General features: G+C 34.5%; 1 protein-coding gene across 1 annotated transcript; it reads right to left on the reverse strand.

Annotated features, from left to right (window-relative positions):
* Nucleotides 1-43695: 43695 nt before the first annotated feature.
* LOC127736823 (uncharacterized) lies at nucleotides 43696-47440 on the reverse strand. The gene is made up of 6 exons (XM_052247413.1): nucleotides 47387-47440; nucleotides 46887-47063; nucleotides 46484-46660; nucleotides 45612-45856; nucleotides 44417-44579; nucleotides 43696-43767 (listed from the first exon to the last, which is right to left on the reverse strand). Exons 1-5 carry the CDS (start codon nucleotides 47438-47440, stop codon nucleotides 44522-44524), a joined length of 711 nt encoding a protein of 236 aa, XP_052103373.1. The 3' UTR covers nucleotides 43696-43767; nucleotides 44417-44521.
* Between the last annotated feature and the right edge of the window lie 24649 nt (nucleotides 47441-72089).

Here is a 72089-nt window from a genome sequence, read left to right on the forward strand (position 1 = left end):
TTTTGATGGTAACACATATTAGTATTCATCAGGGTTGGTTGTACGTATATTGAAGTTGTCTGTACTTGAGGTACAGTTGATGTGGACGTCGAGTAGACAAAGCCTGTAGAAAGTTTGGATGGTAATACACGACAATATTCACCAAATTGGGTGTATATAGATTGAATTGGTCTGCATTTCAGTTGCAGTTGATGTGTACCTCAAGTACACAATGCCTGTCGAAAGTTTTGATGGTTATACAAATCAATATTCATCAGAGTTTGTTGTATCTAAATTAAATTGGTCTGTACTTGAGGTACAGTTGATGTGTACCTCAAGTAGACACAGCCTGTCGAATGTTTTTTTGGTTATACACATCAATATTCTTCAGAGTTGGGTGTATCTAGACTGAATTGGTCTGTACTTAAGGCACAGTTGATGTATACCTCAAGTAAACAAAGCCTCTCAAAAGTTTTAATGGTAACAGACATAAGTATTCATTAGGCTTGGTAGTATGTAGATCCAATCGGTCTGTACTTGAAATACAAATGATGTGCACTTCATGTAGACAAAGACTCTACAAAGTTTTGATGGTAATATTATTACTTTCCATGATATTTGGTTGTATGTAGATTGAATAATCTGTACTTGAGGTACAATTGATGTTTACCTTAAGTAGACAAAGCCGGTCGAAAGTTTTGATGGAAATACACATCAATATTCATTATATTTGAATGCATATAGGTTCAATTGGTCTTAACTTGAGATACAATTGATGTGTACCTCAATTAGACAAAGCCTGTCGAAAGTGTTGATGGTAATACACATCAATATTCATCAGAGTTGGATGTATGTAGATTGAATTGATCTGTACTTGAGGTACAGTTCATTTATACCTCAAGTAGACAAAGCCTAACGAAAGATTAAATCGTAACACACATAAGTATTCATCAGTGTTGGTTGTATGAAGATTCAATCATTCTGTACTTGAGGTACAGTTGATGTGTACCTGAAGTAGACAAAGGCTTTCGAACATTTTGATTTGAACACACATTAGTATTCATCAGGGTTCGTTGTATGCACATTGAATTGGTCTGTATTTGAGTTACATTTGATGTGTACCTCAAGTAGACAATGCATGTCGAAAGTTTTGATGGCTATACACATCAATATTCATCAGAGTTGGGTGTATGTAGGTTGAATTGATCTGTACTTGAGGTACAGTTGATGTGTACATCAAGTAGACAAAGCCTTTCGAACATTTTGATGGTAACACACATAAGTATTCATCAGGGTTCGTTGTCTGTACATTGAATTGGTATGTATTTGAGGTACAGTTGATGTGTACCTCAAGTAGACAATGCATGTCGAAAGTTTTGATGGTTATACACATCAATATTCATCAGAGTTGGGTGTATGTAGGTTGAATTGATCTGTACTTGAGGTACAGTTGATGTGTACCTCAAGTAGACAAAACCTTTCGAACATTTTGATGGTAACACACATTAGTATTCATCAGGGTTCGTTGTATGAAGATTCAATCGGTCTGCACTTGAGGTACAGTTGATGTGTACCTCAAGTAGACAAAGCCTTTCGAACATTTTGATTTTAACACACATTAGTATTCATTAGGGGTAGTTGTATGTATACTGAATTGGTTTGTACTTGAGGTACAGTTGATGTGTACGTCGAGTAGACAAAGCTTGTGGAAAGTTTTGATGGTAATATACTTTAATATTTATTAGAGTTGGGTGTATCTAGATTGAATTGGTCTGTACTTGAGGTACAGTTGATGTGTACCTCAAGTAGACAGAGCCTGTTGAATGTTTGATGGTTATACACATTAATATTCTTCAGAGTTGTTTGTATCTATTCTGAATTGGTCTGTTCTTGATGTACAGTTCATGTATACCTCAAGTAGACAAAGCCTCTCAAAACTTTTAATGGTAACAGACATTAGTATTCATCAGGGTTTGTTGTACATTTTGTATTTAGATCCAATCGGTCTATACAAGAGATAAAAAATATGTGCACTTCATGTAGACAAAGCCTCTACAAAGTTTTGATGGTAATATAATTAGTTTTTATCATATTTGGTTGTATGTAGATTGAAAAATATGTACTTGAGGTACAATTGATGTTTACCCCAAGAAGACAAATCCTGTCCAAAGTTTTGATGGTAATACACATTAATATTCATCATAGTTGGTTGTATGTAGGTTGAATTTGTCTGTACTTGAAGTGCAGTTGATAGGTACAGCAAGTACAAAATTCTAAAGATTAAAAGTTAACACTCATAAGTTTGCATTAGGGTCGGTTGTGTGTAGATCCATTGCTCTGTACTTCAGGTACAGTTCATGTGTACCTCAAGTAGACAATGCCTGTCGAAAGTTTTAATGGTTATACACATAAATATTTTTCAGAGTTGGGTGTATCTAGACTAATTTGGTCTGTACTTGAGGCACAGTTGATGTATTCCTCAAGTAGACAAAGCCTCTCAAAAGTTTTAATGGTAACATACATTAGTATTCATTAGGCTTGGTTGTATGTAGATTGAATAATCTGTACTTGAGGTACAACTGATGTTTACCTCAAGTAGACAAAGCCGGTTGAAAGTTTTGATGGTAATACACATCAATTTGCATTATATTTGAATGCATGTAGATTGAATTGGTCTTAACTTCAGGTACAATTGATGTGTACCTCAATTAGACAAAGCCTGTCGAAAGTGTTGATGGTAATACACATCAATATTCATCAGAGTTGGGTGTATGTAGATTGAATTGGTCTGTACTTGAGGTACAGTTCATTAATACCTCAAGTAGACAAAGCCTAACGAAAGATTAAATAGTAACAAACATTAGTATTCATCAGTGTTGGTTGTATGAAGATTCAATCGGTCTCTACTTGAGGTACAGTTGATGATTACCTCAAGAAGACAAAGTTTTTCGAACATTTTGATGGTAACAGACATTAGTATTCATCAGAGTTCGTTGTATGTACATTGAATTGGTCTGTATTTGAGGTACAGCTGATGTGTACCTCAAGTAGACAATGCTTGTCGAAAGGTTTGATGGTTATACACATCAATATTCATCAGAGTTGGGTGTATGTAGGTTGAATTGATCTGTACATGAGGTACAGTTGATATGTACTGCAAGTAGGCAATTCGCAAGATTAAATGGTAACACACATAAGTATTCATTAGCGTTGGTTGTATGTAGATTCAATCTTTGTGAACTTGAGGTACAGTTGATGTATACCTCAAATAGACAAAGCTTTTCGAACATTTTAATTTTAGCACATATTAGTATTTATCAGGGTTGGTTTTATGTATACTGAATTGGTCTGTATTTGAGATACAGCTGATGTGTACGTCGAGTAGACAAAGCTTGTGGAAAGTTTTGATGGTAATACACATTAATATTCATTAGAGTTGGGTGTATCTAGATTGAATTGGTCTGTACTTGAGGTACAGTTGATGTGTACCTCAAGTAGACAGAGCATGTTGAATGTTTTGATGGTTATTCACATCAATATTCTTCAGAGTTGTTTGTATCTGGACTGAATTGGTCTGCACTTGAAGTACAGTTCATGTATACCTCAAGTAGACAAAGCCTATCAAAAGATTAACTGGTAACACACATTAGTATTCATCAGTGTTGGTTGTTTGTAGATTGAATTGGTCTGTACTTGAGGCTCAGATGATGTATACCTCAAGTAGACAAAGCCTCTCAAAACTTTTAATGGTAAAAGACATTAGTATTCATCAGTGTTAGTTGTATTTAGATCCAATCGGTCTGTTTAAGAAATACAAATGATGTGCACTTCATGTAGACAAAGCCTCTACAAAGTTTTGATGGTAATATAATTTGTTTTTATCTTATTTGGTTGTATGTAGATTGAATAATCTGTACTTGATGTACAATTGATGTTTACCTCAAGTAGACAAAGCCGGTCTAAAGTTTTGATGGTAATACACATCAATATTCATCAGAGTTGGATGTATGTAGATTGAATTGATCTGTACTTGAGGTACAGTTCATTTATACCTCAAGTAGACAAAGCCTAACGAAAGATTAAATGGTAACACACAGTTTTGATGGTTATACACATCAATATTAATCAGAGTTTGGTGTATGTAGTTTGAATTGATCTGTACTTGAGGTACAGTTGATGTGTACCTCAAGTAGACAAAGCCTTTCGAACATTTTGATAGTAACACACATTAGTATTCATCAGGGTTCGTTGTATGTAGATTCAATCGTTCTGTACTTGAGGTACAGTGTATGTATACCTCAAGTAGACACAGCCGGTCGAAAGTTTTGATGGTAATACACATCAATATTCATTATACTTGAATGCATGTAGATTGAATTGGTCTTAACTCGAGGTACAATTGATGTGTACCTCAATTAGACAAAGCCTGTCGAAAGTGTTGATGGTAATACACATCAAGATTCATCAAGAGTTGGGTGTATGTAGATTGAATTGGTCTGTACTTGAGGTACAGATCATTTATACCTCAAGTAGACAAATCCTAACGAAAGATTGAATGGTAACACACATTAGTATTCATCAGTGTTGGTTGTATGAAGATTCAATCGGTCTGTACTTGAGGTACAGTTGATGTATACCTCAAAGAGACAAAGCTTTTCGAACATTTTGATTTGAACACACATTAGTATTCATCAGGGTTGGTTGTATGTATACTGAATTGGACTGTACTTGACATACAGCTGATGTGTACGTCGAGTAGACAAAGCTTGTGGAAAGTTTTGATGTAAATACACATTAATATTCATTAGAGTTGGGTGTATCTAGATTGAATTGGTCTGTACTTGAGGTACAGTTGATGTGTACCTCAAGTAGACAGAGCATATTGAATGTTTTGATGGTTATTCACATCAATATTCTTCAGAGTTGTTTGTATCTGGACTGAATTGGTCTGAACTTGAAGTACAGTTCATGTATACCTCAAGTAGACAAAGCCTATCAAAAGATTAACTGGTAACACACATTAGTATTCATCAGTGTTGGTTGTTTGTAGATTGAATTGGTCTGTACTTGAGGCACAGATGATGTATACCTCAAGTAGACAAAGCCTCTCAAAACTTTTAATGGTAAAAGACATTAGTATTCGTCAGTGTTAGTTGTATTTAGATCCAATCGGTCTGTTTAAGAAATACAAATGATGTGCACTTCATGTAGACAAAGCCTCTACAAAGTTTTGATGGTAATATAATTAGATTTTATCTTATTTGGTTGTATGTAGATTGAATAATCTGTACTTGATGTACAATTGATGTTTACCTCAAGTAGACAAAGCCGGTCTAAAGTTTTGATGGTAATACACATCAATATTCATCAGAGTTGGATGTATGTAGATTGAATTGATCTGTACTTGAGATACAGTTCATTTATACCTCAAGTAGATAAAGCCTAACGAAAGATTAAATGGTAACAAACAGTTTTGATGGTTATACACATCAATATTCATCAGAGTTTGGTGTATGTAGTTTGAATTGATCTGTACTTGTGTTACAGTTGATGTGTACGTCGAGTACTTTTGTTTACTTCAGGGACATATCAACTGTACCTCAAGTACAGACCAATTCTAATTACATACACCCAACTTTGATGAATGTTGATGTGTATTACCATCAAAACTTTTGACAGGGTTTGTCTACCTGAGGTAAACATCAACTGTTTCTCAAGTACAGGCCAATGCAACTTACATACACTCAACTGTGATGAGTATTGATGTGTGTTTACATCAAAACTTTCAACAGGCTTAGTGTACTTCAGGTACGCATCAACTGGACCTCAAGTGCAAACCAATGCAACTTACACACACCCAACTCTGGTAAATATTGATGTGTAGTATCATTATAACTGTCGACAGGCTTTGTCTACTTCAGGTACGCATCAACTGGACCTCAAGTGAAAACCAATGCAACTTACATACATCCAACTCTTGTGAATATTGATGTGTATTACCATTAAAACTTATGACAGGCTTTGTCTACCTGAGGTACACATCAACTGTACCTCAAATATAGACCAATTCAATCTGCATACACCTCACTTTGATGAATTTTGATGTGTATTACCATCGAAACTTTCAAAAACTTTGTCTATTTGAAGTACAAATCAACTGTACCTTAAGTACAGACCTACTCAATCTACATATGCCCAATACTGATATAAGTGATGTGTATTCCCTTCTAAACATTCAACAGGCTTTGTCTACTTTAGGTACGCATCAACTGTACCTCAAGTACAGACCAATGGAACTTCCATACACCCAACTCTTATGAATATTGATGTGTATTACCATCAAAAATTTCGACAGGCTTTGTCTACCTTAGGTACACATAAACTGTACCTCAAGTGCAGACCAATGCAACTTACATACATTTCACTTTGGTGACTATTGATGTGTATTATCATCAAAACTTTTGACAGGCTTTGTCAACCTGAGGTACACATCAACTGTACCTCTAATACAGACCAATATAAGCTGCATACACATCACTTTGATGAATATTGATGTGTATTACCATAAAAACTTTCGAAAGCTTTATTTACTTCAGGTACACATCAACTGTACTTCAAGTGCAGACTAATTTAAATTACATACACCCAACTTTGATGAATGTTGATGTGTATTACTATCAAAACTTTTGACAGGGTTTGTCTACCTGATGTACACATCAACTGTACCTCAAGTGAAGACCAATTCAAATTACATACATCCAACTTTGATGAAAGTTGATGTGTATTACCACCAAAACTTTTGACAGGGTTTGTCTACCTGAGGTACGCATCAACTGTATCTCAATTACAGACCAATGCAACTTACATACACCCAACACTGATGAATATTGATGTGCATTACTATCAAAACTTTCGACAGGCTTTGTCTACCTGAGGTACACATTGACTTTACTTCAAATACAGACAAATTCAATCTACATACTTCTCACTTTGATAAATATTGATGTGTATTACCATCAAAACTTTCGAAAGCTTTGTCTACTTGAAGTACAAATCAACTGTACCTCATGTAGAGACCTTTGCAATCTACATATGCTCAACTCTGATGTAAGTGATGTGTATTACCAGCATAACATTCAACAGGCTTTGTCTACCTCAGGTACGCATCAACTGTACCTCAAATGCAGACCAATGCAACGTACATACACCCAACTCTGATGAATATTAATGTATATGTCCCTCCAAACTTTAGAAGGCTCTGTTTACTTTAGGTACATATCAACTGTACCTCAAGTACAGACCAATGCAACTTACATGGACCCAACTCTGATGAATATTGATGTGTATCACCATCAAAACTTTAGAAAGCTTAGTCTACTTGAAATACAAATCAACTGTAACTCAAGTACAGACCTACTCAATCTACATACACCCAACTCTGATGTAAGTGATGTTTATTACCATCAAAACATTCAACAGGCTTTGTCTACCTCAGGTACGCATCAACTGTACCTCAAGTGCAGACCAATGCAACTTACATACATCTCACTTTGATGACTATTGATGTGTATTACCATCAACACTTTCGACAGGCTTTGTGTACCTGAGATACACATCAACTGTACTTCTAATACAGACCAATATAACCTGCATACACCTCACTTTGATGAATATTGATGTGTATTACCATAAAAACATTCGAAAGCTTTCTTTACTTCAGGTACATATCAACTGTACCTCAAGTGCAAACCAATTCAAATTACATACACCCAACTTTGATGAATGTTGATGTGTATTACCATCAAAACTTTTGACAGGGTTTATCTACTTGAGGTACACATCTAATATACCTCAAGTACAGACCGATGCAACTTATATACACCCAACTCTGATTAAAGTTGATGTGTATTACAATTAAAGCTTTCGACAGGCTTTGTCTACCTGAGGTACACATCAACTATATCTCAAGTACAGACCAATGCAACTTACATACACCCAACACTGATAAATATTGATGTGCATTACTATCAAAACTTTCGACAGGCTTTGTCTAACTGAGGTACACATTGACTGTACCTCAAATACAGACGAATTCAATCTACTTACACCTCACTTTGATGAATATTGATGTGTATTACCATTTAAACTTTCGAAAGCTTTGTCTACTTGAAGTACAAATCAACTGTACCTCAGGTACAGACCTACTCAATCTACATACACCCAACTCTGATGAATAGTGATGTGTATTACCATCAAAATTTTCGACAGGCTTTGTCTACTAGAGGTACACATCTAATATACCTCAAGTACAGACCGATGCAACTTATATACACCCAACTCTGATGAATATTGATGTGTATTACCATCAAAACTTTCGAAAGGCTTTGTCTACCTGAGGTACGCATCAACTGTATCTTAATTACAGAACATTGTAACTTAAATACACCCAACTCTGATGTGTATTAATGTGTATTACCATCAAAACTTTTGACAGGCTTTGTCTACCTCAGGTACACAACAACTGTACCTCAAATACAGACCAATTCAATCTACATACACCTCAATTTGATGAATATTGATGTGTATTACCATCAGAACCTTCGAAAGCTTTGTCTACTTGAAGTGCAACCAACTGTACCTCAAGAACAGACTAATTCCATGTACATACAATTAACTTTGATGAATAATGATGTGTATTACCGTCAAAACGTTCAACAGGCTTTGTCTACTTGAGGTACAAATCAACAGTACCTAAAGTACAGACCAATTTAATCTACATATAACCAACTCTGATGAATATTGATGTGTTGTGAATTACCATCAAATCTTTCGACAGGTTTCGTCTACTTGAGGTACACATAAACTGTATCTCAAGTACAGAGCAATGCAACTTACATACACCCAACTCTGATGAATATTAATGTATCTTTCCATCCAAAATTAAGAAGGCTCTATCTACTTCAGGTACACATCAACTGTACCTCAAGTACAGACCAATGCAACTTACATATACCTCACTTTGATGACTATTGATGTGTATTACCATCAACACTTTCGACAGGCTTTGTCTACCTGAGGTACACATCAACTGTACCTCTTATACAGACCAATATAACCTGTATACACCTCACTTTGATGAATATTGATGTGTATTACCATAAAAACGTTCGAAAGCTTTGTTAACTTGAGGTACACATCAACTCTGCCTCAAGTGCAGACCAATTCAAATTACATCCACCCAACTCTGATGAATAGTGATGTGTATTACCATCAAAACTTTCCACAGGCTTTGTCTACTTGAGGTACACATCTAATATACCTCAAGTACAGACCGATGCAACTTATATACACCAAACTCTGATGAATATTGATGTGTATTACCATCAAAACTTCCGACAGGCTTTGTCCACCTGAGGGACACAAAACTGTATCTCAAGTAAAGACCAATGTAACTTACATACACCCAACTCTGATGAGCATTAATGTGTATTCCCATCAAAACTTTCAACAGGCTTAGTCTACTTCAGGTACGCATCAACTGTACCTCAAGTACAGAAAAATCCAACTGACATACACCAAACTTTGATGAATATTGTTTTGCATTACCATCAAAATATTCAAAACTTTTGTTTACTTCAGGTACACATCAACTGTACCTCAAGTGCAGACCAATTCCAATTACATACACCCAACTTTGATGAATGTTAATGTGTATTATCATCGAAACTTTTGACAGGGTTTGTCTACCTGATGTACACATCAACTGTTTCTCAAGTACAGACCAATGCAACTTACATACACCCAACTCTGATGAGTATTGATGTGTATTTACATCAAAACTTTCAACAGGCTTAGTGCACTTCAGGTACGCATCAACTGGACCTCAATAGCAAACGTATGCAACTTACATACACCCAACTCTGGTGAATATTGATGTGTATTACCATCAAAACTTTCGACAGGCTTTGTCTACCTGAGGTACACATCAACTTGACCTCAAATACAGTCCTACTCAATCTACATGTGCCCAACACAGATGTAAGTGATGTGTATTACCATTAAAACATTCCACATGCTTTGTCTACCTGAGGTACACATCAACTGTACCTCAAATACAGTCCAATTCAATCTACATACACCTAACTTTGATGATTATTGATGTGTATTACCATCAAAACTTTCGAAAGCTTTGTCTACTTGAAGTACAAATCAACTGTACCTCAAGTACAGACCTACTCAATCTACATATGTCCAACTTTGATGTAAATGATGTGTATTACCATCAAAACATTGAACAGGCTTTGTCTACTTCAGGTTCGCATCAACTGTACCTCAAGTACAGATCAATACAAGTTACATACACCCAACTCTGATGAATATTGATGTGTATTACCATCAAAACATTCAACAGGCTTTGTCTACTTCAGGTACGCATCAACTGTACCTCAAGTCCAGACCAATGCATCTTACATACATCTCACTTTGATGACTATTGATGTGTATTACCATCAACACTTTCGACATGCTTTGTCTACCTTAGGTACACATCAACTGTACCTCTAATACAGACCAATATAAGCTGCATACATCTCACTTTGATGAATATTGATGTGTATTACCAAAAAAACTTTCGAAAGCTTTGTTTACTTTAGGTACACATCAACTGTACCTCAAGTGCAGATCAATTCAAATAACATACACCCAACTTTGATGAATGATGATGTGTATTTCCATCTAAACTTTTGACAGGGTTTGTCTACCTGAGGTACGCATCAACTGTATTTCAAGTACAGACCAATGCAAATTACATACACCCAACTCTGATGAGTATTGATGTGTATTTCCATCAAAACTTTCAACAGGCTTAGTGTACTTCAGGTACGCATCAACTGTACCTCAAGTGAAAACCAATGCAACTTACATACATCCAACTCTGGTGAATATTGATGTGTATTACCATTAAAACTTTCGACAGGCTTTGTCTACCTGAGGTACACATCAACTGTACCTCAAATATAGACCAATTCAACTTACATACACCCAAATCTGATGAATATTATTGTGTATTACTATCAAAACTTTCGACAGGCTTTGTCTACCTGAGGTACACATCAACTGTACCTCAAATACAGTCCAATTCAATCTACATACACCTAACTTTGATGATTATTGATGTGTGTTACCATCAAAACTTTCGAAAGCTTTGTCTACATGAAGTACCAATCAACTGTACCTCAAGTACAGACCTACTCAATCTACATATGTCCAACTCTGATGTAGATGATGTGTATTACCATCAAAACATTCAACAGGCTTTGTCTACTTCAGGTACGCATTAGCTGTACCTCTAGTGCAGACCAATTCAAATTACATACACCCAACTCTGATGAATAGTGATGTGTATTACCATCAAAACTTTCCACAGGCTTTGTCTACTTGAGGTACACATCTAATATACCTCAAGTACAGACCGATACAACTTATATACACCAAACTGTGATGAATATTGATGTGTATTTCCATCGAAATTTTCGAAAACTTTGTCTATTTGAAGTACAAATCAATTGTTACTCAAGTACAGTCCTACTCAATCTACATATGCCCAACACAGATGTAAGCGATGTGTATTACCATTAAAACATTCAACAGGCTTTGTCTACTTCAGGTACGCATCAACTGTACCTCAAGTCCAGACCAATGCAACTTACATACATCTCACTTTGATGACTATTGATGTGTATTACCATCAACACTTTCGACATGCTTTGTCTACTTTAGGTACACATCAACTGTACCTCTAATACAGACCAATATAAGCTGCATACATCTCACTTTGATGAATATTGATGTGTATTACCAAAAAAACTTTCGAAAGCTTTGTTTACTTTAGGTACACATCAACTGTACTTCAAGTGCAGACCAATTTAAATTACATACACCCAACTTTGATGAATGTTGATGTGTATTACTATCAAAACTTTTGACAGGGTTTGTCTACCTGATGTACACATCAACTGTACCTCAAGTGAAGACCAATTCAAATTACATACATCCAACTTTGATGAAAGTTGATGTGTATTACCACCAAAACTTTTGACAGGGTTTGTCTACCTGAGGTACGCATCAACTGTATCTCAATTACAGACCAATGCAACTTACATACACCCAACACTGATGAATATTGATGTGCATTACTATCAAAACTTTCGACAGGCTTTGTCTACCTGAGGTACACATTGACTTTACTTCAAATACAGACAAATTCAATCTACATACTTCTCACTTTGATGAATATTGATGTGTATTACCATCAAAACTTTCGAAAGCTTTGTCTACTTGAAGTACAAATCAACTGTACCTCATGTAGAGACCTTTGCAATCTACATATGCTCAACTCTGATGTAAGTGATGTGTATTACCAGCATAACATTCAACAGGCTTTGTCTACCTCAGGTACGCATCAACTGTACCTCAAATGCAGACCAATGCAACGTACATACACCCAACTCTGATGAATATTAATGTATATGTCCCTCCAAACTTTAGAAGGCTCTGTTTACTTTAGGTACATATCAACTGTACCTCAAGTACAGACCAATGCAACTTACATGGACCCAACTCTGATGAATATTGATGTGTATCACCATCAAAACTTTAGAAAGCTTAGTCTACTTGAAATACAAATCAACTGTAACTCAAGTACAGACCTACTCAATCTACATACACCCAACTCTGATGTAAGTGATGTTTATTACCATCAAAACATTCAACAGGCTTTGTCTACCTCAGGTACGCATCAACTGTACCTTAAGTGCAGACCAATGCAACTTACATACATCTCACTTTGATGACTATTGATGTGTATTACCATCAACACTTTCGACAGGCTTTGTGTACCTGAGATACACATCAACTGTACCTCTAATACAAACCAATATAACCTGCATACACCTCACTTTGATGAATATTGATGTGTATTACCATAAAAACATTCGAAAGCTTTCTTTACTTCAGGTACATATCAACTGTACCTCAAGTGCAAACCAATTCAAATTACATACACCCAACTTTGATGAATGTTGATGTGTATTACCATCAAAACTTTTGACAGGGTTTATCTACTTGAGGTACACATCTAATATACCTCAAGTACAGACCGATGCAACTTATATACACCCCACTCTGATTAAAGTTGATGTGTATTACAATTAAAGCTTTCGACAGGCTTTGTCTACCTGAGGTACACATCAACTATATCTCAAGTACAGACCAATGCAACTTACATACACCCAACACTGATAAATATTGATGTGCATTACTATCAAAACTTTCGACAGGCTTTGTCTAACTGAGGTACACATTGACTGTACCTCAAATACAGACGAATTCAATCTACTAACACCTCACTTTGATGAATATTGATGTGTATTACCATCAAAACTTTCGAAAGCTTTGTCTACTTGAAGTACAAATCAACTGTACCTCAGGTACAGACCTACTCAATCTACATACACCCAATTCTGATGAATAGTGATGTGTATTACCATCAAAATTTTCGACAGGCTTTGTCTACTAGAGGTACACATCTAATATACCTCAAGTACAGACCGATGCAACTTATATACACCCAACTCTGATGAATATTGATGTGTATTACCATCAAAACTTTCGAAAGGCTTTGTCTACCTGAGGTACGCATCAACTGTATCTTAATTACAGAACATTGTAACTTAAATACACCCAACTCTGATGTGTATTAATGTGTATTACCATCAAAACTTTTGACAGGCTTTGTCTACCTCAGGTACACAACAACTGTACCTCAAATACAGACCAATTCAATCTACATACACCTCAATTTGATGAATATTGATGTGTATTACCATCAGAACCTTCGAAAGCTTTGTCTACTTGAAGTGCAACCAACTGTACCTCAAGAACAGACTAATTCCATGTACATACAATTAACTTTGATGAATAATGATGTGTATTACCGTCAAAACGTTCAACAGGCTTTGTCTACTTGAGGTACAAATCAACAGTACCTAAAGTACAGACCAATTTAATCTACATATAACCAACTCTGATGAATATTGATGTGTTGTGAATTACCATCAAATCTTTCGACAGGTTTCGTCTACTTGAGGTACACATAAACTGTATCTCAAGTACAGAGCAATGCAACTTACATACACCCAACTCTGATGAATATTAATGTATCTTTCCATCCAAAATTAAGAAGGCTCTATCTACTTCAGGTACACATCAACTGTACCTCAAGTACAGACCAATGCAACTTACATATACCTCACTTTGATGACTATTGATGTGTATTACCATCAACACTTTCGACAGGCTTTGTCTACCTGAGGTACACATCAACTGTACCTCTTATACAGACCAATATAACCTGCATACACCTCACTTTGATGAATATTGATGTGTATTACCATAAAAACGTTCGAAAGCTTTGTTAACTTGAGGTACACATCAACTCTGCCTCAAGTGCAGACCAATTCAAATTACATCCACCCAACTCTGATGAATAGTGATGTGTATTACCATCAAAACTTTCCACAGGCTTTGTCTACTTGAGGTACACATCTAATATACCTCAAGTACAGACCGATGCAACTTATATACACCAAACTCTGATGAATATTGATGTGTATTACCATCAAAACTTCCGACAGGCTTTGTCCACCTGAGGGACACAAAACTGTATCTCAAGTAAAGACCAATGTAACTTACATACACCCAACTCTGATGAGCATTAATGTGTATTCCCATCAAAACTTTCAACAGGCTTAGTCTACTTCAGGTACGCATCAACTGTACCTCAAGTACAGAAAAATCCAACTGACATACACCAAACTTTGATGAATATTGTTTTGCATTACCATCAAAATATTCAAAACTTTTGTTTACTTCAGGTACACATCAACTGTACCTCAAGTGCAGACCAATTCCAATTACATACACCCAACTTTGATGAATGTTAATGTGTATTATCATCGAAACTTTTGACAGGGTTTGTCTACCTGATGTACACATCAACTGTTTCTCAAGTACAGACCAATGCAACTTACATACACCCAACTCTGATGAGTATTGATGTGTATTTACATCAAAACTTTCAACAGGCTTAGTGCACTTCAGGTACGCATCAACTGGACCTCAATTGCAAACGTATGCAACTTACATACACCCAACTCTGGTGAATATTGATGTGTATTACCATCAAAACTTTCGACAGGCTTTGTCTACCTGAGGTACACATCAACTTGACCTCAAATACAGTCCTACTCAATCTACATGTGCCCAACACAGATGTAAGTGATGTGTATTACCATTAAAACATTCCACATGCTTTGTCTACCTGAGGTACACATCAACTGTACCTCAAATACAGTCCAATTCAATCTACATACACCTAACTTTGATGATTATTGATGTGTATTACCATCAAAACTTTCGAAAGCTTTGTCTACTTGAAGTACAAATCAACTGTACCTCAAGTACAGACCTACTCAATCTACATATGTCCAACTCTGATGTAAATGATGTGTATTACCATCAAAACATTGAACAGGCTTTGTCTACTTCAGGTTCGCATCAACTGTACCTCAAGTACAGATCAATACAAGTTACATACACCCAACTCTGATGAATATTGATGTGTATTACCATCAAAACATTCAACAGGCTTTGTCTACTTCAGGTACGCATCAACTGTACCTCAAGTCCAGACCAATGCATCTTACATACATCTCACTTTGATGACTATTGATGTGTATTACCATCAACACTTTCCACATGCTTTGTCTACCTTAGGTACACATCAACTGTACCTCTAATACAGACCAATATAAGCTGCATACATCTCACTTTGATGAATATTGATGTGTATTACCAAAAAAACTTTCGAAAGCTTTGTTTACTTTAGGTACACATCAACTGTACCTCAAGTGCAGATCAATTCAAATAACATACACCCAACTTTGATGAATGATGATGTGTATTTCCATCTAAACTTTTGACAGGGTTTGTCTACCTGAGGTACGCATCAACTGTATTTCAAGTACAGACCAATGCAAATTACATACACCCAACTCTGATGAGTATTGATGTGTATTTCCATCAAAACTTTCAACAGGCTTAGTGTACTTCAGGTACGCATCAACTGTACCTCAAGTGAAAACCAATGCAACTTACATACATCCAACTCTGGTGAATATTGATGTGTATTACCATTAAAACTTTCGACAGGCTTTGTCTACCTGAGGTACACATCAACTGTACCTCAAATATAGACCAATTCAACTTACATACACCCAAATCTGATGAATATTATTGTGTATTACTATCAAAACTTTCGACAGGCTTTGTCTACCTGAGGTACACATCAACTGTACCTCAAATACAGTCCAATTCAATCTACATACACCTAACCTTGATGATTATTGATGTGTGTTACCATCAAAACTTTCGAAAGCTTTGTCTACATGAAGTACCAATCAACTGTACCTCAAGTACAGACCTACTCAATCTGCATATGTCCAACTCTGATGTAGATGATGTGTATTACCATCAAAACATTCAACAGGCTTTGTCTACTTCAGGTACGCATTAGCTGTACCTCTAGTGCAGACCAATTCAAATTACATACACCCAACTCTGATGAATAGTGATGTGTATTACCATCAAAACTTTCCACAGGCTTTGTCTACTTGAGGTACACATCTAATATACCTCAAGTACAGACCGATACAACTTATATACACCAAACTGTGATGAATATTGATGTGTATTTCCATCGAAATTTTCGAAAACTTTGTCTATTTGAAGTACAAATCAATTGTTACTCAAGTACAGTCCTACTCAATCTACATATGCCCAACACAGATGTAAGCGATGTGTATTACCATTAAAACATTCAACAGGCTTTGTCTACTTCAGGTACGCATCAACTGTACCTCAAGTCCAGACCAATGCAACTTACATACATCTCACTTTGATGACTATTGATGTGTATTACCGTCAACACTTTCGACATGCTTTGTCTACTTTAGGTACACATCAACTGTACCTCTAATACAGACCAATATAAGCTGCATACATCTCACTTTGATGAATATTGATGTGTATTACCAAAAAAACTTTCGAAAGCTTTGTTTACTTTAGGTACACATCAACTGTACCTCAAGTGCAGATCAATTCAAATAACATACACCCAACTTTGATGAATGTTGATGTGTATTTCCATCTAAACTTTTGACAGGGTTTGTCTACCTGAGGTACGCATCAACTGTATCTCAAGTACAGACCAATTCAATTTACATACACCCAAATCTGATGAATATTGAAGTGTATTACTATTAAAACTTTCGACATGCTTTGTCTACCTGAGGTACACATCAACTGTACCTCAAATACAGTCCAATTCAATCTACATACACCTAACTTTGATTATTATTGATGAGTATTACCATCAAAACTTTCGAAAGCTTTGTCTACTTGAAGTACAAATCAACTGTACCTCAAGTACAGACCTACTCAATCTACATATGTCCAACTCTGATGTAAATGATGTGTATTACCATCAAAACATTCAACAGGCTTTGTGTACTTCAGGTACGCATCAACTGTACCTCAAGTACAGACCAATACAACTTACATACACCCAACTCTGATGAATATTGATGTGTATTACCATCAAAACTTTCGACAGGCTTTGTCTACCTGAGATACGCATCCAATGTCCCTCAAGTGCAGACCAATGCAACTTGCATACATATCTCTTTGATGACTATTGATTTGTATTACCGTCAACACTTTCGACAGGCTTTGTCTACCTGAGGTACACATCAACTGTACCTCTAATACAGACCAATATAACCTGCATACACCTCACTTTGATGAATCTTGATGTGTATTACCATAAAAACTTTCGAAAGCTTTGTTTACTTCAGGTACACATCAACTGTACCTGAAGTGCAGACAAATTCAAATTACATACACCCAACTTTGATGAATGTTGATGTGTATTACCATCAAAACTTTTGACAGGGTTTGTCTACCTGAGGTACGCATCAACTGTATTTCAAGTACAGACCAATGCAAATTACATACACCCAACTCTGATGAGTATTGATGTGTATTTCCATCAAAACTTTCAACAGGCTTAGTGTACTTCAGGTACGCATCAACTGTACCTCAAGTACAGACCAATACAACTTACATTCACCCAACTCTGATGAATAGCGATGTGTATTACCATCAAAACTTTTGACAGGCTTTGTCTACCTGAGGTACACATCTAATATACCTCAGGTACAGACCGATGCAACTTATATACACCCAACTCTGATGGATATTGATGTGTATTACCATCAAAACTTTCGACAGGCTTTGTCTACCTGAGGTACACATCAACTGTATCTCAAGTACAGACAAATGCAACTTACATGCACCCAACTCTGATGAATATTTATGTGTATCACCATCAAAACTTTAGAAAGCTTAGTCTTCTTGAAATACAAATCAACTGTACCTCAAGTACAGACCTACTTAATCTACATACACCCAACTCTGATGTAGGTGATGTGTATTACCATCAAACCATTCAACAGGCTTTTTCTACCTCAGGTACACATAAACTGTATCTCAAGTACAGTCCAATTCAATCTACATACTCCTAATTTTGATGATTATTGATGTGTATTACCATCAAAACTTTCGAAAACTTTGTCTACTTGAAGTACAAATCAACTGTACCTCAAGTACAGACCAACTCAATCTACATATGTCCAACTCTGATGTAAATGATGTGTATTACCATCAAAACATTCAACAGGCTTTGTGTACTTCAGGAACGCATCAACTGTACCTCAAGTACAGACCAATACAACTTACATACACCCAACTCTGATGAATATTGATGTGTATTACCATCAAAACTTTCGACAGGCTTTGTCTACCTGAGATACGCATCCAATGTCCCTCAAGTGCAGACCAATGCAACTTACATACATATAACTTTGATGACTATTGATGTGTACTACCATCAACACTTTCGACAGGCTTTGTCTACCTGAGGTACACATCAACTGTACCTCTAATACAGACCAATATAACCTGCATACACCTCACTTTGATGAATATTGATGTGTATTACCATAAAAACTTTCGAAAGCTTTGTTTACTTCAGGTACACATCAACTGTACCTGAAATGCAGACCAATTCAAATTACATACACCCCACTTTGATGAATGTTGATGTGTATTACCATCAAAACTTTTGACAGGGTTTGTCTACCTGAGGTACGCATCAACTGTATTTCAAGTACAGACCAATGCAAATTACATACACCCAACTCTGATGAGTTTTGATGTGTATTTCCATCAAAACTTTCAACAGGCTTAGTGTTCTTCAGGTACGCATCAACTGTACCTCAAGTACAGACAAATTCAACTTACATACACCAAAATCTGATGAATATTGATGTGTATTACTATCAAAACTTTCGACATGCTTTGTCTACCTGAGGTACACATCAACTGTACCTCAAATACAGTCCAATTCAATCTACATACACCTAAATTTGATGATTATTGATGTGTATTACCATCAAAACTTTCGAAAGCTTTGTCTACTTGAAGTACAAATCAACTGTACCTCAGGTACAGACCTACTTAATCTACATATGTCCAACTCTGATGTAAATGATGTGTATTACCATCAAAACATTGAACAGGCTTTGTTTACTTCAGGTTCGCATCAACTGTACCTTAAGTACAGTCCAATACAACTTACATACACCCAACTCTGATAAATATTGATGTGTATTACCATCAAAACTTTCGTCAGGCTTTGTCTACCTGAGATACGCATCCACTGTCTCTCAAGTGCAGACCAATGCAACTTACATACATATCAGTTTGATGACTATCGATGTGTATTACCGTCAACACTTTCGACAGGCTTTGTCTACCTGAGGTACACATCAACTGTACCTCTAATACAGACCAATATAACCTGCATACACCTCACTTTGATGAATATTGATGTGTATTACCATAAAAACTTTCGAAAGCTTTGTTTACTTCAGGTACACATCAACTGTACCTGAAGTGCAGACCAATTCAAATTACATACACCCAACTTTTATGAATGTTGATGTGTATTACCATCAAAACTTTTGACAGGGTCTGTCTACCTGAGGTACGCATCAACTGTATTTCAAGTACAGACCAATGCAAATTACATACACCCAACTCTGATGAGTATTCATGTGTATTTCCATCAAAACTTTCAACAGGCTTAGTGTACCTCAGGTACGCATCAACTGTACCTCAAGTACAGACCAATTCAACTTACATACACACAAATCTGATGAATATTAATGTGTATTACTATCAAAACTTTGGACAGGCTTTGTCTACCTGAGGTACACATCAATTGTACCTCAAATACAGTGTAATTCAATCTACATACACCTAACTTTGATGATTATTGATGTGTATTACCATCAAAACTTTCGACAGGCTTTGTCTACCTGATGTACACATCAACTGTACCTTTAGTACAAACCAATGCAACTTACATACACCCAGTTGAAATGATTATTGATGTGTACAATGATGCTCTGGTTACATTACACATTCATTTAATTTGGTTACCTCTGGTCACCTTGTACATATATTCACTATGTTGACCTCTGCTCACCTTATAATAATGCTCACATAACACAATCATTCACTCTGGTTACTTCTCGACGCCAAACACATATATTGACGTTCGTTACCTTGGATCATCTCATCTAATATTCCGGAGAACACAGTTATTTCGAAGTGCATTTCTTTTAGACAATACATGGAAATTAAAAATCCCACCTGCACTTTCTCGTTTATATTTTTACAGTGTGGTGTACTACTTTTGGGACAAATTATAGCAAAACTACAGAAAACTCAAAATATGGACAATTGTATGTTAAAGGAGTCTTGAATTCTTTTGACAGCTTCCGAGATACTAATGTTTAATCATTTGTAATTGACCAAATTACTATTTTACTTTAAAATCCATGACCCAAATTTTTTAAGTGTAGTTTCATTCCCGTACTTGCTATGTGAGGCATAAAACATGAAGAAAATAAATGTGGAAAGGGTATTAAAAAAATAGCAAGAAACACACTGTTCACACGGGACTATTTTTGTAGACAACGAAAATCAAGGGACGATAACTGTGTTCCCGGACCAATATTGACTATGGTTACCTCTGGTCACCTTACACCGCTGTTCATATATTGACTTAGGTTACCTCTGGTCACCTTGGGCTCATATTGACTATGTTAACCTCAGGTCCAGTTACAATGATGCTCTGGTCACAGTACAAACTCATTTAATTAAGTTACCTCTGGTCAACTTGTACATATATTCACTATATTGACTTCTTGTCACCTTACAATAATGCTCACATAACACAATCATTCACTTTGGTCACCTCTGGTCACCAAACACATATATTGACGTTCGTTACCTCTAATCCCCTTAAACCGCTGTTCATATATTGATCAAGGTTACATCTGGTCACCCTGGACACATATTGACTATGTTTACCTCTGGTCGAGTTGCAATAACACTCTGGTCACATAACACACTAATTTGATTTGGTTACATCTGGGCACCATGTACATATATTCACTATGTTGACCTCTGGTCACCTTACAATAATGCTCACATAACATAATTTCACTTTGGTTATTTCTGGTCGCCAAACACATATATTGACGTTGGTTACCTCTGGTCACCTTACACCGCTGTTCATATCTTGACTTAGGTTACAACTGGTCACCTTGGTTACATATTGACCATGTTTACCTCTGGTCCAGTTACAATGATGCTCTGGTCACATTACACACTCATTTCATTTAGTTACCTCTGGTCACCTTGTACATGTATTCACTATGTTGACCTCTGTTCACTTTACAATAATGCTCACATAACATAATCATTCATTTTGGTTACTTCTGGTCACCAAACACATATAATGACGTTGGTTACCTCTTGTCACCTTACACCGCTGTACATATATTGACTTAGGTTATCTCTGATGACGCTGGACACATATTGACTATGTTTACCTCTGGTCCGGTTACAATGATGCTCTGGTCACATTACACACTCGACAAGTTTGGTTACCTCTGGTCACCTTGTACATATATTCACTTAGTTGACCTCTAGTCACCTTACAATAATCCTCACATAACATAATTTCACTTTGTTTATTTCTGGTCGCCAAACACATATATTGACGTTGGTTACCTCTGGTCACCTTACACCGCTGTTCATATCTTGACTTAGGTTACAACTGGTCACCTTGGTTACATATTGACTATGTTTACCTCTGGTCCAGTTACAATGATGCTCTGGTCACAGTACAAACTCATTTAATTAAGTTACCTCTGGTCACCTTGTACATATATTCACTATATTGACTTCTTGTCACCTTACAATAATGCTCAAATAACACAATCATTCACTTTGGTCACCTCTGGTCACCAAACACATATATTGACGTTGGTTACCTCTAATCCCCTTAAACCGCTGTTCATATATTGATCTAGGTTACATCTGGTCACCCTGGACACATATTGACTATGTTTACCTCTGGTCGAGTTGCAATAACACTCTGGTCACATAACACACTAATTTGATTTGGTTACATCTGGGCACCATGTACATATATTCACTATGTTGACCTCTGGTCACCTTACAATAATGCTCACATAACATAATTTCACTTTGGTTATTTCTGGTCGCCAAACACATATATTGACGTTGGTTACCTCTGGTCACCTTACACCGCTGTTCATATCTTGACTTAGGTTACAACTGGTCACCTTGGTTACATATTGACCATGTTTACCTCTGGTCCAGTTACAATGATGCTCTGGTCACATTACACACTCATTTCATTTAGTTACCTCTGGTCACCTTGTACATGTATTCACTATGTTGACCTCTGTTCACTTTACAATAATGCTCACATAACATAATCATTCATTTTGGTTACTTCTGGTCACCAAACACATATAATGACGTTGGTTACCTCTTGTCACCTTACACCGCTGTACATATATTGACTTAGGTTATCTCTGATGACGCTGGACACATATTGACTATGTTTACCTCTGGTCCGGTTACAATGATGCTCTGGTCACATTACACACTCGACAAGTTTGGTTACCTCTGGTCACCTTGTACATATATTCACTTAGTTGACCTCTAGTCACCTTACAATAATGCTCACATAACACAATCATTCACTTTGGTTACTTCTGGTCACCAAACCTATATATTGACGTGGGTTACCTCTGGTCACCTTACACCGCTGTTCATATTTTAACTTCGGTTACCTCTGGTCACGTAGAAAACATATTGACTATGTTTACCTCTGGTCCAGTTACAATGATGCTCTGGTCACATTACACACTCATTTGATTTGGTTACCTTTGGTCACCATGTACATATATTCACTATGTTGACCTCTGGTCACCTTACAAAAATGCTCAAATAGAACAATCATTCAATTTTGTTACTTCTGGTCACCAAACACATATATTGACGTTGGTAACCTCTTGTCCCCTTAAACCTCTGGTCACCCTGGACACATATTGACTATGTTTACATCTGGTCAAGTTACAATGATGCTCTGGTCACATTACACATTCGATCAATTTGTTTACCTCTGGTCACCTTGTACATATATTCACTATGTTGACCTCTGGTCACCTTACAATAATGCAGACATTACACAATTATTCACTTTGGTTACTTCTGGTCACCAAACACATATATTGATAACAATCCTTGATAACCTTTTAAAAAAGGAAATGTGTTCCAAAGTTACAGTAAAAATGTATTTTAATCATATCTAAAAATAATTTTTGTCAAATTTAAAGACATGGCATACAAGAACCACTTTAATATGGTTTAATTAAGTGAGTTTTACAGGTAAAACGAAAGCCCTACTTTTCTTAAACTTGTGTATTACTTTTCTAGTGAATTAAAAAAACTCTGTGATTTAAGTTTAACAGGATGTTGCAATTTTGAATGAATGTTATTTAGAATTTAAAACTCTCTGGTAGGTGTGATCTTTTTAATAAGTTTCCCCAAGCAGGAGGTATTGCTTTATACATCACCACTAATCAGAAGAAATATTTTAACAATTTCTTTAAAGTTTGATCCCTTTTTGATATATTCATATTAAATATATAAAAAAGGGATAAAACATTTAAGAAATTATATAACTATATCATATATACTTTATCCCAAATTATAATAAAAGATATATTTCAAATATCCTAGCTTTTTTTATCTAGATTAATTAAATTCTTAAATTTGACAGCAATACACCAATCCACACAATGACCTGGGTTTCAGTAAGATCAATATATTACTAAGATAGCTGTATAGTTTGATGAAAAAACAAGTTGATTTGAAAAAGTTATAAAAAAAAATAAAGTGTACTATCTGAATTTTGTCCAAAATTGCAAATCCTTGCTTTTTTTACCTAGATTAATTTGAATCTAAAATTTAACAGCAATTACCAAACTACATAGCAACATGGGATTCAGTAAGATCAATATGTTAGTAAGATAGTTGTATAGTTTGATGAAAATCCAATTGATTTGAAAAAGTTATTAAAAGAATTAAAATGTACTATCTGAATATAGTCCTAACTGCAAATTTTAGCTTTTTTACCTAGATTAATTTAATTCTTAAATTTGACAGCAATACACCAAACTACATAACAACCTGTGATTCAGTAAGATCAATATATTACTAAGGTAGCTGTATAGTTTGATGAAAATCCAAGTTGATTTGAAAAAGTTATAAAAAAAATTAAAGTGTACTATCTGAATTTTGTCCAAAATTGCAAATCCTAGCTTTTTTTACCTAGGTTAATTTGAATCTTAAATTTAACAGCAATACACCAAACTACATAACAACCTGGGATTCAGTAAGATCATTATATTACTGAAATAGTTGTATAGTTTGATGAAAATCCAAGTTGATTTGAAAAAGTTTTTAAAGAATTAAAGTGTACTGTCTGAATATAGTCCTAACTCCAAATTCTAGCTTTTTTACCTAGATTAATTTAATCCTTAAATTTGACAGCAATACACCAAACTACATAATGACCTATGATTCAGTAAGATCAATATATTACTAAGATAGCTGTATAGTTTGATAAAAATCCAAGTTGATCTGAAAAAGTTATAAAAAAAATTAAAGTGTACTATCTGAATTTTGTCCGAAATTGCAAATCCTAGCTTTTTTTTACCTAGGTTGATTTGAATCTTAAATTTAACAGCAATACACCAAACTACATAACAACCTGGGATTCAGTAAGATCAATATATTACTAAGATAGCTGTATAGTTTGATAAAAATCCAAGTTGATCTGAAAAAGTTATAAAAAAAATTAAAGTGTACTATCTGAATTTTGTCCGAAATTGCAAATCCTAGCTTTTTTTTACCTAGGTTGATTTGAATCTTTAATTTACAGCAATACACCAAACTACATAACAACCTTGGATTAAGTAAGATCAATATATTACTAAGATAGTTGTATAGTTTGATGAAAATCCAGGTTGATTTGAAAAAGTTATTAAAAGAATTAAAGTGTACTATCTGAATATAGTCCTAACTGCAAATTTTAGCTTTTTTACCTAGATTAATTTAATTCTTAAATTTGACAGCAATACACCAAACTACATAACAACCTGTGATTCAGTAAGATCAATATATTACTAAGGTAGCTGTATAGTTTGATGAAAATCCAAGTTGATTTGAAAAAGTTATAAAAAAAATTAAAGTGTACTATCTGAATTTTGTCCAAAATTGCAAATCCTAGCTTTTTTTACCTAGGTTAATTTGAATCTAAAATTTAACAGCAATAACCAAACTACATAGCAACCTGGGATTCAGTAAGATCAATATATTACTAAGATAGTTGTATAGTTTGATGAAAATCCTATTGATTTGAAAAAGTTATAAAAAAAATTAAAGTGTACTATCTGAATATAGTCCTAACTGCAAATTTTAGCTTTTTTACCTAGATTAATTTAATTCTTAAATTTGACAGTAATACACCAAACTACATAATGACCTATGATTCAGTAAGATCAATATATTATTAAGATAGCTGTATAGTTTGATGAAAATTCAAGTTGATTTGAAAAAGTTATAAAAAAAATTAAAGTGTACTATCTGAATTTTGTCCGAAATTGCAAATCCTAGCTTTTTTTTACCTAGGTTAATTTGAATCTTTAATTTACAGCAATACACCAAACTACATAAAAACCTTGGATTTAGTAAGATCAATATATTGCTAAGGTAGCTGTATAGTTTGATGAAAATCCAAGTTGATTTGAAAAAGTTATAAAAAAAATTAAAGTGTACTATCTGAATTTTGTCCAAAATTGCAAATCCTAGCTTTTTTTACCTAGGTTAATTTGAATCTTAAATTTAACAGCAATACACCAAACTACATAACAACCTGGGATTCAGTAAGATCATTATATTACTGAAATAGTTGTATAGTTTGATGAAAATCCAGGTTGATTTTGAAAAAGTTATTAAAAGAATTAAAGTGTACTATCTGAATATAGTCCTAACTGCAAATTCTAGCTTTTTTACCTAGATTAATTTAATTCTTAAATTTGACAGCAATACACCAAACTACATAACGACCTGTGATTCAGTAAGATCAATATATTTCCAAGGTAGCTGTATAGTTTGATGAAAATCCAAGTTGATTTGAAAAAGTTATAAAAAAAATTTAAGTGTACTGTCTGAATTTTGTCCAAACTGCAAATCCTAACTTTTTTTACCTAGATTAATTTAAATCTTAAATTTGACAGTAATACATCAAACTACATAATGACCTGGGATTAAGTAAGATCAATATATTGCTAAGATAGCTTCATAGTTTGATGAAAATCCAAGTTGATTTGAAAAAGTTATAAAAAAAATTAAAGATGCCTATCTGAATTTAATCTTTTTTTTTACCTATTAATTAAATTCTTTCATTTCACAGCAATGAATCAAACTACCAAATAGACTGGTATTTTGTAAGATCTATATATAATTTAGTTAGATGAGCTGATTTACACCAGTGAAGACTAAATTTGAAGGTCCAGATTAGTCCAGATAGGTCGAGACTGGTTGAGACAGGTCTAGACTGATCGAGCCTTGGTCGAGACCATTTCAGACTACACCAAGATCATCAAGTACTGAATCAGACTTATTAAGTAAAGTCGAGACCTAGTCGAGAACAATTAAGTACAGTTAAGTACTGTCGAGACAATAACGAAACTAGTCGAGTAAAATGTGTGCTCGACTTTACTGGTCGAGCACAAAAACTGGTCTTTTCAGACTGGAGCAGTTTGTAGTGCTAGTACATATATTCATTATGTTGACCTCTGGTCATCTTACAATAATGCTCACATAACAAAATCATTCACTTTGGTAACTTCTGGTCACCAAACACATATATTGACGTTGGTTACCTCGGGACATTTCAACTAATAGGCCAGAGAACACAGTTATTTCGAAGTGCATTTCTTTTAGACAATAAATGGACACTAAAAAAATCCCACCTGCGCTTTCTCAATTATATTTTTACAGTGTGGTGTACTACTTTTTGGACAAGTTATAGCAAACTTATAGAAAACTCAAAATATGGACAATTTTATGTTAAAGGAGTCTTGGATTCTTTGACAGCTTCCGAGATACTAATTTTTAAGCATTTTTAGTTGGACCAAATCACTATAACTTTACTTTAAATTCCATGACCCAAATTTTTTTATAGTGTAGTTTTATCCCATTACTTGCTATGTGAGGCATAAAACATGAAGAAATGAATGTGGAAAGGGTATTAAAAAAAAAAGCAAGAAAAACACTGTTCACACTAGGGACTGTATTCGTAGACACCGAAAATCATGGGACGATAGCTGTGTTCCCGGACCAATATTGACTATGGTTACCTCTGGTCACCCTACACCGCTGTTCATATGTTGACTAAGGTTACCTCTGATCACATTTGACACATATTGACTATGTTAACCTCTGGTCCAGTTACAATGATGCTCTGGTCACGGTACAAACTCATTTTACTGAGTTACCTGTGGTCAACTTCTACATATATTCACTATATTGACCTCTGGTCATCTCACAATAATGCTCACATAACACAATCATTCACTTTGGTTACTTCTAGTCATAAAACACATATATTGACGTTGGTTACATCTGGTCACTTTACACCGCTGTTCATATATTGACTTAGGTTACCTCTGGTCAGCTTGGACACATATTGACTATGTTTACCTCTGGACCAGTTACAATGATGCTCTGGTCACATTACACACTCATTTAATTTGGTTATCTCTGGTTACCTTGTACATATATTCACTGTGTTGACCTCTGGTCACCTTATAATAATGCTCACATAACACAATCATTCACTTTAGTTACTTCTGGTCACCAAACACATGTATTGACGTTTGTTACCTCTGGTCACCTAACACCGCTGTTCATATATTGACTTAGGTTACCTCTGGTGACGATAGACACATGTTGACTATGTTTACCTCTGGTCCAGTTACAATGACGCTCTGGTCACATTACACACTCATTTCATTTGGTTACCTCTGGTCACCTTATACATATATTAATTGTGTTGACCTCTGGTCACCTTACAATAATGCTCACATAACATAATTTCACTTTGATTACTTCTGGTCACCAAACACATATATTGACGTTGGTTACCTCTGGTCAACTTACACCGCTGTTCATATATTGATTTAGGTTACCTCTGGTCACCTTGGACACATGTTGACTATGTTTACCTCTGGTCCAGTTACAATGACGCTCTGGTCACATTACACACTCATTTCATTTGGTTACCTCTGGTCACCTTATACATATATTAATTGTGTTGACCTCTGGTCACCTTACAATAATGCTCACATAACATAATTTCACTTTGATTACTTCTGGTCACCAAACACATATATTGACGTTGGTTACCTCTGGTCAACTTACACCGCTGTTCATATATTGATTTAGGTTACCTCTGGTCACCTTGGACACATATTGACTATGTTTACCTCTGGTCCAGTTACAATGATGCTCTGGTCAAATTACACACTCATTTAATTTGGTTACCTCTGGCTACCTTGTACATGTATTCACTCTGTTGACCTCTGGTCACCTTTTAATAATACTTACATAACTCAATCATTCACTCTGGTTACTTCTGATCACCAAAAACATATATTGACGATGGTTACCTCTGGTCAACTTACAATAATGCTCACATAACACAATCATTCATTTTGGTTACTTCTGGTAACCAAACACATATATTGACTATGGTCACCTCTTGTCACCTCACACTGGTGTTCATATATTGACTTAGGTTACCTCTGGTCACCTTGGACATATATTTACTATGTTGCCCTGTGGTCACCTTACAATAATGCTCACATAACACAATCATTCACTTTGGTTACTTCTGACCACCAAACACATATATTAACGTTAGTTACCTCTGGTCACCTTACAATAATGCTCACATAACACAATCATTCATTGTGGTTACTTCTGGTCACCGAACACATATATTGACGTTGGTTACCTCTGGTCACCCTACACCGCTGTTTATATATTGACTTAGGTTACTTCTGGTCACCTTGGACACATATTGATTATGTTACCTCTGGTCCAGTTACAATGATGCTCTGGTCACATTACACACTCATTGAATTTGGTTACCTGTGGTCACCTTGTACATATATTCACGATGTTGACCTCTGGTCACCTTACAATAATGCTCACATAACACAATCATTCAATTTGGTTACTTCTGGTCACCAAACACATATATTGACTATTGTCAACTCTGGTCACTTCGCACTGCTTTTCATATATTGACTTAGGTAACCTTTGGTCACCTTGGACATATATTCACTATTTTACCCTGTGGTCACCTTACAATAATGCTCACATAACACAATCATTCACTTTGGTTACTTCTGATCACGAAACACATATATTGACGTTGGTAACCTCTGGTCACCTTACAATAATGCTCAAATTACACAATCATTCAATTTTGTTACTTCTGGTCACCAAACACATATATTGACGTTGGTAATCTCTGGTCACCTTACACCGCTGTTCATGTATTGACTTAGGTTACCTCTGGTCACCCTAGACACATATTGACTATGTTTACCCATGGTCCAGTCACATAGACGCTCTGGTCACATTACACATTCATTTTTTTTGGTTACCTCTGGTCACCTTGTACATATATTAATTATATTGACCTCTGGATACCTTACAATAATGCTCACATAACATAATTTCATTTTTTGGTTACTTCTGGTCGCCAAACACATATATTGACATTGGTCACCTCTGGTGAACTTAAACTGCTGTTCATATACTGTGCACCACTTATTGCGGACCTTTTTGTGTATTGCTATGAGTTACAATTTATGACAAAAATCAGCAAAGACCCATCGAAACAACATCTGATACACAAAATTAATAATACTTTTAGATATTTGGATGATATTTTGGCTCTCAATAATGACGACTTCAGTATGTATACTAAAGAAATTTATCCTGTTGAACTTACTTTAAATAAAGCTAATACTAACAATGACCACTGCCCTTTCCTCGATCTTGATATCTATATCATTAACGGAAAGCTTAATACTAAAATATATGATAAAAGAGATGATTTTTCATTTCCTATCGTTAATTATCCATTTTTAGATAGTGACGTTCCCTTGTCACCATCTTACGGTGTTTATATATCTCAACTTGTACGATTCGCTCGTGTATGTAACAACGTTTTCGATTTTAACGAGAGAAATTTATGTATTACTGAAAAATTATTACACCAGGGTTTTCGATATCACAAACTAGTAAAACATTTACTAAATTTTATCATCGGTATAAGGACATCATTCGTAAATATAGCTCAACATGCAGACTTCTTATACGTTCAGGTATTTCACATCCAATTTTTTATGGAAATATTCTTTATAAAGCACAAAAATGTCAGTATTCACCTCTGAAGCTAAAAAAACCCCTTTAAATAGACTTATTAAGATGGGATATAGTTACGATACTGTTGTCAGGTCATTAAAGATTGCATATTTTGGCGTTAATATTGATTCACTTATGGGGTCTTTGCATCGGCACTAAACACATTTATTTAAAAACCAGTTGTTGGTATGATACGGGTTATGTTCTTCTCATATATGTTATGATGGTATGATACTAAACCCTAAACGGGAAGGATTGTGCCTGATATTCATATGATGAAGACATAATCTTTCAATCAGTTTAATTGAAGTCTGGAGCTGGCATGTCAGTGAACTGCCAGTAGCTATAGTCTGTTGTTATTTATGTATTATTGTCATTTTGTTTATTTTCTTTGATTACATCTTCTGACATCAGACTCGGACTTCTCTTGAACTGAATTTTAATGTGCGTATTGTTATGCGTTTACTTTTCTACATTGGCTAGAGGTATAGGGGGAGGGTTGAGATCTCATAAACATGTTTAACCCCGCCGCATTTTTGCGCCTGTCCCAAGTCAGGAGCCTCTAGCCTTTGTTAGTCTTGTATTATTTTTTATTTTAGTTTCTTGTGTACAATTTGGAGTTTAGTATGGCGTTCATTATCACCGAACTAGTATATATATTTGTTTAGGGGCCAGCTGAAGGACGCCTCCGGGTGCGGGAATTTCTGGCTGCATTGAAGACCTGTTGGTGACCTTCTGCTGTTGTCTGTTCTATGGTCGGGTTGTTGTCTCTTTGACACATTCCCCATTTCCATTTTCAATTTTAGGTTACCTCTGGTCACCTTGGACACATATTGACTATGTTTACATCTGGTCCAGTTACAATGATGCTCTGGTCACATTACACACTCATTTAATTTGGTTACCTCTGGTCACCTTGTACATATATTCACTATGTTGACCTCTGGTCACCTTACAATAATGCTCACATAACAAAATTATTCACTTTGGTTACTTCTGGTCATCAAACACATATATTGACGATGGTTTCTTCGGGTCATTTGAACTAAAGGCTGGAGAACACAGTTATTTCGAAGTGCATTTCTTTTAGACAATAAATGGTAATTAAAAAAATCCCACCTGCACTTTCTCAATAATATTTTTACAGTGTTGTGTACTACCTTTGGGACAAATTATAGCAAAATTATAGAAAAACTCAAAATATGGACAATTTTACGTTAAAGGGGTCTTGAATTCTTTTGACAGCTTCCGAGATACTAATTTTTAACCATTTTTAGTTCGACCAAATCACTACTTTACTTTAAAATCCATGACCCAATTTCTTTTACAGTGTAGTTTCATCCCCCTATTTGCTATGTGAGGCATAAAACATGAAGAAATAAATGTGGAAAGGGTATAAAAAAGTAGCAAGAAACACACTGTTCACACTTGTGACTATATTCGTAGACACCGAAAATCAAGGGACGATAACTGTGTTCCCGGACCAATATTGGCTATTGTTACCTCTGGTCATCCTACACTGCTGTTCATATATTGACTAAGGTTACCTCTGGTCACCTTGGGCACATATTGACTATGTTAACATCTGGTCCAGTTACAATGATGCTCTGATCACAGTACAAACTCATTTAATTACGTTACCTCTGGTCACCAAACACATATATTCACCATATTGACCTCTGGTCATCTTACAATAATGCTCATATAACACAATCATTCACTTTGGTTACTTCTGGTCATTAAACACATATATTTACTATGGTTACCTCATCTCACCTATACCGCTGTTCATATATTGACTTAGGTTACCTCTGGTCACCTTGGACACATATTGACTATGTTTACCTCTGGTCCGGTTACAATGATGCTCTGGTCACATTACACACTCATTTAATTTGGTTACCTGTGGTCACCTTGTACATATATTCACTATGTTGACCTCTGGTCACCTTACAATAATGCTCACATAACAAAATCATTCATTTTGGTTACTTCTGGTCACCAAACACATATATTGACGTTGGTTACCTCTGGTCATCTTACACCGCTGTTCAAATATAGACCAAGGTTACCTCTGGTCACCCTGGACACAAATTGACTATGTTTATCTCTGGTTCAGTTACAATGACGCTCTGGTCACATTACACACCCATTTCATTTATTTACCTCTGGTCACCTTTTACATACTTTCACTATGTTGACCTTTGGCCACCTTACAATAATGTTCACATAACAAAATCATTCACTTTGGGTACTTCTGGTCACCAAACACATATATTGACAATGATTACCTCCAATCCCCTTAAACCGCTGTTCATATATTGATCTAGGTAACATCTGGTCACCTTGGACATATATTGACTATGTTTACCTCTGATCCAGTAACAATAACGCTCTGGTCACATTACACACTCATTTGATTTGGTTACCTTTGGTCACCATGTCCAAATATTCGCTATCTTTACCTCTGGTGACCTTACAATAATGCTCACATAACACAGTCATTCACTTTGGTTACTTCTGGTCACCAAACACTTATACTGACGTTGGTTACCTCTTGTTACCTTACACCGCTGTTCATATATTGACCTAGGTTACCTCTGGCCACCTTGGTTACATATTGACTATGTTTACCTCTGGTCCAGTTACAATGATGCTCTGGTCACATTACACACTCGACTAATTTGGTTACCTCTGGTCACCTTGTACATATATTCACTATGTTGACCTCTGGTCACCTTACAACAATGCTCACATAACATAATTTCACTTTTGTTACTTCTGGTCGCCAAACACATATATTTACGTTGGTTACCTCTGGTCAACTAACACCGCTGTTCATATATTGACTTAGGTTACCTCTGGTCACCTTAGACACATGTTGACTATGTTTACCTCTGGTCCGGTTACAATGATGATCTGGTCACATTACACACTCATTTAATTTGGTAACCTCTGGTCACCTTGTACATATATTCACTATGTTGACCTTTGGTCACCTTACAATAATGCACAAATAACACAATCATTCACTTTGGTTACTTATGGTTACAAAACACATATATTGACGTTGTTTACCTCTAATCCCCTTAAACCGCTGTTCATATATTGACCAAGGTTACCTCTGATCACCCTGAAAACATATTGACGATGTTTACCTCTGGTCCAGTTACAATGATGCTCTAGTCACATTACACACTCATTTGATGTGGTTTCCTCTGGTCACCTTGTACGTATGTTTACTATGTTGACCTCTGGTCACCTTACAATAATGCTCACATAATATAATTTCCCTTTCATTACTTCTGGTCGCCATACACATATATTGAAGTTGGTTACCTCTATTCACCTTACACCGCTGTTCGTATATTGACTTAGGTTACCTCTAGTCACCCTGTAAACATATTGACGATGTTTAGCTCTGGTCCAGTAACAATGACGCTCTGGTCACATTTCACACTCATTTCATTTGGTTACCTCTGGTCACCTTGTACATATATTCACAATATTGACCTCTGGTCACCTTACAATAATGCTCACATAACATAATTTCACTTTAGTTACTTCTGGTCGCCAAACACATATATTCAAGTTGGTTACCTCTGGTCAACTAACACCGCTATTCATTTATTGACTTAGGTTACCTCTGGTCACCTTAGACACATGTTGACTATGTTTACCTCAGGTCCGGTTACAATGATGATCTGGTCACATTACACACTCATTTAATTTGGTTACCTCTGGTCACCTTGTACATATATTCACTATGTTGACCTTTGGTCACCTTACAATAATGCACAAATAACACAATCATTCACTTTGGTTACTTCTGGTCACCAAACACATATATTGACAATGGTTACCTCTAATCCCCTTAAACCGCTGTTCATATATTGACTAAGGTTACCTCTGATCACCTTGGACACATATTGACTATGTTTACCTCTGGTCCAGTTACAATGATGCTCTGGTCATATTACACACTGATTTGATGTGATTTCCTCTGGTCACCTTGTACATATGTTCACTATGTTGACCTCTGGTCACCTTACAATAATGCTTACATAACATAATTTCACTTTGAATATTTCTGGTCGCCAAACACATACATGTATATTGAAGTTGGTTACCTCTGGTCACCTTACACCGCTGTTCATATATTGACTTAGGTTACCTCTGGTCACTTTGAACACATATTGACTATGTTTACCTCTGATCCAGTTACAGTGATGCTCTGGTCACATTACACACTCATTTAATTTGGTTACCTCTGGTCACCTTGTACATATATTCACTATGTTGACCTCTGGTCACCTTACAATAATGCTGACATAACACAGTCATTCACTTTGGTTACTTCTGGTCACCAAACACATATATTGACGCTGGTTACCTCTGGTTACCTAACACCACTGGTCATATATTGACTAAGGTTACCTCTGGATACATATTGACCATGTTTACCTCTGGTCGAGTTACAATGACGCTCTGGTCATATAAGACACTCATTTCATTTGGTTACCTATGGTCAACTTGTACATATATTCACTATGTTGACCTCTGGTCACCTTACAATAATGCTCACATAACATAATTTCACTTTGGTTACTTCTGGTCCCCAAACACATATATTGACGTTGGTTACCTTTGGTCAACTTACACCGCTGGTCATATATTGACCAAGGTTACCTCTCATCACCCTGGACACATATTGACTATGTTTACCTCTGGTCCAGTTACAATGATGCTCTGGTCAAATTACACACTCATTTAATTTGGTTACTTCTGGTCACCTAGTACATATATTCACTATGTTGACCTCTGGTCATCTTACAATAATGCTCACATAACACAATCATTCACTTTGCTTACTTCTGGTCACCAAACACATATATTGACGTTGGTTACCTCGGGTCATTTCAACTATTAGGCTGGAGAACACAGTTATTTCGAAGTGCATTTCTTTTAGACAATAAATGGAAATTAAAAAAATCCCACCTGCGCTTTCTCAATTATATTTTTACAGTGTGGCGTACTACTTTTGGGACAAATTATAGCAAACTTATAGAAAACTCAAAATATGGACAATTTTATGTTAAAGGGGTCTTGAATTCTTTGACAGCTTCCGAGATACAAATTTTTAACCATTTTTAGTGACGTTGGTTACCTCAGGTCATTTGAACAAAAGGCCGGAGAACACAGTTATTTCGAAGTGCATTTCTTTTAGACAATAAATGGTAATTAAAAAATCTTACGTGCGCTTTCTCAATATTATTTTTACAGTGTGGTGTACTAATTTTGGGACTAATTATAGCAAAATTATAGAAAACTTAAAATATGGACAATTTTATGTTAAAAGGGGCTTGAATTCTTTTGACAGCTTCCGAGATACTAATTTTTAACCATTTTTAGTTGGACCAAATCACTACTTTACTTTAAAATCCATGACCCAATTTCTTTGACAGTGTAGTTTCATCCCCCTATTTGCTATGTGAGGCATAAAACATGAAGAAATAAATGTGGAAAGGGTATAAAAAAAATAGCAAGAAACACACTGTTCACACTTGTGACTATATTCGTAGACACCGAAAATCAAGGGACGATAACTGTGTCCCCGGACCAATATTGGCTATGGTTACCTCTGGTCACCCTACACTGCTGTTCATATATTGACTAAGGTTACCTCTGGTCACCTTGGACACATATTGACTATGTTAACATCTGGTCCAGTTACAATGATGCTCTGTTCACATTACACACTCGATTAATTTGGTTACCTCTGGTCACCTTGAACATATATTCACTATGTTTACCTCTGGTCACCTTACAATAATGCTTACATAACACAATCATTAAATTTTGTTACTTCTGGTCACCAAACACATATATTGACGTTGGTTACCACTGGTCACCTTACACCGCTGTTCATATATTGACGTTGGTTACCTCTGGTCACCCTGGACACATATTGACTATGTTTACCTCTTGTTCACGTACAACGATGCTCTGGTAACATTACACACTCATTTAATTTGGTTACCTCTTGTCACCAAACACATATATTCTCTATGTTGACCTCTGGTCACCTTACAATAATGCTCACATAACAAAATCATTCACTTTGGTTACTTCTGGTCATCAAACACATATATTTACTATGGTTACCTCTGGTCATCTTACACCGCTGATCATATATTGACTTAGGTTACCTCTGGTTCACCTTGGATACATATTGACTATGTAAACCTCTAGTCCAGTTACAATGATGCTCTGGTCACAGTACACACTCGATTAATTTGGTTACCTCTGGTCACCTTGAACATATATTCACTATGTTGACCTCTGGTCACCTTACAATAATGCTCACATAACACAATCATTCACTTTGGTTACTTCTGATCACCAAACACATATATTGACGTTGGTAACCTCTGGTCACCTTACAATATTGCTCACATAACACAATCATTCACTTTGGTTACTTCTGGTCACCGAACACATATAGTGACGTTAGTTACCTCTGGTCACCGTACACCGCTGTTCATATATTAACTTAGGTTACTTCTGGTCACCTTGGACACATATTGACTATGTTTATCTCTGGTCCAGTTACAATGATGCTCTGATCATATTACACACTCGATTAATTTGGTTACCGCTGGTCACCTTGTACAAATATGCACTATGTTGACCTCTGGTCACCTTACAATAATGCTCATATAACATAATCATTCACTTTGGTTACTTCTGGTCATCGAACACATATAGTGACGTTGGTTACCTCTGGTCACCATTCAGCGCTGTTTTTATATTGACTTAGGTTACTTCTGGTCACCTTGGATACATATTAACTATGTTTACCTCTGGTCCAGTTAAAATGATGCTCTGGTCACATTACACACTCGATTAATTTGGTTAACTCTGGTCACCTTGTACATATATTCACTATGTTGACCTCTGGTCACCTTACAATAATGCTCACATAACACAATCATTCACTTTGGTTACTTCTGGTCATCAAACACATATATTTACTATGGTTACCTCTGGTCATCTTACAATAATGCTCACATAACACAATCATTCACTTTGGTTACTTCTGGTCACCAAACATATATATTGACGTTGGTTTCCTCTGGTCACCTAACACAGCTGTTCATATATCAACTTAGGTTACCTCTGGTCACCTTTGACACATATTGACTATGTTTACCGCTGGTCCAGTTTGAATGATCTTCTGGTCACATTACAGACTCATTTAATTTGGTGACCTCTGGTCACCTTGTACATATATTCACTGTGTTGACCTCTGGTCACCTTACAATAATGCTTACATAACACAATCATTCAGTTTGGTTACTTCTGGTCACCAAACACATATATTGACTATGGTCACCTCTGGTCACCTCACACCGCTGTTCATATATCGACTTAGGTTACCTCTGGTCACCTTGGATACATATTGACTATGTTAACCTCTGGTTCAGTTACAATGATGCTCTGGTCATATTACACACTCATTTAATTTGGTTACCTCTGGTCACCTTGTACCTATATTCACTATGTTGACCTCTGGTCACCTTACAATAATGCTCACATAACACAATCATTCACTTCGGTAACTTCTGGTCATTAAACACATATATTGACGTTGGTTACCTCTGGTAGCCTTACACCGCTGTTCATATATTGACGTTGGTTACCTTTGGTCACCCTGGACACATTTTGACTATGTTTACCTCTGGTCCACGTACAATGATGCTCTGGTCACATTACACACTCATTTAATTTGGTCACCTCTGGCCACCTTGTTCATATCTTCACTATGTTGACCTCTGGTCACCTTACAATAATGCTCACATAACACAATCATTCACTTTGGTTACCTCTGGTCACCAAACACATATATTTACTATGATTTCCTCTGGTCATCTTACACCGCTGTTCATATATTGACTTAGGTTACCTATGTTCACCTTGGACACATATTGACTATGTTAACATCTGGTCCAGTTACAATGATGCTCTGGTCACCTTACACACTCATTTAATTTGGTTACCTCTGGTAACCTTGTACACATATTCACTATGTTGACCTCTGGTCACCTTACAATAATGCTCACATAACACAATCATTCACTTTGGTTACTTCTAATCACCAAACATATATATTGACGTTGGTTACCTATGGTCACCTTATACCGCTGTTCGTATATATTTATTTAGGTTACCTCTGGTCACCTTGGACACATATTGACTATGTTTACCTCTGGTCAAGTAACAATGATGCTCTGGTCACATTAATAATAATAATAATAATAATGAAAATTTATATAGCGCCCTATATAAAAAATTAAAATTACTCTAAGCGCTGTACATTCAGCAGTGTAAATAACATTACACACTCATTTAATTACATCTTACAATAATGCTTCCTTACAATATGCTTACCTAACACAATCATTCACTTTGGTTACTTCTGGTCACCAAACACATATATTGACGTTGGGTAACCTCTGGTCAACTTACAATAATGCTCACATAACACAATCATTCACTTTGGTTACTTCTGGTCACCAAACATATATATTGACTTAGGTTACCTCTGGTCACCTTGGACATGTATTCACTATGTTGACCTGTGGTCACCTTACAATAATGCTCACATAACACAATCATTCACTTTAGTTACTTCTGATCACCAAACACATATATTGACGTTTGTAACCTCTGGTCACCTTACAATAATGCTCACATAACACAATCATTCACTTTGGTTACTTCTGGTCACCGAACACATATATTGACGTTAGTTACCTCTGGTCACCCTACACCGCTGTTCATATATTAACTTAGGTTACTTCTGGTCACCTTGGACAGATATTGACTATGTTTACCTCTGGTCTAGTTACAATGATGTTCTGGTCACATTACACACTCATATAATTTGGTTACCTGTGGTCACCTTGTACAAATATACACTATTTTGACCTCTGGTCACCTTACAATAATGCTCACATAACACAATCATTCACTTTGGTTACTTCTGGTCATCAAACACATATATTGACGTTGGTTACCTCGGGTCATTTCAACTAAAGGCCGGAGAACACAGTTATTTCGAAGTGCATTTCTTTTAGACAATAAATGGAAATTAAAAAAATCCCACCTGCGCTTTCTCAATAATATTTTTACAGTATGGTGTACTACTTTTGGGACAAATTATAGCAAAATTATAGAAAACTCAAAATATGGACAATTTTATGTTAAAGGGGTCTTGAATTCTTTTGACAGCTTCCGAGATACTAATTTCTAACCATTTTTACTTTGACCAAATCACTTCTTTACTCTAAAATCCATGACCTAATTTTTTTACAGTGTAGTTTCATTCCCCTAATTGCTATGTGAGGCATGAAACATGAAGAAATAAATGTGGAAAGGGTATAAAAAAAATAGCAAGAAACACACTGTTCACACTAGGGACTATATTCGTAGACACCGAAATTGAAGGGACGATAACTCTGTTCCAGGACCAATATTGACTATGGTTACCTCTGGTCACCCTACACTGCTGTTCATATATTGACTTAGGTTACCTCTGGTCACCTTGGACACATATTGACTATGTTAACATCTGGTCCAGTTACAATGATGCTCTGGTCACAGTACAACATCATTTAATTAAGTTACCTCTGGTCAACTTCTACATATATTCACTATGTTGACCTCTGGTCATCTTACAATAATACTCACATAACACAATCATTCACTTTGGTTACTTCTGGTCATTAAACACATATATTGATGTTGGTAACCTCAGGTCACCTTACACCGCTGTTCATATATTTACGTTGGTTACCACTGGTCACCCTGGACACATATTGACTATGTTTACCTCTGGTCCACGTACAATGATGCTCTGGTCACATTACACACTCATTTAATTTGGTTACCTCTGGTCACCAAACACATATATTTACTATGGTAACCTCTGGTCATCTTACACCGCTGTTCATATATTGACTTAGGTTACCTCTGATCACCTTGGACACATATTGACTATGCAAACCTCTGGTTCAGTTACAATGATGCTCTGGTCACATTACACACTCATTTAATTTGGTTACCTCTGGTCACTTTGTACATATATTCACTATGTTGATCTCTGGTCACCTTACAATAATGCTCACATAACACAATCATTCACTTCGGTTACTTCTGGTCACCAAACACATATATTCAGTATATTGACCTCTGGTCACCTTACAATAATGGTCACATAACACAATCATTCACTTTGGTTACTTCTGGTCACCAAACATGTATATTAACGTTGGTTACCTCTGGTCACCTTACACCGCTGTTCATAAATTAACTTAGGTTACCTCTGTTCACCTTGGACACACATTGACTATGTTTACCTCTGTTCCAGTTACAATGATGCTCTGGTCACATTAAACACTCATTTAATTTGGTTACCTGTGGTCACCTTGTACATATATTCACTATGTTGACCTCTGGTCACCTTACAATAATGCTCACATAACACAATTATTCACTTTGGTTACTTCTAGTCACCAAACACATATATTGATGTTGGTTACCTCTGGTCACCTTACAATAATGCTCACATAACACAATCATTCACTTTGGTTACTTCTGGTCACTAAACACATATATTGACTATGGTTACCTCTGGTCACCTTACACTGCTGTTCATTTATTGACTTAGGTTACCTCTGGTCACCTTAGACACATATTGACTATGTTTACCTCTGGTCCACGTACAATGATGCTCTGGTCACATTACACGCTCATTTAATTTGGTTACCTCTGGCCACCTTGTTCATATATTCACTATGTTGACCTCTGGTCACCTTACAATAATGCTCAGATAACACAATCATTCACTTTCGTTACTTCTGGTCACAAAACACATATATTGACGTTGGTTACCTCTGGTCACCCTACAACGCTGTTCATATATTGACTTAAATAAAGTTTGTTTAGCTTATTTGAACAGTTTTGTCTAAATTGCGTTAAAAATTTGAACTGAAAAAGTTCGTTATTAGAGTCATTCCACAATAGTGGTTTCAAAAAGTGGGACAGTGTTTTTTTTTTTTTTTTAAAGTGATAGTATCATGCCATAACTGGATATAACAGAGAGTTTAAACGTTTAACTACATGATATTGATAATAAAAAGATAAAATTAAGCAGATAAATGCCAAAATGTGCTTCTGAAAAATGACTGTGGGAAAGTGACGTAGGTTACATTGGTGTCCAGTAAAATGATTTAAATACACATATTTTGTAATAGTGACTATTAAGTTTATGCATTTTCAGTTCATTCCATTGAACCTAATGCACATTTTCTCTGTTAAGTGTCTCAATACTATTTTTTTTGGATGTTTGACTCTCTACAGTTTTGACCAAGCCTCATGGAACATCCTTATTCATGTTTAACCTATTATAAATTAACACAGAGACAACACAATATAAACTGCCTTTTGAAAACAATTTAAAGAGATAGTTTTAGTGAAAAATATACGAAAAGTTATTTTTTTATGAGTATGGAATAGAAAAATAAGAAAATTTGTAAAAAATGTAACGATCATTACAATGGACACCAAAAATTGTGTCAAAAACTAATATCCTAATAAAAAAAATAAGCGTCAAGTTTTCTTATATTTTGATAATGAATTTTATAGAAACTCCATCAAAATAGTTATACAAAGAATAGATATAACATCTACTAAACAAGAGGATGTTGAAATTCAATACAAGTCTAAATATTCCATGTAACAATCGTAATGTAACAGCCCCCGTACAATTATAGAACCTGTTGTATGTTCAAATAGTCATTTGAGTTTTGTAGAAAGCACCCACTGACCTATAAATGTGTAGAACTCATCAAAAAATCTTTCTTTTCGGTCTAAATCTAGGTTATGTGGACAAATTTTGAGCGAACCAAATGTCTGTTACACATTGAAACACCATAAGAATAAATTTAGTAATTAATACATTGAAACACCATAGGGGTAAATTTAGTGATCAATACACTATTGGGGGTCTGTTTTTTTCTGTGTTGAGTTTTTTAATGTCTAGATCTATCTAGAATATCTCTTTTGCTATATTGATTGATTGTTTTTTTGTGTTTAACACCACTTTTAACCACTGCATTTAGGCTTTTTTGTTGCTGCCAGTCTTTATTGGAGGAAGCCGTAGTGCCCAGAGAAAACCACTACCTGCACCTGGTTATGTCTTTTGTCCATTGATTGCCCTTTTTTACTCATGCTTTGGTTGTCTAGATTCTTATGAAATGTCAGTTCATAATTTCTTAATTGTTAATAACATATATATTTAAGGTGGGCAGTGATTTGCTTGTTCCGCATTGGTCAATAACATGGAACCGCTGGGAGGGAGTTTCGGTGAAATGGAATCTTTAATACAGTTTTAAAATTGATTTTTAAAGGGCTACCCAGAACACATGTACATTATAAGTACTAAGTAAAGCCATGAAGAGATGTAAACACAGGGAATCAAGAATAAATTTTCAGTAGTAAAACTCAAGCATAAAAACGTTAACCAAATATTTTATTTGACATAAAACTTGGAACACTCTCTGGCACAGATTCCTGAAGTTCAAAGATCTGAAAAAGAGGAAAATGGTACAGCATTAACTTTTGATATTAACTGAACTTTTCATTATAGTATTCATATATATATATATTACATTTTGCTATGATACATGTGTGGCAAAATATCTATTTTAACCAAATTAATAAATTTATATGAATAAAATAACATTGCTCTGTGTGTGTGAACATCTGAACTGTTAAGGTACATGTATTCCTTCATTGTACAATACAAACAATGTATATATTTCTTGGTTGTTCTTGGAAAGATTTATAACTTTATCTACATGTACATGTATTATGTACATGAATTTCCACATACTTGGTGAACAAATGGCTCGAAAAATTTACATTCAATTGAGGTATTTGTTTCAATTGGTATCAGCCAGGACACAAATTTACACATTCAATATATATGTCAATGTATGTGTTATAGATCATCTTGAATTTAGTTTAGGGTATAATTCAGAGTCATCACTGAACATTTTTTGGAATTATAATTTATGACTTATTCTATTTGTATGTGTGGACTTGGCCTATCACTCACAAACATCGGACTTGAATTACTTTGTAAAAGGGTGATCTGAGTTTAAACACTGTATTTTTTTTATATCTATATCTTTGGATAATGTAAACTATGTTTAATAAATAATCTCATATCTACCTTTGAATTTGTACATAAATCGTCTAGTTCCAATCAAACAGACATCTGGCGGGTCTATTGGTTTGACCACCTCTGATGATATTATGGAATGGCGTATCGATGCACTTATCCACAAGTCCTCCTTCTTGTGGGTATAGAAGTAAACATAGGGCCACACATCAACCTAAAACAACACAGTATTGATTTTTTTATTGTTCAAAAAGGTATAAAAAATAACAACCACTTATATATCGATACCATACAGTTCAATTTCATCAGATCAGCAAAAAGTTAAAGAAACTGCTTATTACAACTGTAAGCTGATGTTGTTGCAAACCCCAATCACAAATAATTATGATATGTGTAAACTAACTATTTATCCCTCTAAAATTGTGTAATTTAAAGTTACATTTTAGAAATTTATGTAATTATATAGAAATTATAAAACCTACTACATGTATAATATCTAATTATTTGAACTAAAGATCAATCTAGAATACAAGAACCCTTTATTAAAATTCTGGAAATTCAAAATTTTTACAAAAGTATGATACAAAATAGTGGTTAATTAGACATTTAGAAGTTTCTGCAAAACAATCCTAGAAAATATAACAGTAAAACATAATAAAACGTTAACTTAAACTGAACAAAACTGCAATACTTACAACAGCAGGGTATGTTTTTGTCCCTTGGGCAATAAGCAAATATTGCCACTCATATACCTAATACAATGTAAATATAAAGTTGAGTAAATTTGGAAGCTGAATTATGAACAAATAATTACACTGATATCTGAAGTCAACTTCAATAATTTATGAACAGTTGCATACATGGTTATCAGACATATGTAGAAACATTACTTGGACAGGAATTACAGTCAGCACTCAAGAAATTTTATCATAGCCATCATGAGCTGATCTGCCATTATGACAAAAGTGTGTCAGAAATTGTATCTAGTATTCTTCCTCAGTCACAAGTAGCCTTCCATCATTAAAGGACTGGACAAAGAAATAACACAACAGGTGCCTTATACGGTGCAGGAAATACCTACCCTTCCAGAGCACCTGATTTCACTGCCAGTTTTAAGTGGAGTTCGTGTTGTTACTTACTTACTTTAACTGTTTGTAAATGTCTGTTGTTTACTCCTTGATTTTGAATGTTATTGTCTTATGTACATTAAAACAACAAGTCTATTCATCACTAATATTTTCCTTACCTCTGTTGCTCATTACATCTTTTAGTGTAGTGCTCAGAGACTAAGAGCTGGTCATATAAGGGCTTCTCTTGGAACAGTACAATACTATTGTCCCTCTGTTCACTGTTATCCTGCAAGTTGGACATCAGAGCCTCTTCCGGTTGAACTGAAGCAAAAGGTTGGACATCCATGGGTTTAACTGTCATCAAGGACTGGTTATCTGTCAGTTTATCCAATAAGGAGTGTTGATCAGTGGTGGTCTCATCCTGAAAAACAGCATGAAATTGTAATGCATGTAATGGCATAAAATTCTTGCACACCTTTCATCATCAAGACAAAAAAGTTCCACGTACCAAATGAAAGCAATACATTAATGGGTCTAAAACAGCTTATTTAATTTTTTTTTAATGGGTGGCTCCATCATTGTCCATTATAACTGTATGATCATGCCCAAAGTCTGGGTCTGCAATTTACATAATAAATATAGATACCTTAGACACAACAATACTATTGTTGCTCTGTTCACTGTTATCCTGCAAGTTGGACATCAGAGCCTCTACCGGTTGAACTGAAGCAAAAGGTTGGACATCCATGGGTTTAACTGTCATCGAGGACTGGTTATCTGTCAGTTTATCCAATAAGGAGTGTTGATCAGCTGTGGTCTCATCCTGAAAAACAGCATGAAATTGTAATGCATGAAATGGCATAAAATTCTTGCACACCTTTCATCATCAAGACAAAAAAGTTCCACGTACCAAATGAAAGCAATACATTAATGGGTCTAAAACAGCTTATTTAATTTTTTTTTAATGGGTGGCTCCATCATTGTCCATTATAACTGTATGATCATGCCCAAAGTCTGGGTCTGCAATTTACATAATAAATATAGATACCTTAGACACAACAATACTATTGTTGCTCTGTTCACTGTTATCCTGCAAGTTGGACATCAGAGCCTCTTCCGGTTGAACTGAAGCAAAAGGTTGGACATCCATGGGTTTAACTGTCATCGAGGACTGGTTATCTGTCAGTTTATCCAATAAGGAGTGTTGATCAGCTGTGGTCTCATCCTGAAAAACAGCATGAAATTGTAATGCATGTAATGGCATAAAATTCTTGCACACCTTTCATCATCAAGACAAAAAAGATCCACGTACCAAATGAAAGCAATACATTAATGGGTCTTAAACAGCTTATTTAAAATTTTTTTTAATGGGTGGCTCCATCATTGTCCATTATAACTGTATGATCATGCCCAAAGTCTGGGTCTGCAATTTACATAACAAATATAGATACCTTAGACACAACAATACTATTGTTGCTCTGTTCACTGTTGTCCTGCAAGTTGGACATCAGAGCCTCTTCCGGTTGAACTGAAGCAAAAGTTTGGACATCCATGGGTTTAACTGTCATCGAGGACTGGTTATCTGTCAGTTTATCCAATGAGGAGTGTTGATCAGCTGTGGTCTCATCCTGAAAAACAGCATGAAATTGTAATGCATGTAATAGCATATAATTCATATAATTCTTACACACTGTGATAATCAAGTGAAAACAAATCCACGTACCAAGTGAAAGCAATACATTAACTGTTTAAAAATCTCATCATAGATACAAGGATTAATTTTGTATCTAGCCAGACACGCGTTTCGTCTACAAAAGACTCATCAGTGACGCTGGAATCCAATAAAGTTAAAAAGGCTAAATAAAGTAAACAACTTATTAAAAAAAAGTTGCTCCATCATTGTCCATTACTGTATGATCATGAACACATCTAACATTATAGAAATATTTACCATATTATATTGGTTATTGCTGACGTCTGAATCACTGTCATTAAGTAAATCCATGACCCATGAAGCCAGCTGCTCAGACAACCCGCTGATGTTTTCCAGGTCTATATCTCCAAGAGTGTCAGTACTGTATTCAAGGACATCATCATTTATGGACATCTTCAAAATTGGACAGAAATGGTTTGGAATCCAATGAGCATATGTCATTTCATCATTTCTGTTTGATGACCAGAGGATATATGCAGGTGTGTTGCTTTCCATTTCCCTTGGCAAGATTGATCGATTGAGATCTCTTCTCACATTTGGATTTCCACGATTTGGATAAACTGATTGCAGAGGCCTTCCCAAAACTGATGCAAGTGCAAAAATCTGCCAAATTCCCATGAATTCATTTGCACTGCATACTTTCCTAATCTCTTCAAATAGTGTTCTTTCTATCAAAGATGAAGTAATTATATCTCCAGGTGTATACAGCTCTGAATACATAACGTAAGACTTTGGGAGAACAAGCGCTTCTTTATCAGATAGTTGTTCACCTCTCCTTAAATATGTATGGTCCACATACAGCGGCAAATAGCATGCCAGTTCTAATGCAATTCTGGCACGTAGTTCCGTATGATTGTTTTCTGTTCCATACATTATCACACTAGCAGACCTAGGCAAGCAATTTCCATCACCAAGTACACTTGCAGGGAAATATCCTTCTTCCTTGACATCATCCGGCAACAGTTCCATCCCGAACTTGTCAATATGTAACCCACTTCCAGAAATAGAAATGTCTTCATCTTTGTTGCACCTAAGATGTGGTATTACACTTGCGAGTTCAGTTCCTTTAATCATCATGTCATCTACTGTAGTAGAGCTCTTCAAAGTTTGTAATATAACTTCAAAAAGAGTGTCCTTATTATCTTGCACTCTTGCAATATTGACTGATAGTTCATTGATTTGTGGTGAGGTATTTTCAAGAGAGTGCAATTCTTCAACTGTTGTGTCTTGTCTGTTAAATTCTTTTTGTTTTGGTAAATCCTGTGTTCTTTCTTGTGAGTCTGCTTTTTTGTGGCTATTTGAACGAGTTGCTCTTTGGTTTTTCTTGCTCAACTGTTTTCTTGGAGTTTCCTTAAACAAACCTTTGACATTTTTCTTGTCAACTTTCTTACTTTTTTTAGAGGTGTCTTTCTTGTTCAACTGTCTTCTTTGTGTCTTTTTTATCCAACCTTCTACCATGTCTACATTATGACAGGAACCAGATCCTTGTATGCATGTTGAGCTAAAACAGCTAAGTGTGCGCTTTTCTTGAGAAGCCGAATCATTGGAAGCCCTCACAGAATGAAGTTGTCTGGTTTCAGGAACAGCCTTCACATTGGTCCTCTCTTGGCGTTTTCTGTTGACATCACCTTCCTTTACTATGAAGAAATTTCTTCTAAAATGAAACATTCATTCTGCGAGTCTAGTGTTGGCCGTCTTAAATTTGCCTCTGCAAAATCAAAGAATTCACTTGCATTTTTCACCATGGCTTTTCTGTTTTTTACAGCATTTGTTACAATTCTTTTAATAACCCCGAATTCACCATCACATGGTCCTTTACCATGCCTGCTTCCAAAGAAGTGTTTCTCAACAGGAAAACCAAAGTCTGATTTGCTGTGAAGAGCATCTGCAAATGGGGTTTTCGACTTGAACTGTGATGCTGCTCCATCACTGAAGTGAATCTGCCTCTTAGATTTAATCTCATAAACTCTTTGTATATACTCGTTTGCCAATGAAATACAATGTTGAACATAATGAAAGTCATGTTTTTTGTCTTCTGACACATAGATCATGCTTTGAGTTACGACTAACTTACAGAATTTGCATCTGATGTAGGCAACAATGCTGAAAAGAGTAACTGTGTCATGAGACCAATGTGCACTTTGTGCTTCATCCTGGTATATACATGTGTAATTTTCTGCAAAATCACTACAGAAAACAGTCCAATCAGACGGCAAATTCTGTGTCACATGTCTGAATTGGTCATGTTGCCACCAGGCAGTATTTAAGTGAGCACTGAATGGCTGTAATTCTTTTTTGAGCTCTTCAAGGAAATTATTGACACTCTCTTTCTTTAAACTTAGAACCTTCTTTGATTTTTTTTCATTTGCATGCATATACGTCTGCGTTTCCCATTTATACCATTGTATAATATGCCTTTTGTTCAAGTCTAACTGGGAAATAAACTTATCTACCCCACATAATTTGCATAACCTTTTAACACATTCAATTTTGTAATATCTAGATCCTTCTGGTTTTTGGCATACAGTTCTTGCTAACAAGTCATATCTGGTGTTAATTCCTTTAATATTTAGTGCCTTTACTTTATATTGAATATTTGTACAATACTCACAAAGACAATTGTTAAAAATAGATTTACTCATAGTCTGTACAGTCTTGGGTCTTAGTGCAGTGAACTTGGAAAAATTTAATGTACATTCTTGGTTTTCTTTAAGGAATTCATTGTAGTTGTCCCTTAAACTGCTCTGCAAGATTCTTTTTGGTTCTTCAGATTTCAATGATGCCTGTTTTTTATCCGGCAGACATACAGTGTCAAAATCTTTGTAGAATTTTTCTATCTTGTCAATTGTATCTTCTGTCTAAGCATCACTTCTTTTTGGTGTTTCAGAATCTTCTTCCCATACATCTTTAAGTTTTGAACATTTAACTGCAAATTTCCAAGAAATGCCAGCCTTTCTCTTTTCAGCATCTTTAAGTATGAAGCTAGTTAAAAGTCTTCTTTTCTTTAAAACCTCCTTAGTGCGATGTTTTCTGGTTTTATGCAAATCATCTTTCATCTTGCAGATTATTTCTTGGCTTATCCTAAGATGTCTTTTTTTTTGTTGGTGTCAGTAAAAGGCCATGTTTGGTCAATGCTTCTCTTTTTCTTGGAGTTGCCTTAGCAGTCAACCCCCCAACTACAGATGCAAACTTTTCAGGTGATGAAGGTAGATGCAACGAGGCTCTGTACACAGCCTTTCTTTCTGCTTCCTTTGTTGAATACCCTTGGTGAGTTTCTGTTGATTCAGCTGGCATTAGGTTTTCAGTTGTGCTCTTGGATTTATTCAATTTGTATTGCAACCGCCTTTTTTCATTAATTCTTCTTCTCTTTTGGCTTGAGTACTTTGCTCGTTGTTCTTCTTTTTTTCTCTGCCAGTATTCTCTTTCTGAACTTACTTGTGCACGTGTTTTTGGTTTAGGTTTTTTTTTTAATTTAACAATTTCCTCTGGTTTTCTTTCTTCTCCCCATTTACGTACTCGTAACCTCGTTTTTTCCCTCTGATTGATTTTTTGTTCAGAAGACCAATTTTCCCTCCATTTTCTATTTCGTTCTTTTTCTCTTTCTAAGTATGCAATATATTTTTCAGGGTCTTGTTTTATTTTGTCCCTGTAATTCTTTGACCTTTGTGCAGCAGTTTTTTTTTTGTGATGCAGATTCTGATAAATGTATGGTATTTGTTTGGACATCATTGCTGATCTGTGGCCGCATTTGCGACCTCAACTTTAAGCGTAAAAACGACCTGAAAGAAATAATACAGTGGCATTATGCTTTCTGGTCTGTCCCAGATGTTTTTGGTAAAAGTTGTTTATTATGATGTTGAAGTCGTATCAACTTCAAACTTGGTATGTGCATGTTCCTTATAGTATGATCTTTCTAAATTGTATGTTAAATAAAGGTTTTGATCTCATTTTTATGGTTCACTATACTTAGAAATGTGATAATGTAATAAACTGTTGACACAGGGATATGTCTCGCCTATATGCAATTTTGATAGTTTAATGCAATTGTTTAAATTAAAACAGCAACATTTAAACATGAAAACTATTGAAAAATTTTCAAAGTCAATGAACCATGACTGAAAATGTGATGTCAAATAATCTTTATGGGGGAGATAATTGTGCAAAAACAAATGGCTGAAAAGGTTATTTACCGCTAAGTGTCAATTTTGAGGGTTATTCGCCCTTACATGTACTTGCTATTAGGTGTAATACCACCATTGATTTTCCCCTATTAGTCTATGTTAAATTTGCACTTTTCAAAAAAATGTGCAGAATTTATCTTTGTTTCAAATAAAGAAATACTTGGCATGAGTAAAGTTTTATCCTGTCCAGTACTATAGAAAAAAATTCACATAACATTTCATTGCATATAAGACAATAACCATCACTGGAAGTTAACCAATCAAATTTTCCCCCTTTTTTAACCTGTGTACAAGCTTTAGTAACCATGTAACCTCAAGTTAACAAAATATTCTATAGAAACCCCAAATAAAAAAATAATGGTGCTTTGAAATACCCAAGATATATATTTATGACCCAGAAATGTTTTACTGCAATGAAATGTAGGATCAATAACTTACAACTGTCAAATTCAAGGGAATATTTTTTTTCGACCTATTTTCGTATGCAACCGGATGTGACGTACTATGATTTGGTGGTATTACACCTATTAGATGAAAATTTATTGAATAATTCCATGTCATAGGATAATGTATTTAAGGAATGACTGTAATATTTTTTCTGTCTATGAAGAAATAACATAAAAAATGTGGTGCACACTGAATAACCCGCGTAGCGGGTTATTTAAAGTGTGCACCACATTTTATATCTTATTTTGAATAGGCAGAAAAAATATTACAGTCATTTCTTATAATTTAATTCTTAATTCCATTTCAAACCGGAGTAAATCATGATCACATGACAAAATTATGTCTATGAGCTGATAAACAAGAGTGCACACGCTGAAATGTCTCGCCTTCTTTACTAATCATTGATATTATGTTGATAGTCCTAAATATAAAGCTTTATTACAACTGTCACATAAACTTAACATTAACCAAGTAAACTAAACATTAAGTTAACCAATGAACCATGAAAATGAGGTCAAGGTCAGATGAACCATGCTAGGCAGGCATGTACAGCTAACATTTCTTCCATACAACAAATATAGTTGACCTATTGCTTATAGTTTAAGAAAAACAGACCAAAACACAATAAAATGCTCCGCTGGGGCGCAGCTTGATACGACCGCAGAGGTCGAACCCTGAACAGTTGGGGCAAGTATGGACACAACATTCAAGGTTGATGCAGCACTGAATTTGGATTGTAATTAAATATTTGACACAGCATAGGTTTCTGACACAGAATGAAAGTGATCTAATAACTTAAAAAATTTTAATTTACCTATTCAAACCATATCATTATTATTTGCTTTTTATATATAAATCAGAAATAACCAATTTAAAATGGTAAATTTTAAAGAAAAAAAAGGAAAAAAAAATCCCCCCCCAAATTTTTTGAACCCCCTTATGATTCATCACCCATAAACTCAATCCCAGCTTTCCTTTTGTGGTATGGAACCTTGCAGTACAATTTCATAAAGATCCATACACTTACACACAAGTTATTGTCCTGAAACTAGAAAAATGCTTGTTTTTTTTGCCCTTTTATGGACCCTAATTACTAAAATTTTGAGAGAATTACCCCCAAAATAAATCCCAGCCTTCCCTTTGTGGTATGGTACCTTGCAGTACAATTTCAGAAAGATCCATACACTTGAACACAAGTTATTGTCTGGAAACTAGAAAAATGCTTGTTTTTTGGCCCCTTTTTGGCCCCAAATTCCTAAACGTTTAGGGCAATTACCCCCAAACTCAAACCCAGCTTTCCCTTTGTGATATGGAACCTTGCAGTACAATTTCATAAAGATCCATACACTTACACACAAGTAATTGTCATGAAACTAGAAAAATGCTTGTTTTTTTGCCTTTTTATGGCCCCAAATTACTAAAATTTTTAGGGAATTACCCCCAACATCAATCCCAGCCTTCCCTTTGTGGTATGGTACCTTGCAGTACAATTTCAGAGAGATCCATACACTTGAACACAAGTTTTCGTCTGAAAACTAGAAAAATGCTTATTTTTGGCCCCTAATTCCTAAACTTTTTGGGCAATTACCCCGAAACTCAATTCCAGCTTTCCCTGTGTGATATGGAACCTTGTAGTACAATTTCATAAAGATCCATACACTTACACACAAGTTATTGTCATGAAACTAGAAAAATGCTTGTTTTTTGCCCCTTTTTGGTCCCTAATTTCTAAAATTTGGAGGCAATTACCCCCAAAATCAATCCCAGCATTCCCTTTGTGATATGGAACCTTGTGATACAATTTCAGAGAGATCCATAGACTTACACACAAGTTATTGTCATGAAACTAGAAAAATGCTTGTTTTTTGCCCCTTTTTGGCCCCTAATTCCTAAAATTTGGCGGCAATTACCCCCAAAATAAATCCCAGCATTCCCTTTGTGATATGGAACCTTGTGGTACAATGTCAGAGAGATCCATACACTTACACACAAGTTATGTCTGGAAATTACAAAAATGCTTATTTTTGGCCCCTTTTTGGCCCCTAATTCCTTAACTGTTGGTACCATAACCCCCAAAATCAATCCCAACCTTCCTTTTGTGGTATTGAACCTTATGGTAAAATTTCATTGAGATCCATTCACTTAAACTAAAGTAAGAGTGCGAAAACTAATGTGTCTTCGGACGACGACGACAACAACGACGACGACGACGACGACGACGACGCCAACGTCATACCAATATACAACCACAAGAATTTTTTTGCAGTCGTATAAAAACTTAACACTGAGCAATGAACCTTGAAAATAAGGTCAAGGTAAAAAAAACCTGCGTGACTGACAAATAGATCATAAAATATTTCCATACACCAAATATAGTTGAACTATTGCATATAGTATTAGAAAAAAAGACCAAAACTCAAAAACTTAACTTTGACCACTGAACCATGAAAATGAGGTCAAGGTCAGATGACACCTGCCAGCTAGACATGTACACCTTACAATCATTCCATACACCAAATATAGTAGACCTATTGCATACAGTATAAGAAAAACAGACCAAAACACAAAAACTTAACTTTAACCACTAAACCATGAAAATGAGGTCAAGGTCAGATGACACCTGCCAGTTGGACATGTACACCTTATAGTCCTTCCATACACCGAATATACTAGACCTATTGCTTATAGTATCTGAGATATGGACTTGACCACCAAAACTTAACCTTGTTCACTGATCCATGAAATGAGGTCGAGGTAAAGTGAAAACTGTCTGACGGGCATGAGGACCTTGCAAGGTACGCACATACTAAATATAGTTATCCTATTACTTATAATAAAAGAGAATTTAACATTACAAAAAATCTTAACTTTTTTTTCAAGTAGTCACTGAACCATGAAAATGAGGTCAAGGACATTAGACATGTGACTGACGGAAACTTCGTAACATGAGGCATCCATATACTGATTTTAATAGTTCGGTCTTATGTTGTACTGTTATACCACTGTCCCAGGTTAGGGGGAGGGTTGGGATCCTGCTAACATGTTTAACCCCACCACATTATGTATGTATGTGATTGTCCCAATTCAGGAGCCTGTAATTCAGTGGTTGTCGTTTGTTTATGTGTTACATATTGGTTTTTTTATATAAATAAGGCCTTTAGTTTTTTCGATTGAATTGTTTTACATTTGTCATTTCAGGGCCTTTTAAAGCTGACTACGCGGTATGGGCTTTGCGCATTGTTAAAGATCGTACGGTTACCTATAATTGTTAATTTCCGAGTTATTTTGGTCTCTTGTGGAGAGTTGTGTCATTGGCAATCATACCACATCTTCTTTTTTATATTCACACATTACAACTCATCACTGTTAAGCTGGTGGCCAAGTATGGGTCATTCCGCTCATTAATTTGAAGTAGTGTTTGACAAAAATATTTAACAGGCAAATGGACAAACAGACGGATTTTTATACAAGGTGATTGCAATATAGCCCCCACTCTTAGAGTGGAAGTATAGTATATGAAACGTATATAATATACCGGATTTAAAGTGGTTTCTTCGGTATCAGGCAATCACACTACATTTTAGTCTTATCGGATATTATTGCGCAAAGTTTATTTCAATAAATTTTTCCTGAAATATAATATTTTCTTTAATGCAACAAGATCTTTGTTTAAATATAAAATCTTCGTGTCCATGTGTAACAATCTTTAGGTGTACTAGTGTCTCAATGTTACAATCATCACAGAAATGCCAGTATAATCATTACAATAGTGGCAGTGCATTGGGAGTATGCAAAAATAAACTTTTGACATTTGAAATGCAGATGGCATTATAATATTTATTAAGTCTAACATAAACATGTTTATTTCTGCAATTCAAGATTTTAGTGTCCCTGTGTAACTATCACTTAAAATTTTGGAGTCTCAATGTAACAATTGTGTTTTATTCTGGCGTCTCCATGTTACAATCATCACAAAAATAGTGACTATATTGTCACTTCAATATTTACAGAGCATTTTGCAAGTATGTAAATGAAAAAAATTGACATTAAAGTCCATTAAAATGAAGATGGCATTACTGCACATAAATATTTTCTAAAATAAACATGTTTTTCTGCAATTCAACATGATTGTTACAGAGACGCATAATTTTGGTGTCCCTATGTTACAATCACTTTGAATTCTTGTGTCTAATTTGTAACAATCGCTACATAATTTGGTGTCTCAATGTTACAATCATCACAGAAATAGGGACTGTATTGTCATTAGTAGGCATTACAATAGTTGCAGTGTATTTGCATGTATGCAAATGAAAACTTGTGACATTAAAGTCCGTGGTATATTTAACCATTAATATTTGCTTTAAAAATTATGTGTTTTCCACAATTTTGCTTGATTGTTACCGAGACACAAGATCTAAGTGTCCGTATGTAACAATCGTTTCTTAAAACGGTGTCTTTTTGCATGATAATATAAAAACATTTTTTTATTGTAACCAAGGGAAATATAAAGTTCGTGGATATCGATAGACTTTATACATTTCTTCTTCATAGGACTGGTAAATATTTGCATTATTATACAATACTTCAACTATTAATAAAGAACTGTGAATGATCGTTACTTGTGTCGATCGTTAAATTTCAGGACACAAAAACGTTACCTACCCATTCTCCGCCATATTCCATTTGTGTTCCCCGCTTGTACACGTCAATGATTCATGTGCACATGCTATGTCACTAACACAAAAATTGAGGTTTTGCTGATGCGCAGTAAGAAAATATAGGTGAATGAATGATCGTTACAAACTGGACGCGAATGTCAGCCGGTGCATTTCAATTACGATCACGTGTCAACGGAACGTCTTTATGTTATTGTTTTCACATTTTACACAGAGAAGACATAATTGGTGCATTTAAACATAATCGCTCATGCATGGCACCTACAATTAAAAATCCTGAGACCATTAGTTTTGGGTTTGACAGTGGACACGACAGTAGCGATCGTTTACATTAATTTCAAAACAATATTTTTACCTTTTTTGTTTATTTTTCTCCAACAAAATCGCGTATAATAACGGTTTAAACCATCTACTTCACCATAGATTACTCAATAAAACATAAATATACAAATATAACGTATTTGTGTATAATTGAAAACACCGTACCAAGGATGTCCCAGAAAATGGCCGATTATTTTACCCTACTTCATCATAAACTGGTTTCAAAATATATTTAAAAAAACATTAACAACCGAGATTATATCTTCTTTTATTTCTTTGATATGCTATTTAAAGCATGACATTACGAAATGACCTTAAATATAGACCAAAGACTTAGTTTTTACTTGTTTTAAATGAGAAGTCTATTTTTAGCCACTACCGTGGAATGACTCATATATCCCCATTATTATTTAATCTATTGATAGCTAACCTTACTATCCCTATAGATCTATCTATAAGCAGCTTAGCTTGAATGTTAAATAGTATGGTGCTGTTCCAATGTGTCTTCTTTTTCTGTTTCTTGAGGAGGATTTTTTCAACCTGTTCAGTCACTATAAAGTGTTACAATTCATATTTAGACGCAACACATAAATGGTGACCAAAAAGGTACCGCAATCACAGGATGGACCCTAAAATCAAAAAAATAAAATATACACATTTTTTTATCTTTTTTTTATGGGACAAGGAGATGTGATTTTATTGCCAATGTATCGACAGTTATTTATGATGATTCATAGACCGAAAAACAAATAAGTGAACAAATTACAGGTTACGGTAGGGCCTTCAATATTTCAACGGTCCAGGTTGAAAAATAAATGACATGACTTGAAAAAAAAACATGAAAACTAAATAATAGACCAAAGTTGAGCTCGAGTTACATTCATTGAAATATTTGAAATAATTATGAGGTTAACAAGACATGAGCTTTCAGATAATCTACAAACATGCTGCCCACACCTGAAAAAATAATTGTCTGCTTTCAGAGTGCTTTCCTAAAATCATGAATGAGTGTGATCGTCTTCTGGCTGAACGCCAAGCGTATAAGGATAAGATGTGATTTTAAAGGAAATTATCCATCTGATAATTTACAAGTAAATAACAGATTTTACCTGAACTTCTAAAACAATGATTCAAATCGTATGCTTCTTTGCTACATGTATGTAAAACTAGAGGCTCTAAAGAGCCTGTGTCATTCACCTTGGTCTATGTGCTGCAGTGCATATTAAACAAAGGACACTCTACAACATTAAAGACAAGAAAAGAATTCATGACAAAATTCTCTGTTTAGGTGATGGTGACTTGTTTGTAGATCTAACTTTACTGAGCAATTTTGCTGTTTACATTTTATCTCTATCTATTATAATATTCAAGATAATAACCAAAAACTGCAAAATTTCCTTAAAATTACCAATTCAGGGGCAGCAACCCAACAAGGGGTTGTCTGATGCGTCTGATAATTTCAGTGCAGATAGATCTTGACCTGATGAACATTTTTACCGCATGTCAAATTTGCTCTTAACATGCTTAATGCTTTAGTTTCAGACAGTCAGGGGTACTACTTGTACAAGTAATTTTTATTTACTTGAAGAAGTAATTATAATATACATATATAAGTAAATTTGTAGGATACTTATACAAGTGTATTTTATTTACTTGTATAAGTAAATTATTTTTTGGCCTAGTTATGTCCCTTAGAGACATTCAGATTTTTTTACTTATACAAGTAAAAAAGTCATCCTATCTTCTTTTCTTGAATTCTTAGAACTTCTTTGCTCTAACAGAATTTTGAATTGTCTGTCCTTTGCAGATGTCTTTACTATTCATTTAAATGTAATTTCATGGACAATGAAAATCTTTTTCGTCTGTTATCTTTAGAACACTGCTCATTTACAAGCCCCCAAGGAGCAATTTTTGAAGGCCTTGCGCAAATGCTTAAGATCTTTGCTCAATCAGTTTCTTTGTTGAATTAATGAGATGAAACATTGAACTCTTATCAAAAATTATGAGCTAACCTGAGAAAAATTGTTAAAGGCATGATTTTACATCTCAAACTTGAGAATTTTTGTGGGATTGTAAAAAAAAATTACTTATACAAGTAAATTTTTTAGAAAATTAAGGGGAGATTATTCAAACAATATAATTAACTTGTATAAGTATATTTTATTTACTTCTTCAAGTAAATAAAGATTACTTGTACAAGTAGTACCCCTGACTGTCAGAGATATAAACCAATAAAATGCTTCGCTGAGCGCAGCCTGATATGACCGCAGAGGTCGAACCCTGAACAGTTGGGGCAAATTTGGACACAATATTCAAGCTTGATACTGTCTGAATTTGGATTGTGATCAAATTTTTGACATAATATAGGTTTCTGACACAAAATAAATGTGGTCAAAGATCTTTCAAATTTATTGCGCAATACTGTGCAATGAAAGATTTCTTCTTGAAAATTTTCAAAAATTCGAAATATGAAAAATTTTGAAAAAAAAATATGAATCCCTTAAAAAAATTGGAAAAAAAATCCCCCCCCTACTTTTTGAAACCCTCCTTGGAGCAATAACCCCATTACTCAATCCCAGCCTTTCCTTTGTAGTATGGAACCTTGTAGTACAATTTTATAGAGATCCATACACTTCAACACAAGTTATTGTCTGGAAACTAGAAAAATGCTTGTTTTTGGCCCTTTTTGGCCCCTAATTCCTACATGTTTTGGGCAATTAACCCCAAACTCAATCCCAGACTTCCCTTTGTGATATGGAACCTTGTGTTACAATGTCAGAGGGATCCATAAACTTACACACAAGTTATTGTCTGGAAACTAGAAAAATGCTTGTTTTTGGCCCCTTTTTGGCCCTTAATTCCTAAACTGTTGGCCCCATAACCCCTAAGATGAATCCCAACCTTCTACTTGTGGTATTAAACATTGTGGTACAATTTCAGAGCAATCGAAATACTTATACACAAGTTATTATCCTGAAACTAGAAAAATTCTTGTTTTGGACTATTTTTGGGCCCCTAATTCCTAAACAGTTGAGACCATCATCCCCAAAATCAATCCCAACCTTCCTTTTGTGGTATTGAACCTTCTTAAAAAATTTCATAGAGATCCATTCACTAAAACTAAAGTTATTGTCTGGAAACCAATGTGTCTTCGGATGACGACGCAGACGACGATTACGACTTCATACCATTATACGATCCAAATAAATTTTTTGCTGTCATATAAAAACTGCATTTTACCCCCATGTTCTATTTTTAGCCATGGCGGCCATCTTGGTTGATGGCCAGGGTCATCGGATACATTTAACTAGATACCCTCAGGATGATTTAGGCCAAGTTTGGTTGTATTTGGCCCAGCAGTTTCAGAGGAGAAGATTTTTGTAAAAGTTAACGGATAACTACGGACGATGGACGCCAAGTGATGAGAAAAGCTCACTTGGCCCTTTACTGCATCATACAGATAAAAGAAATTTGACTTATCGGTATGTTTGCAATACATTCATGACATTCTGCATTGTTTAAGGCATGTTTAAAGCAGAAACAATGGAACGCATGCATTAATTATTCATTTTCAATACTTTGTGAAAGAGAACAACATGTTTTATGCACTGTCATGACTATGACAAACTTCAAATGGTGTAATGCAACCTGTGACGTCAAGTGTGATTCGCTGTGATTCAACACAATAAAGTACTGTAGATTGTTTGTTCTTTTCTTTTTTTATTATAGTATTTTTCATTTTTTCATAATTACAGATAAAAAAAATAAAGGACTTTTTGTTTAACATGTTTAAGATACTGACTTTATCACTGTAAAATATATTTTACCATGATAAAGTCAGTATCAAAAACAAAAAGTCCTTTATTCTATATTTCTCACGTAGTCGCATTAATCACAATAAAAACCTCTCAATAATTTCTGAATTTACAATATCAACATTGATCAATGTATCTAAATTTGTCTACCTTATTGAATAGTTTCCCGAAATATTCAAAAACTCATATGTATATGCATACTTAATTGAAGCTATATAAATAGAATAGGTAAATTGTTAACAGTAAACATGCTTTTATAGACAATACTATACAGTATGTGTTTTTCTGTTGTTGAAGGCCATACAAGTGCCTATAATTGCTTCGCACAGTGCGGAGCTATTAGTTTCAGTCGATAAACAAGCCATCTTGAAATAATTACTAATCACATATAAATTCTGATTGGTTGCTTTATGATGCGGCTGAGATACAGCAAGAGCTATTGGCTTAAATGAGATAAAGAATTACAGACTTTTCTTGTCTCAGGATAAGACACCAAATGCCGGAAAATTAACTGTGTATTCCGATCAACTGTCATTAGTTCATGTTCGTTTTATTATGCATATATTGCACACTGAAATTCAATATTGAAATATCAATTATTAATACGTGTTTATTTGCTTTGTTAATCTGCAATATGCACGATTTGTTTAGCTAAACAATGTTCCTATACAATGTTTACAAAAATGCATTATCTGTATTTTATAACTTCTGCCAATATAGGCACACCTCCAGAATACTAATTCAACAACCACATGCACACATATTACCATAAATTAGGGTAAAGCGAAGCAGTCCACAGCTTTTTAAAAAGCTCAAACTTGTTAATGCTTACATTCACTTCATTTAACATGATTATACTTTGACGGATAGTTGTTTCATTGGCAATCATACCACATCTCCTTATTTTTATATTAACGGATTAAAGGTGCAATAAAATTAATATGTGTTATAAAAAAAGATAACGTAAATTATTGTTCATACAACTTGATGAAAATAGATAATCATGCCAAAATTATCAACCAGAATATTAAGTAGTTGTCCTGGTACTACCCATAGTGATACTATAAATGCTTGTATAGAACAAGACTGATATGATGTGCCAGATTTTTATCTAAGCCATTTTAGCAGCCACAAGTAAACAATACTTGATTCTACACAATTAAAATCAGTTCTACCTTCTGCAACTTGCAAGCTCACAAGGTACATGTAAAATCTCACTAAAAGACATCATATGGAGCACTAGGTAATATACATTATTCTGATTTGTATCAAACCTGTCCTTAAGCTTGCTCTTACCATGCTTACTCATACATGTAACAACAAATTTTTACCAGATTTTGTTTAGCCTGCATTTACAAGGTCCATACATATTATCTATCCCCTTTTATACTTCTATGCCACATAAATATATTATTTTAATGATATTAACAAATTTTGTCGCGAGTGCTATGTCAAGAATGTGGAGTCCATAAACTGTTTTCTCACATTCAGGGGTACTACTTGTACAAGTAATCATTATTTACTTGAAGAAGTAAAAAAAATATACTTGTATAAGTTAATTATAATGTTTGAATAATCTCCCCTTAATTTAAAAAAAAAATTCACTTGTATAAGTAAAATTTTTTTACAATCCCACAAACATTCTCAAGTTTTGAGATGTAAAAACATGCCATTGATTTTTCCCAGGTTAGCTCATAATTTTTTATTAGAGTTCAATGTGTCATCTCATTAATTCAACAAAGAAACTGATTGCGCAAAGATCTTAAGTATTTGCGCAAGGCCTTAAAAAATTGCTCCTTGGGGGCTTGTAAATGAGCAGTGTTCTGAAGATAACAGACAAATGAGATTTTCATTGTCCACGAAATTACACTTAAATGATAAGTTAAGACATCTGCAAAGGACAGACAATTTAAAATTCTATTAGAGCAAAGAAGTCCTAAGAATTCAACAAAAGAAGATAGGATGAATTTTTTACTTGTATAAGTAAAAAAATCTGAATGTCTAAGGGACATAACTAAGCCAAAAAATAATTTACCTATACAAGTAAATAAAATACACTTGTATAAGTATCCTACAAATTTACTTATATAAGTATATTAATATTTACTTCTTCAAGTAAATAAAAATTACTTGTACAAGTAGTACCCCTGACTGTCTCATGCACGAGATGTATACTTTGGCCTTTGTTAGTCTTGTATCATTTTTAATTTTAGTTTCTTGTGTATAATTTGGAGTTTAGTATGGCGTCCATTATCACTGAACTAGTATACATATTTGTTTAGGGGCCAGCTGAAGGACGCCCCCGGGTGCGGGAGTTTCTCGCTGCATTGAAGACCCATTGGTGGCCTTCGGCTGTTGTCTGATCTATGGTCGGGTTGTTGTCTCTTTGACACATTCCCCATTTCCATTCTCAATTTTATTTAGTATTTTTAGCTATGTCATAACAACCTGTTACACTTCCTGTATTACATGTACTAGCACTACTTCGCTCTCTCGCCTTTTTTGCCCTATCTTTGTCACGGTCCTCTGTTTAAATAGGCTATTTATATTTGAAGACCTATTTTGCATAATCATAATGGACATATTCTGTTGCCGTCCTGATACTCCCGAATATCACGAATATAAACCATGTACATAGTGACGTAATCAATCAATCATACATTATTTCCTGCCAAGTTGAGACAAGTACAAAATGTAAATAACTGTATTATTCTATTCTTATTATAAAAAAATGCGTAAGGGTTTCGCGGAACCCAGTGTCTCGCCTACTTTTGCTGTTGTCCATGTTTTCTGTGTGATAGGGGAATGCACATAATAGATTTACAGTTAATGAAATAAAACGTTTGAAATGTATGAAAAAAGTTATGCTTGTAAAAAATGAATACAGTATACAATCAAATCTATAGATTTATAAAAGAGTTGAAACATAACTTTATTGAATGAACAAATGATAAAGAAGATAATTTTTACATTGCTTGATGATTTATCCCTTAATTCAGATGACGACGGAATGTAGGATCGCTATGTCTAGCTTTTGCGACAAAAGTCACAGGCTCAACAAAAATGGGGAAAAAATTATTAAAAATTTTCCTCTAGATACTATCTTTTGATTGTAAGAAGCTTCTGTCCAAGTTTGGTAAAAATCCGGGATGGTTTATGAATCTAATAAATGTTTTAAAAATTTTAACTGCAGACTGTATGTAATGTTAACTGGAAGAAAAACTAAGTCCATTTATAAGTAATATACGGAAAAACAGGAAATAAATTTTTAAAAAATTTCCTTCTAGATACTAGCTTTTTATCATAAACAAGCTTCTGTCCAAGTTTGGTACATATCCAGGATATTTTAAGAAAGTAATTAAAAATTTTAAAACTTTAACTACAGAGTGAATGTAATGTTTAACTGGCAGAAAAACTAAGTCAATTTATAAGTAAAATACAGATAAACAGGATCTTTTTTTACAAAATTTACTTCTGGATACTATCTTACGATCATAAACAAGCTTCTGTCCAAGTTTGGTAGAAATCCAGGATATTTTAAGAAAGTTATTATAATTTTAAAAACTTAAACCACAGAGTGAATGTAATGTTAACTGGCAGAAAAAATAAGTCCATTTATAAGTAAAATACGGATAAACAGGATTTATTTTTTTACAAAATTTACTTCTGGATACTATCTTATGATCATAAACAAGTTTCTGTTTAAGTTTGGTAGAAATCCAGGATAGTTTAAGAAAGTTATTAAAATTTCAAAAACTTTAACCACAGACATGACAGAGTGAATATTTGTGGACACCGCCGACGCCGACACAATGTAGGATCGCTATGTCTGGCTTTTGCGACAAAAGTCGCAGGCTCAAAAAAAAAAAAAACGATACGAAGCAAAGAAAATGCACCTTAATATCCCACTTAGCATGTCGGTCTGTATAACGCAGGATATATCTTCCAGTCCCATATTGTTCTGACATCTGACGGCCTTTTAAGGATTTGTTGGGCCGTCAGACCTTAGAATAGTATACTATATTATGTCCCAGGTCAGGCCAATCTCAAATTGGTGTCTTCGTGTCAATATGTTGTTGCCCTGAATATTAGTGAAATATTTGATGTTTGACGTTAAACCGCCACTAAAAAATCTCATATTTTCTTTTATATAAATAAGAAGATGCGGTATGAGTGCAAATGAGACAACTCTCCATCCAAGTCACAATCAATGTATAAAAAGTTAACAATTATAGGTCAAAGTAAGGCCTTCAACACAGAGCCTTGGCTCACACCTAACAGCAAGCTACATGTATAAAGGGCTCCAAAATGACTAGTGTAAAACAATTCAAACAGGAAAATAGTTTGTTAACTGAATATCAATCCTAAAAAAAACTGTGATTATTTGGAGAGAATCGGTAAGAAATTAAGTCAGCTTCAAATTCAGAAAAACACCTATATCAACTAAACGATGTTATGGATAATAACTGTTAATAGACATTTTTGGAAAAAAAAAAAGAAAAATTAATTTAATTAACAGGCCTGTTTTAAAAACATATATATAAAACAATATCAAGAATATAATTTGAAGTGATTTGTATAGGAATTGACCCATACAGCTCTGACAGAGACACAATCTTTTTGTCAAGAAATTAAACAAAATTTTCCTTATACTCTGGTCAAAGTGTTTTTAGATTTTACTTTGTGATAAAGCAAAGCATGGAGACATAATAATCTTGTCGTATAGAAGGGCAAGGAGGTTTCATGTTTTCCCTCCTTTTTATAAAAAGATACATAATAGATTGGAACATGTAAAGTCTTGTTTTTTATTAAAAGTTGTTATTCTTGAGGGGTTCTTGCATCCTAACTCTCTTTGCATTCCTGTCTCAATGTCAGAGAAGTTTTGTGGGTTGCTCGAGCTATTTTCACGCAACGTGTTTGCTTTTGCTGTGCAATCGATTTAAATTTCGACCGGTGATTGATCATTTGTAAAGTGGAAAGAAAAGACAACCCATTAGTTTTTAAAGAGGAAAAATTAAACTCAAATGGAAATAACAATGTACATAAAAAGAGTTTGATTTATGATATGCAATTACAAATCTAATTGCTGATATTAAATGTACATTCCCATGGCTATTTGTACATGATTCTTTTTTTTTTAATGTCCAGTGGCAAATGTTTCATGTATTTATAATACAAGTTCATTCTGACAGCAAATTTCATCCGTTTTATTGAAGTTTCAACCTCAATACAGTCTTCATATATAGTGATTGAACAATTTTACTATCGATGTTTCGAACAAACTTTTAAACTCACTTATTTTCGATTATACTACATGTATTATCAATTAACAACTGGACAACTTTCAGTTTTAAAAGTTTTCGATCTATAAGTTAGTGTACAGTCATGACAGTGTAGATGAACAGAAATCATTTTCCTTGAAAACAATATTCGCTTCCCATGGTCAAATGATACTTTTTCGGTATTGACAGTTTCCGAGACTAAATTATGTGAACAATGAGAGACTGCACTATACTGAGGACTGTTCTTTACATTTTCTTTTTAGTGGAGTGTTTTTCCCATAGATCACACTGTTAACCAAAACTTGCAAGGTTCTCGATTGCTTTATATGCATATTGTAATGGTATTTCTTAAATACCAGATGGGAGATATGGTATTATCTGTTTCTGTTTCTTTGACATACTTATAAGAAAGAGTAGTTCAAATACCACGCCAAAAACGATTCTATGAAATAATTTTTCTATTAAGGCAGTAATGTACCTTCCATTGTTGGACTATTGGGGTGTCGGACTAATTGGGTGTCAAACCAATGGGGTGTCGGACCAATGGGTTGTCGGACTATTGGGGTGTTGGACCAATGGGGCATCGGAATAGTGGGGTGTCAGAATATCGGGCAACCCAAATTATGACGTCTTGAAAAGCTTTTTCAATTTTTTGCTTTGACACCTTCCTGTTGCAGTAATTTGGACTATGAATGGGGTCTGATTTAGAACAAATTGTTCTTGATATTTGAAGCATCCTCGATTCCTACATGTGTACCTTTGTACTACATAAGGACTACAAGGTCTACATGCTAGTTTGGGAAAAAGAATTTGAGGTGTTTTACGTTCTTGTGTTATATCACACAGTATTAAAGCCATCCAGTAAGTACAGTATACATTGACATTGTACAATGTCAATGTATATTGTATACTGTACTTACTGGATGGCTTTAATACTGTGTGATAGTTGCCAATTTTTATATTTGGTCTTTTGACATCAGTGATTTTGCGAACTCACAATACTTTTGTTGTTTTTTTCGTAGCACAAACACCCAAATGCAAGTACATGTTGATGTGCTCTGGCTGATTGAAAATTGTCTGGATTTTCTACAATACTTACATATAATATATTGCATTTACTTTGTTTGTCGGTTATGAAATAAGCTGGTCCCTTTCAAGTGAAGGAACTAGCCTGGATTGCCTCGCGACGCAGACATGTACTAGAACCAGAAACCAGAAAATAGATCTGGTAACCAGACTGGGCAAATTCAACTACGCACTCGAGTCTTTAGGTTGAAAGGTACCAGCTCTCAACTGTTCTGTGCAGGTATTTTCCTCCGTTATATATCGGAGCACCCTCACTTAGGATATAGGTTTAACACTTAAAAGATATTTACAAAGATATTTACATAGTGTGGTGGGGTGTTTAAGTTTAAAAGTTTTATATACATGTGATAACTGTGGATTTAAAAAAAGTATTTAAAATTATGATTTGTTTGCATCATTTATAGATCTACCTAGGTTAAGATTTAGGATTAAAAATAACATTTGAGTTTCTTTGAGACAGAGGGATGTTTATATCATATGTTTAAAAAGTAAAAAAAAATTAAAATATATAAAAAATTAAAAGATATAAATAAAGTTAATTAAAACAAAAACATAAAGAAAGGGAGTAAATTAAGTCAGTATGATATCAGCTGTAGAGGAGTTAACCAAAAATAGAATATATCTGTCTTAAACTATAAATTTATAGTGCATATGTTAGGATTTAGTAAAGCTGGAATCAAATGTGTACAAAAGTGAAGTAAATTTTCATGCAGCACAGCCGCACAAAAATATAACCATGCATAGCAACATATGAAAATAAATGACCGATCCAGAAAAATTCCCCGCTTAACTAGGATATCAAATGTTAGTCCCCCAATAAAAAAAAAACAAGAAATATTGTGATTAATTGAATTCAGAAACTACATGAATAAGGTGAATTACAACGATATACATTTTAAAGATTTAAAGTCTACAGTAAAAAATTTGAAGAATAATAGTTTGATTTATGTTGCAATTAGTTGACGATTGACATACGGTATAAGCTAATTGTAGGTCAAGAATAAAATTTTGCAAATGACGATAACAATTTTAGGCTAATTTAGGCAAAAGACATCAATGGGATATTCAAATTCATAAGTCAAAAACAAATTGATAATGACATGGCAAAGAGGGTAATTTCATGCCTAAACCATTTTTTTTGAAAATTTATATATATTTTTTATGATTTTATATTTAATTTGTTTTTATTTTTTGTACTGGTATAGTAGTTCATGGATCCAAGGTAGTTTTTTATTTGTCTGTTCCATATACTGTGTCTTTTAATAAAGTTAATAAATTTTTATCGCATTTATTTTTCTTATTTTATTCTTTTAATGTTTATAAAGTACGGCTATACATTGAAGGTATTAAGGCAGGAAAATCTTGATAAATCGTTGCATATAAAAAAGAAGATGTGGTATGACTGCCAATGAGACAACTCTTCACAAGAGACCAAATGACACAGAAATTAAATGCTATAGGTCACCGTATGGCCTTCAACAATGAGCAAAGCCCATACAGCATAGTCAGCTATAGCAGTTTGTTACAAATAAAACTTTTCCTCTGTCAGCTTCCATCACTTTGCTTTTGGCAGCGCAACAATATGTTTAAATTTCGAAACCGGATCTTTTCACCAAAAATCACGTTTGCTCCCATTCATGTTCGACCTCTTTCACTTTTGCATCCTTTTTAAAGGTTTTGTATTGAATAATTTTTTTCATCATGTTTTAGTTATTGTATTGCTAAATAATAAAGATAATGTTTTTTTTTTACTGTGTTAAAACTAATATTTGTACATTATGTGTAATTGTCCCAGTTTAGAGTAGTTAAGTGTTTTTTTATTATTATTATTTTTACGAAATGAATAATGAATAGTGTCATGATGATACAAATTGTCATAATCATTAAAATCATGCACGGTCCTTTCCAAATCAAAAAGATCCCTAGAATTTTTAAGATATGTAAACCAAAGTTAGTTATAACTTGAATCATGTTTTTCAATACAAAATTAGTTTTGCAAATACCAACATGACCAATTAACAGTGATCATAAATAATAAACATATAATTATTAATTATCTAAAATAATAAACATTTAATTATTAATTATCTAATTATAAAAAAAAAAAATCATTTAAAAAACATTTTTTTTTTATGATAATAGAAATATTTTGATAAATACATCTTAAAAGCATCTAACAATGTAACCTATATTTGCAAAAATAGGGCGCGATTGTGTGGATTGCAAATGTGTAGCGTTCGAACGTGTTATGAGTGCGAATGGACCTGATACTTTGAATTTCTATGTCGATACAAATGTACAGATATTATACTACCATAATATAAGGCTTTATTGGGAGAATTAAAAAAAGGGTTGAAAATGCAGAATTATGTAAAGTTCCTATAGGTATAGGAAGATGTGTTCATTTTGTTATAATTTTTATTTCTAAGACTTGTTTTGTTTTCTTTTATTTACACTGAGTACACACATTGTAATCATATAAAATAATGATTCCAGCTAAAAAGCACCCATTGTTTTACAAGTTGTCCTAACCTTATAACAATCCAAACATTGAGGTGTGCAATTCCCCAGGACCTTTCTGTAGTTCCTACGGTTCAATCTGAACACCCTTAAGTCTTTTTGTTGTGACCTTTACATTATTTTAAAAGGGAAATATTAATGCACAATTTTCAATGCTAATACACAATTCTATCTAGTAAAAAAACGTTTAACAAATTTAAGAGTTTTTAATTAATACAGCACAAATACATTATACTACTTTATTATTTAAATTTTTATTTATGAAGTAACAAGTTTTGAGTTTTACACTGCTTCACCAAAAATATATGGACTTAAACAGTATTTGACTAAAAAGGCTTATAACATTTGTTAGGGTAGGCATCACAATATTGAGAAGGTAGCGAAGGCAGGAATCAGAACTACATCTTTTGTCGGTATATATATTATAGTATTATAACCAAATACAGTAGTGGCAAACCTGCTTATTGTGATACTTAATGAAGTTAAAATTGTCCTGAAAAATTTTGAGGAGTTGGGTGTTGATGTTGGATTTTTTTGTTCTTTGTACTGTACGATTTTTTTTGTGATTTCTTTTACCTGTTCAAGAATACGAATATTATTACGCAAATTCTGGTTCTAAAATACAATTCCAAATATTTAAAAGAAAAATCACAACATTTTTTACGGTTGTGAAAATATTAAAGTTTCAAATATTTATATTCATGCAACACATATTAGTTACATTTACCACAATTAATATTCTTTTTCATTGTACGTTGAAATACATTAGCTTTGATATACTGTCCCTCAAACTATTTGATAAATTGCCGAATTTAAGTTTATTCCATTTCAATTTCAAAGACTTTTTTGTAAAGGATAGGTAAGCCTCTTAAAATACTTATCATTCTATGCTACATATGTAAGTAACATATTTGATATATAGTTTCACTTACGTTTACATGCAGTTTATTCACATTAGAATGTTATTAAAAATTTTCCTTTTCATGTTTTAACATGTCATCTCATTGATGTAAACAATCGCCATATTGCTTTGTGACGTATTGGAATTTCCACGATTATATATATATTTTCGATGATCAGCCACTTTAACTCCCGTTGTAACCACGATGTCCACTTTATCTACCAATATATTTCAATGACGTCACATAATCTGTATATCTCTGTACACCTTATCTACTATTGTACCTCTCTGATCACGTGACAACAATCCACCTTATATCCCAATTGTAGGTTCAAGAATGAATCCTAGTAAAGTGGCTTTCTAAATTTAGGTCAAAGTTAAGGTGGCTTTTTGGCAATACCAAATAAGGATTCAGAAACCTATCTCTCCCAAAAATAAATTATTTAAAAAATAAAATCTTCTATTCAATTCTTAGAATAAATATACTGAAAAATACTTAATATGGATTGCCTATCTAGTCTACACAATAAAAAAATTGAGATTTTAAAAAGTCCACTTTATCTACGTTTGTACCACCGTACAGCCAATGTGCCTATTGTGAGTATATATATATATATATATATATATATATATATATATATGTGTATAATGACGTCGTAATGGAGTTCATGGCTATATAGCGCTACAAAATTGATAGTAATTCAGAAGAAAATAATCATGAATCACCAAAACTGCTACTCAATAGTTATCATATATATGCATTAAATAGTTAACTACAAAAAGAAAGAAATACATACTTGCTTATCTAATCATGTAACGATAGTCCAAAACTAACGCATTGCCACCTTGACTCACTTGTGTCTTGATTATATTATCTACTACACCGAAGCAATTATTGCCGGTAGATTGTCAAATTTTATTCCAAACTCTTGAAACATTGGAACTTCTGTCATAGCATTAACAATTGTACTAAAAAAAACACCAAAAACAAAAAAAAAAACAACAAAAAAAAAACAACAATAACGACATTGATTATGACAGTATGGATTTAACTACAGAAATTGTTTTCTTACTGTAAAACATTTAAAGCAAATGAAAGCCACAGAGATGCATATTTCGTCATATTCACAAGAAACAATCCAAATAAATCTGTTTTCTGTTTTTAGATTTTTGAAATTGTTACATATTTTTAAAGCAGAATCTAACGAAATCTTTGATATCTAATATTTTTTTTTTTTTGTTTTATCAATAAACAAATCACGCACAGTTTATCTACAAATTGATGAATGATTTAACCCTTAAATGCTAAATTACCAATAAAGCTAACAAGTGCTGACAACGACCTACAAAACATCAATAAAAAATATATCCAACTGTCAATGCAAACCTTTTACGTAAGGGGAGACAATTCAAATCTTTTTTATGTGAGGGGAGATACGTTTTTTTATGCTAAGAAAATGAAAACAACATGTAATAAATTTCATGCGTTCGAACCGCTTGTTTGGATTTACCTTCATCAGGAACGCTCAACGCCAAATATTTGAAACCCAAGGATATATAAAAAACCGAAACAGTTGAAGAGCTATACGACCAAAAAGGACCCAAAACAAGCCAAATCTATCGAAAATCAACTTTGACAGAGGGTGTTAAAATCTTTGTCTTTTGATAATTAAAACAATTATAAACTAAGGGTGACCGTCGTTTAACGATT

This window comes from Mytilus californianus, unplaced genomic scaffold, assembly GCF_021869535.1.
Source record: "Mytilus californianus isolate M0D057914Y unplaced genomic scaffold, xbMytCali1.0.p SCAF_38, whole genome shotgun sequence".
Lineage (NCBI taxonomy): Eukaryota > Metazoa > Mollusca > Bivalvia > Mytilida > Mytilidae > Mytilus > Mytilus californianus.

What these genes read in the sequence shown, in the direction of transcription:
- LOC127736823 (XM_052247413.1), bottom strand. Translation starts at nt 47,440, where the DNA reads ATGGATTTACTTAATGACAGTGATTCAGACGTCAGCAATAACCAATAT. An exon ending in ATAGTATTGTTGTGTCTAAG is followed by an intron (nt 46,661 to 46,886) that starts GTATCTATATTT and finishes GCTGTTTTTCAG; the next exon opens with GATGAGACCACAGCTGATCA. An exon ending in AGATGTAATGAGCAACAGAG is followed by an intron (nt 44,580 to 45,611) that starts GTAAGGAAAATA and finishes GTGTTGTTTTAG; the next exon opens with GTTGATGTGTGGCCCTATGT.